Source organism: Babylonia areolata, chromosome 1, assembly GCF_041734735.1.
Source record: "Babylonia areolata isolate BAREFJ2019XMU chromosome 1, ASM4173473v1, whole genome shotgun sequence".
Classification (NCBI taxonomy): domain Eukaryota; kingdom Metazoa; phylum Mollusca; class Gastropoda; order Neogastropoda; family Buccinidae; genus Babylonia; species Babylonia areolata.
Window position 1 is genome coordinate 94,493,168 of NC_134876.1, and position 69,418 is coordinate 94,562,585.

At 43.0% G+C, this 69,418-nt stretch overlaps 1 protein-coding gene across 1 annotated transcript; it reads left to right on the forward strand.

Annotated features, from left to right (window-relative positions):
• The first annotated feature begins 10,500 nt into the window (after positions 1-10,500).
• LOC143291896 (phenolphthiocerol/phthiocerol polyketide synthase subunit C-like) lies at positions 10,501-60,692 on the forward strand. The gene is made up of 36 exons (XM_076602069.1): positions 10,501-10,715; positions 12,058-12,218; positions 13,262-13,465; positions 18,818-18,999; positions 26,590-26,764; positions 28,379-28,548; positions 28,841-29,070; positions 30,067-30,276; positions 31,869-32,001; positions 32,825-32,935; positions 33,481-33,684; positions 34,516-34,617; positions 35,713-35,911; positions 36,798-36,952; positions 37,786-37,931; positions 38,686-38,867; positions 40,310-40,415; positions 41,959-42,079; positions 43,181-43,450; positions 43,967-44,279; positions 45,349-45,528; positions 46,670-46,794; positions 48,687-48,947; positions 50,313-50,530; positions 51,154-51,410; positions 52,205-52,305; positions 52,666-52,896; positions 53,397-53,510; positions 54,196-54,474; positions 54,963-55,142; positions 55,545-55,815; positions 56,419-56,588; positions 57,003-57,296; positions 58,108-58,349; positions 59,041-59,167; positions 59,941-60,692. Exons 1-36 carry the CDS (start codon positions 10,501-10,503, stop codon positions 60,604-60,606), a joined length of 7,305 nt encoding a protein of 2,434 aa, XP_076458184.1. The 3' UTR covers positions 60,607-60,692.
• Positions 60,693-69,418: the final 8,726 nt, after the last annotated feature.

The window sequence follows — 69,418 nt, forward strand, 5'->3', positions numbered from 1 at the left end:
CAGTGATGTAACTATTCCAATGGCAGTGGGGTAGCAGTTCAGTGGTTTTCTACTCTATTTTGAAAGTTATTTCACTCTTGGGTTCGAAAGAAGAACCCTGAGGTAAACCAATTTAGATACAATTGATACTTTGAGTACAACCCTTTCTACAGGGGCAATTATTCTTTTCAACCACATCTTGAATAGTTATTTATTTTCGAGGAACCTTATCTTTTGAACTTATTTCTATAACATATGAAAGATCGTTAGTAAACCAGAGTCCAAGTATCTTAAATTTTGATGTGCTCCATTCCGTGTTTATGTGAGCTGAAAATTTATCTATGGAATTCTTTTTGCTACCTAACCACATATTTAATGTCTTTTCTTAATTCCGCAGTTTAATTTCAATCCTGAGATAATTATCTTCAAATTCATGAAGGATTTCAAAACGTTTTTCATGTGATTTTCTACTTCCTTCTAAAATAAATGCCGTGACATCAGTGAACTGATTTATCTTAAATTCTGTGCCTGCTGTTTTCACACCCGTTATATCTGTTTCTTCTCTTAACCTACTTGCTAAAATTTCAGCACATAACAGAAATAAGTATGGAGATACTGGGTCTTTCTGTTCCAAAGTGTGTTGATACTTTCCCGTTTATAATAACATGTGCTTTTATATCTTTATAAAATGTAGAAATCCATCTACAAATACCTTCTTCAAAGCCAAATACTTTGGACTCTTTCACGATGATGGATGATGTTGGACTGTTTTACAGTGAAGGATGAGGAACCACGGAATAATACATACATAATCACGTCAGTACGGTGAAAAATAAAACTGTACGAGAGAGAGAGAGAGAGAGAGGGAGAGAGAGGAGATTCCTGATCCCCCCACCTGCGAGTATTATATCAGCCGACACGTGAGATCAGAAGACGAGTGATGTGAACAACACCATTCTGGCACAGCAAGTAACGGTATGCAACAGCCGACTGCATTGTAAGGCAGTCGCGTACTCGCAGCAAGGCGCTAATATATCTAGGGCAGCGCTTGTTTTAGCCCAGGCTGACGAGGCAGGTTTGCAGACGACATATCTCCGTGTCGCACGCTGCACACTGAAACTAAAAAGTCAAGTAAGTGCTGCGGTTTCGTTTGTTTGTTTGTTTGTGCTGAGAGAATGTCTATGTCCGGGAGATAAGCATAGGTGTTTGGTGTCGTTACCACACACACACACACACACACACACACACACACAACCCCTTGCCTAAACGTTTCCTGAAAACTGAATTAAAGTAGCGTTTAACAAATGCTTTACAGAGATGTGGAGTGGATAATGTTTGTTCAAATATATATCGCAGTGGTTGTTACCCGCACTTGTTTTCTCAACTAGCCGTCATGTTATAATCTTATAACCTCCCCTCCTCCTTCTCCCAGGCCCCCAGTTTTTTTGTTTTTCTTACACGTCAACAGCTTTATTGCTCCACATTGTACAAGTTCATTTCTTTAGGCTGGTCAGATGCTCCAATGTCTTGATTTTTGGCAAACGTGTATTAACAAAGTGGATCTAGAGTTATAACTCTGATACGCTTGTCCATGTGAATGTGTGTGTGTGTGTGTGTGTGTGTGTGTGTGTGTGTGTGTGTGTGTGTGTGCATTTTCTCTGGACATATCTGTCAACACCGGATTTGGATTAAACAGAAGAAGAAAAAATCAACACATACCAATTATACTGTGAAGTTATTCTTGAGTAAATGGTATTCAGTGATCATGAACTGTGTATTCCGTTCAGCTTCCAGATTCGCTAGATTTTGTTGGCCTATTCCTGGTTCGTTGCCGGACTAGCTTTTCGTTAAGTTGCGATTTAAGACAGCATGACATACTGTTTTAAAATAAATTTCAATTTTTACATTATTAAACACACACAAACATACACTAGTGACTACAAAATCCACAAACTGTGATAGAAAGAATAAGATTAGGACAAACCACACACACACACACACACACACACACACACACACACACACACACACACACACACACACACACACACACACACACACACACACACACGCAGAGGTAATAATAATAATAATAACAACAACACAATCACAAGAACATGCTGGCAAAGATCGATGAATCAAGATCAAATATAATGTCGCCGGGTGCGGTTTAAGGAATCCGATAAATTGTAGGTTGTCATCCTCAATATTTAACACACATATTGCCATACTTTAAATTGTAAAGTAAGATACAGAATATAGTAATATCAATATCAAAATTGTATAGACATAATATGTATTCCTTATTTTAATTTGTATTCAAAAACAAGGAGTTGTATGGAGACCATTTGCTGATAAAGTAATTACAAAGAAAGTTTTTCCTAGCAATATACTCTTCATCTGTATATCCATATTCCTTTTTTTTTTTTTTTTTTTTTTTTGAAACCATACAGAACAGGTACAGTGCTGTTGATCTTGCGTTGGTACAAGTATTGTTTAGCCAGCAACAAAATGAAATAAAAGGTGGGATCAGTGACTATATTTTCGTCATGTCCATGTATGGCTGATGATTCAGTTAATTGCATATTTTGAGCATTTGGGCGTCTTTCGTTAATTAAATCCATTAATCTTTGCCAAAAACGTTGGATGGTTGTACTCTGCCAAAACATGTGTCTAATACTATCTTTCATTATGTTGCAAAAACTGCATAGATCAATGTTAAGTACACCCATTTCTTTAAGCAGGACATTTGTCCCAAGGCATCTGTGCACAATTCTTATCTGAAACCATTTCAGTTTAACATCCGGAATCTTATTGATGTACAAAAGCATTTTCTCCAGTCATGAACAATGTTGAGTTTTTGATCCCATTTTGAACAACACTGTGGATGGACACCATTGTCTATAAGTATGTCATTTTACAGCTTTGAACCTTAACATATGGACATCAATTTCTTAAAAAATATAGACATATTCAAGCATTGCATTGATAATTATCTATGGCTATGTTCATTTTTTAATGTACTCTTTTATTACTGATATGTAACCGGAAAAAGTAAGAAAATTGATGTTATAATTTGTTTGAATTCTCCGTAAGAAATAAAATGTCAATTTTCAAGCAAATAATGTGCAGTACAGTGCATACCTTTATCTATCCATGCTTTTCCCCGAATAAATGTTTTGCCCTATTTGTATGCTTCGATTATAAAATACTGGTTCTGCTAGAAGCTCAACAGACTTATTACAATCTATTTTATAGAAAAAAATCCTTGTATGCATTAAATACGTCTGTCCAAAAAGTATTTGTTTGAGAGAAAGACAATGTTATTTCTGGCCCGTATTTATGGATATAATTCAGCACATGAAAGTTATCCATTACAATGTTTTTCCATTTATGAAACGTTTTACCCACTTTCCGTATCCAAGTCAATTTTAGAGAGGATGCATTGGTTTTTAATTCCGGTAATCCCAGACCACCATTTCTGATACTTTTATGCGCAGTGTTTCTATTAATCCTATCATTCTTTTTGTTCCATACAAAACTATAACAGTGATTTTGTGAAATGCGAAAAACAATTGTCAGGTGGGTTAGGCAGTAAAATCCACAAATGAGTCAATTTAGACAAAATGAATTATTTTAGAACAGCTGTTCGTCCAAGGGGTGTTATTTGCCTTCTTATCCATACTCTAAATAATTGTATAACATCTGCTAATTTTTTCAGAGTAATTCATATTTGCACAGTTTTGTAAATCATTTGTGAACCAGATTATTAGAATTCTAAATTTTGGTGGATTCAATTCTATCTCTAGATGCTCCATATACCGAATATTAGAATTTTTACTACTTCACAGCCACACTGCACTTATTTTTCAAGAATTCATATGTAGGCCCGACTTACTCCCAAACGTGTCCACTATATGCATACATGTCTCAAATGATTTTTTGTCACCTGCTAAAAGAAATTCAGTATCATCTGCGTATTGAGAAAGTTTGTGTTCCATATTGTTTATCGTCGTTTATCTTCGTTTTCTCGTGTCATTATTGCTAATATTTCAACATACAAAACAAAAAGGTATGGTGATAGTGGGTCTCCCTGTCTACATCCCCTTTCTACACTTAACCAGCTAGAGACCTGCCCATTTACAAGAACACAGGATCTGATATTATTTTTAAATGATTATATCCATTTACATATCTCATTTTGGAAACCAAATGCTTTTAATACTTTAAACATAAAATTGCAGCTAACTGAATCGAAAGTCTTCTTAAAATCGATATTTGTAATTGTATTTGTTTTTTTTCTTTATCACAACAGATTTCTCTGTCTGAAATTCGGGCTGCTCTCCCCAGGGAGAGTGCGTCGCTACACTACAGCACCACCCATTAAAAAAAAAAAATTCCTGCGTGCAGTTTTATTTGTTTTTCCTATCCTATTTAACAAAAGCCCAGGTAGATTGTGTTCTTCTAAGTAAGCTATTTTGTCATAAATCAACCTTATATTGTCACCTATATATCTATTCCTCATAAAGTCAGTTTGGTCTTCTGCAATAAGTTTGTTTATACGGTTGGGTATGCATGATGATCCGATTTTATATACGATATTTAGCAGTGATATTGGCCTCCAGTTCTTGATGAAGTTTCTAGGTTTGTCTTCTTTTGGGATACATATAATTATTCCTTGTTTTTGAACGCAAGAAAGTTGTCCTTTTCTAAATCTAGTGTTTAATGACCTTACGACAAAATCACCTGTTCTGCTCCAAAAACACTTAAAACATTCTGCTGTGAAACCATCTGTACCAGGACTCACAGTTGTTTTTCAAATGTTTCAGTACTAGACTAGCCTTTTCTAATGTAATATCACCCAACTAAATCATGCGCTTCATCAGCATCTAAACATGGAATATCTTTTATAAGTTCGTTTATTTTGTAATCTTCAACGTTAGAAATTTTATACAGATTTTCATAGAAACCTTGGACCTCTTTTAGAATTTCTTTTGGGTTATTTAGAAGATTGCCATGTGTATCATTTAATCTAGCCATATTCTTACTAATACAATGACGTTTTTCTAAATTACAGAAATATTTAGTTACTTTTCTCCATCTGCTATCCATCTTGCCCGTGATCTAAAAAGTACCCCCTCTATTTTTTTTCTCCCAAATAACTCTCAATCGTTCCTTCTTAGCTTCTATATTCATAACGTCTTCCTTACTTTTCACTTCTTGTTTTTCTAGTTGCTGAATGTCTTGTTGTAAAGCATTCTCCCCTTCGTTTGTTTTCCCTTTCTTCATTGTAGCATAAGAAATAGTCCTTGATGTAATCTTCATTAATAGAAAGTCTAGGAATAGATCATCAGGTGCTGACAACTGTAAGTCTTGTACTGGAATAGTATCCACTGCCTCTCTTAAATATGGACTAACTGCATATTCTTCTGTACCCCCCCCCCCCCCTTTTTTTATATATTTTTTTTTAAATCTCTTCATTAATTTCGTCTAAATAATCCTTATATGTTAATAATGAGGAGTTGAATTTCCGAAACGTGTTCCGTTTACATTTGTTATCAAATTTTAGCCTTGACAAAATCATTGAATGGTCAGTTCTACGTCCGCCACCTTGCCTGAAAAAGCTGTCACTGTGGGATATTTTCAGCAAGCAATAGCTACATTACTTATGAAATATATCGAGTGGTAACATGGAAAAGGTGGCCATAAGTTAAAAGTTCGACAGATACGAATGAATAACTAAACAGTCTGTCGGGTGGCATATGGTAGCCGTAACCCCGGCAGGGGTGGGGTGGGGGTGGGGTTCATAGGGATTTTCTTGTGTGTTTTTATGTCAGAAATAATGATTTACCTGTCTGCCAAGTTTGCATTACGGTATAAAATCAGTGGTGAGAGGGTGGAGGGGTGAGGGGGTGGGGGTGGGGGTAAATATAGACCATTTTTCCTTCTTTGGGTCCTATGGATAACTTTTTGGGGTATATGTGCTTGAAACGGCACTATATCCACATATTTCATCACACAGTTAATTTCTTTATGTCTATGGAAATAAATTAGAATGAAATTAAAATTGGATTAGTGCCGCAATAGCTTGTCATGTGATCAAATACGTCCGGTGTACTGAATATGTTCAAACGTCTGCAGCCTGATTACTGGATGAAGGATTTCTTTATCAGCGTGAGGTACCTGCTGGCATAATAAGCCACTATATTATTATAATAGATTCATGTTATAGTATGTAGTAATGCATTTAATCAGTCTAATTTACATGGTTATGTCCCAGCCGACCGCAAGGACCACAATGTAAATGAAGCAGCGTGTTTTTTCTGTTCTTTTCCCAATGCATTTTCATGAAAGAAATCACACTGTATCAATCTTACATGGGTTTATTTATGGTTTGAATGCAGGGAGTATATATATATATATATATATATATATATATATATATATATATATATATATATATATATATATATACATCACTGTTCCTTCTTGAAACTATATAGATGAAGTTTGAAAGTCTGGGACATACCTGGTTGCAACGCCACAGTACCTGAATAATGAACACATTTCATTTTTTTTGTGTTTAACATAAAATTTAGAAGCGTGGACACACAAATTCTGTATCATTCACGACAAAAACAACTTTGAGACAGACATGAAATTTGTGACCGAACAAAGCAAGGTCCAGACTGAGAATATGAAATTTGACGTGTTCACAAAACCCGTACAAAATCTGTCGGAAGGTTACACAATGTTTACAAAAAGACCGGATGATGCGTTATATGTATTTCACTTTTAAAATGCCAGACATGTTCTTGAATGCAAACAGTGAAACACAGACATAATGACAGAAAGCTCGAGAGAAGGATACCGTAGCCGGACCATCAACTCCCAGGAAAAAAGAAAACTTGCGCTGAGAGCTTTTTTCCCCCAAGAGATTGCTGTATCATGTGTGACAAAACGAGGAAATGGAACCCAGTTTCTATAGACCAGAGCTTTCAAATGTGGAAAAGTGTGACAAAATTGCTGAAGACTCAATCAGAGAAGCAACTCCTCTAACCGAGGGAATTATGATCATCTAAATACATGACAGATCTTGTGGCACAGGAAGTACACAACCACAAAATCTTTCGGAAGGGACTTCATTTTGAGGCATGTGGATAGACAATGGAAAAGAAACAAATTATTTACAAAAGGAAGCCCACTGGGATGTATGCGAGTACATGGAAAACAGCATCATTGACGAAGACGATCTAGAGCGTGCATCAGTGCTGAGAGACGTATCATGCATGCAAGAGAAATACCCACTGTTTCATAATCCAAACCACAGAACTTAACATTCTTAGTGCAAAAAAGGTTTTGCAGCTCCAAAATCACCGGAGTGAGTTAATGTACTCATCAGACACATACATACCGAACAATTACAAGTGCCTTTGTTGCTTCTGCATCAGCGGATACTAGGTTAGAAGAGGCAGCCCTCACTCTCCGCAGTCTCATTCAGAGTTACAGAGAAGCTCAAGTGAGTCATTACCCGCCAGCAAAAGAATGAATAGCAAAAGGCTCCTGTTTCTGCAAAGGACTTTATGGAATGTGTTATAACTGGAAAGAAAAATGTCCCTGAAAAGAAATGCAAAATCATTGCCTGTTTCGCAAGACACGTGTTAAGCTTTCACATGTGGCAAGTGGAAATGCCAAAGCACATCGTTCCGAGCACTGCAGTCCGCCATCTGAAGTGCAAAACTTGTCAGCATACTTTTTTGAATCACTATAGCCACTGCATGTCTCACAGTTGTGTCCTTAAACTTGAAACTGCAGTCTGCTGCAACGGACTTTAAAGTAACAGCTTGCTGCCTGAAACCATCTTTCCCGATAGCGGAACTCCTCACTCCTGCTGAGACAATAGTGATTTACAAGAGTCAGGATGAGAATCTGTTTCACAAAGGATACAGTAAAGCCCATACTCAAAATAACACTCATGTCCCAATTCAACTCACCACAGTTGGCGCAACTATGTTCAGATTCATGCAGATTCTGACCAGATACACGTCTTCTGTGAGCACCCCATTACAGATTGCCAGGTTGGGTGTCACTCACTGGCATGAATCTGGCCAAGGTGCAGGAGCAGTCATCAGATGACTGTGTGCAACCTGCTCTTCATCCTGTCACCGACAGTATAACAGTGCAACACGTTCTGCAGATGTCACTGAACGCAGCAAGACAACCGGGCCAGGAGTATGCCTTCGTCATGTTTGACTTTGCAGATGTAAAGAAAACACTGATGGCCATATGGCAAAATGAACAGTCTCAGAAAAATGCAGTAAGTCTTGGTGCGTTCACTTCACTTGTTCTCTTGGTACTCTGGGAAAACTCAAGAGAGGAACAGGCTTTAGAGACATTATCGTTCAGTTGGGCATCTGCACCAAGGACTCCACTGAAGCCTTTGTGACCGGGAAACACAACGACCATGCCATCAGAGCCCACCTCTGTTGGAAGCTCTGGGGATACTTCATCTGTGACGGTTTCTCAAAGACTCGCCAAGTGCAAAGGAACTCTCCTAGGACGCAGATGAGCATATCTAAGTCACCCAAAATGGATTTTTAAAAAGGAACAAAACAACAACAACAAAACTACAAAGCATACTACGAATATATGCGAAGTACAACTAAGTTATTGTGGCAAGACGGCACAGTTTGGTAGTGTACATGAGCAGCTCAGTAATCTGTTCTGTAATTCGAAAGGAATGGTTACAGTAAGTTTTGCATTGAAATGTAAACTGTCTGCTATTTGTGTTGGCCATTCCTTTCGCAACTGCCAAAGAAGGCCAGAGCTGATGGGGTTCTTTCTTTTCTTATGTTTAACATTGTCTGCATGTTATGCGACAAAATTATCATGAACAGGTAATTGAGGCTAGAAAAAAAAGTCCAAACTATAAAGAAGATATTGTGAAATAACCCCTGCTGATATAAGTGCGGTGTAAGGACGCAAAAACCATTAATGATGATGTTTTGTTTACCAAAGAAAACGTTGTAAATTGCGGCGATGCGATACTTAAAATTGTGGAGTTTGGGTCAGTAATAGAACGCCTGTAACGCTCGGGTACATTTTAACAGGTCATTCTTGATAGTAGAAGGCTGAGTTTCTTATTTGAAGCTCTACAAACCTAATCTTAGACAGGACACTTCACTAATAACAACATACCATTTTTGTTGATCACACACTTTCGCGACAATACAAAAACAGTACCTTTTTTTAACCATACCCTGGTATATTCATACCGTAATTCATTTTTGGCAGACAGGTATATCTGGATGGCAAACTGATCAAACTTTCGAGAAATCATAATGAAAAATCCCCCCCCCCCCCACCTCCCAACTCCCCCGCGCCGGGGTAAGGGTGATGGGGTTGGGGATGGGGTTATGGTCACATGAAGATCTAAAAACCAAAAGTTTTAGTTTTAGTTTCAAGGATGTAATAACTAGCTTACGCTACACGTATAACCCAGTTTTCAAGGACACGTTCACCTTGCTTTATTATTGTACATCGTGTGTTTTTACACTTCAAACATAATCTTGATGGTTGTGTTTTCGTAATTATGCACCCACTGAGATGTTGGCCTTTTCAAAAAAATATGAAAAGTGCATGAAGAAGTAAATTATAAAGCACGGCCAACGAGTCCTTGTCATTCATATTACAAGTGTTCTGGCATGTCTGTTGTCAACCCCCTTGCCTAAACGTGTCCTGAAAACTGAATTACAACAGCGTTTAACAAAATGTTTTACAGAGTGGAAAACGTTTGTTTAAGCCAGTCGTGACCACATCAGTCCTCAGGCAGTGATTTAGAGACGGTGAGAATGAAGAAGAGAGAGAGACAGAGAAGTGTGGCAAGCATACTTAAAGCGAGAGAGAGACAGAGAGACAGAAAGAAGAAAAAGATTCTTTCTTGACTCTTCTGTTTATTAACATTTCCGTGTCATAAATACACCACCTGACACAATCATAGGAAGTTTTCCAACGCGTGCCATCTCCGTGACTCAAATGCAGATTAAGATCTCTTCCCAACTCCTATGCTACGCCTGCAGATTTGTGTAACCACAGACAAAACTGTGGCAGTATGTGTGTGCATGCGTGCATTTTGGGAGCGCGTGCGCGTGTGTATGTGTTTGTGCGTGCGTGTGTGTGGGTAGGTGTGTTGGTGGGTGGAATTCAGTGTGGGAGGATGCATGTGTGTGTGAGTGTGTTGTGTATGTGTGTTTTGATTGTGGGAGCTATGTGCGAGTGTAGCTGCACAAATGCATACATGTGCCATGTGAGTGAGTGAGTGCGAGTGTGTGTGTGTGTGTGGGAGGGGGGGGGGGGGCGGGGGGGGGGGGGGGGGGGGGGGAGCGTGCGTGCGTGTGTGTGTTTGCACACATTACAGTCAGTGATTTGTGAGATGTAGGATGATCAAATCTAACGAAACCTTTTCTATAACTTCACAGCAGCCCCGGCGTGATGGTGGTTGTGTGTTCACCAGATCCAAGCATGGCGGAACAGACGGAAGACGCCATCGCCATTGTGGGCATTGGCTGCAAGGTGCCGGGAGCGGACAACATCCGGGATTTCTGGCGTGTGCTGCTGCACGGAGAGAATCATGTGACCGAAATCCCACCGTCTCGTTGGAACGCTGACGCCTTCTATGACCCTGAGCCCATGGCCGCGGGCAAAGGTTATGTGAAGCGTGCGGGACTCGTCAATGAGTGAGTATCTGTCTGTCAACTAGCTCTCATTAAATGATGACGATGCTATTGATGGTGAATATGTTGACGAAGAAACTGATGATTATGATGATAACAGTCATACTGATTATGAAAATAACCATGACCGTGATACAGATGATACTAATGATGGTGAAAGTAAAATGCTTAATGAGTTGTCCGTATTTGTTCAGAAAAAAACTAACAAAGCTGTCACCTCGTTACAAAAAACAACAACAAAAACAAAAAGAAACAAAACAAACAAACAAACAAACAAAAACCATTAAAAACAAAACAAATAACAACAAAAAAGAAGAAGAAGAAGAAAACAAACAAACAAACAAACAAAAACACACAAAAATCACAACAAGACCGTTCCGGGGAAAAAAAAATCGTTGAGTCATACAGACGAACGCAAAGACAGTTTGTCCAGAAATGGAATTTTCATTTGAGCGCATGACTGAAATAACGCTAGCTAGAAGTGGACTTATCGCATTAAGGCATGACTGAAGTGAATCTGCCAAGAAGTTACTTTATCATCGCCGAGAACGATTGGTACGCATGTGTGGGAAGTGTAATTTTAGCATAAAAGTATGACGAATTCTGTTTTTCAATAAATGATTTCGTCCACATGTAGGGTTTTTTTTGTGTGTGTTTTTTGCCCTCCAAAACCATGACTTATGTGAATTGTGTAAAATGGGATTTCAATATAAAATTACTTTATCCATGAATTTGTCCAGAACTGGTAATTCCATCTGAAAACATGATTATCATGTGCATGTGTGGAAATGCTTGACTGGTCTGGAAGCGGGATTTTCACCTAAGGGTACAAATCAGATGTGTTTGTTTTAAAGCGGAGTTAATGTTATAAAGCGGAGTTTAAGCTGAATGTGTGATTTTTGTCCGTTCGTAAGCGGGACCTCAAATGGGAATCAAAATAACGGAACCATTCTTTCCGTATTCATCATGAACAAGAATACTTTGTTGCAGAAAATCCACAAACAAACAAACATTCGCATGCATACACCCACACATGCACACCCCCCCCCCCCTACACACACACACACACACACACACACACACACACACACACGTCAGGGACAGTTTTTGTATTGCCGTGAGGTCTTTTAAGTGTGCACATCAAGGCCTGATGAACGGATTGGTTTTATTCGAAAGTTGATCCACTACACACTACTTCATGTACCAATGATCATAAACTTGGGGGAAAAACACCACACAAACCCAGGTCAATACATACCTTCGGCAGAAATGTACACGACACACAACTGTTTATAATGAATTTAAAAAATCTATATGTCTTAACATACTCTCTGCTTTGATGCAGGCCGGAGGAGTTTGACAACAGGGTTTACGGGATCAACGACTTTGAGGCAGCGCAGATGGACCCTCAGCAGCGCTTCATTTTGGACTGCACACTGATGGCATTGGAAGACGCCGGACTGACACGGGCCCAGATTGCTGGCTCCAATATGGGTGTCTTTATCGGTCAGTATACCAATACTGGTTTTAGATGTGCTTATTCCAGTTCGTTTTCTTCACTCGTACTTGGTTTTAGGTTGTGCTCGCTCTGGTTTTGTGCCAGTACTGGGTCTTAAGTGTGCTCATATTGGTTTGTGATTTGCACGTATTGAATACTGAAGGTATTTTGATTTGGAACTGTCTTTGTACAGGAATTAATTAAAAAAAATCGATGTGGCTCCAAAGATTACAGGGTGTGGAATGGAGTGTCTCATTTTTGTAGATACTGCTTGAAAAGATTCCTTTCAGGTTTGTTTTAAATGATGTGAACGACAGACTGAGACGGACTGAAAAGGGTTAGGGAATTGCTTCAACTGCACAAATGAAAGCTCTCATCGTGTTTCTCTCTGTTTAAATTTGTGAACGCAGAAGGGTACGTTATCAGCAGAAGACCGGACAGACCTTGACGGGACTTATTTGCTTAAAAGATCAGAAATATACTGAGGTTCATTTTACGAAATTGAAAGACAGCAGAAAACGCTAGGTTTTGTACTTTATCATCTGTCCAAGCGTAAGTCAGTGCGACTCTCTGAAAAGAGGTTACAAATTAGTAGTAATCATGACAATGATTCTTCGTCACTTGTGTTCTTGGGCAACACACCACACGTTTACTCGCATACGTATACAAATTAGCTTATACGTGCATGACTGTTTTAACCCATCCATGTAGGCATCCGTACTCCCGTTTTTGGGAGTGGGCATGCTGGGCATGTTCTTGTTTTTACCACCCACCGAACGCTGATATGTGGGTTACGGGATCTTTAACATACGCATTTTATCTTCTACATTCGTATTCACACTAAAGGGGTTCAGGCACTGACAGATCTGCATATTTGTCGACCTGGGAGATCGAAAACATCTCCACCCTTTACGCACCAGGCGTCCTGACCAAGATTCGAACCCAGGACTCTCAGATTGAAAGTCCAACGCTTTAACCTCTCGGCTGTTGAGCCTGTGATACTGATAATGATAATAACACAAGCAGCAATGGTAACACCTGCCTCTCCCAGGTGTGTCCAACTCGGACTACCGGGTACTGTTCCGGGCCAGCTCTAGCAGTGTCGGCAGCTACACGGTGACGGGCATCAGCAACTCCATCATCGCTGCGCGTGTCTCCTACGTCTTTGACCTGCGGGGTCCTTCTCTGGTGCTGGACACCGCCTGTTCCTCTTCCCTCATCGGCATGCACCTGGCCTGTCAGGCCATCCGGGCAGGTTGGTATTTCTACGTCCTCTGCTGGACCTGGTGGAGTGGTGGTCTAGTGAGGAAGAGTCCGCCCAGGAATCGAGAGAATGTGAGGGCACGGGAATTTTGTTTAATGTCCTGTCACACATATCGGTGATTGAAGACATTTTGTCAAAGTATTAACGTATACACACGGCATCAAATCCCACACTCGACGGTATTTTCTCCCCTCTACACTGGACCATGAGTGCTGGTCTGAATGCTAGTCGTTCGTATGAGACAGTAAACCGAGGCAGCGTGTGTAGCATGCACTAAGCGCACGTAGCTTAGACTAGAGAAAAGGGTTGTCCCTGGCAAAATTATTTAGAAAAATCCACATTAATAGGATAATAGAATCAATGCTCTTGCACGCAGAAAAAAAATATTGCTGTGAGCGGTAGCTACACTGTCTTTCTGGGGAAACAGCCCAAATTTAACATAGAGAAATCTGTTGTGACAATCCAACCCAATACAATACAATACAATACGATACAATACGATACAATACAATACAATGCCTCCTCCCTTTCTACCTCTCAACACTGCCAGACTGATTTATGATATATGGTATGAGTGTGTGTGGAATATGTACCGTTTTTCGTCCCACGAATAGCACACAAGATTAACAAATGAAATATAGCCGGTGATGGGAAGAATTACTGAATAATATCTGATGTGAGTGTGTGTAAAATATATGTTATTTTTTGTCCCATGACTAGAACATACATTTTGAATCAACACTGATCAACACATGATTTATAGTAATGGGTTGACAGGCTGAATGATGTTTGATGTGGGTGCGGATAATGGGTGTCTTGTATTTTGTCAGTCTGTGTTGCTTAAAACAGTGGCGTCTATTTTGTCAAAACATTATATCATTGCACAGTCATTATGTGCATTTTTTCCTCCTCAACTGACATTACTATTTTCTTTCCTCGTGTTTATTTTTCCTGTTTATGTATTTTTTCGTCCGTTTCCGCCAGACCTATTGGCCCATCTGGACAGCTGAAGAATCACAAGGTCGGTCTTCTTCCTCCATTCCATTTCTCTGGACATATATCTTCTATTCTTTGATTTATGCTCACGTTGTTCACTTCCAAGATTTTTGACGACATGAATGTGTGTCACAGTGACGAATCACTGCCCACTCACGTCAACAGGGGGTGTGGACGCTCTACTTCCTTCTCGTTTATCATTCTTCTCTGTCGCTGTGTGTGAGAGGTTGGGGGGGGGGGGGGGGGGGGGGGGGGGGGGGGGGGGGGGGTCGTTCATCTTCTTATTTGTCACACTGGTAGAAGAGCTGGATAAAATTACCATATTTCAGAAACCTCACAAAAACAACGCTGAATAGCATGGCAGAAGCTACACACACACACACACACACACACACACACACACACACACATAATACACACACACACACACACACATTTTGTCTTATATATACATACATATATATATATATATATATATTATGTGTGTGTGTGTGTGTGTGTGTGTGTGTGTGTGCGCGCGCGCGTGCTTGTCACCTTTTTGTTAACACATGCATTCTGACACATTTTGAACACACTAAATCTAATTTCACTGAGTTAGCACAACGCGAAAAATGCATTTCTAGCACGGTATAATACATTGGCATGCTACTCACTAACCCGTGTTGACCATTGGAAAGTCTGGGAGAAACTGTAGCGTGTCAAAGGATTCAACTATTTAACAGTGTAGCTTTTGCAAGTACTCACACACACTGATTCAGTCAATCACACACATGGAAGCGAATAACAGTCACGATACATATCTGGATGGCAGCTTTAATATTTTGAAGAAAAAAAAATCAGTATTTGCTGACTGGTGTGTGAATAAATTTAAAACTATGAAAGTGGTGGTCATCACCATTCAGTCATTGGCAGTAATCACTAAACTGATTGTTCTGTCAGAAGAAAGGACTGACACATTATCAAAAAGTCCTAATCAATTGTCCACTTCATAAATTCCCTAACAGTTAACGTAGTCAAGTGTGGAGCTGCAAGCAGGTTACTTCTTTTCACTCTTCAGTCACCCCCAGCAAACTGGATGGGCTAACTTGTCCTGACGGAGAGAAAGTCAGAAACAAAGTGAGATGAAGATAAGAAAATAGAGAGGGGGGAGGGATGGTGACGGAGAATGTGAGTGAGATAGAGAGATGAGGATAAGAGAATAGAAAGAGAGGTAGGAGGAGGGGGGGGGGGGGCGGAGAGAGAGTGAGTGAGTGAGACAAAGAGAGATAAGAGAATACAAAGGGGGGGGGCAGAGAGAGAGTGAATGAGGCAAAGAGAGATGAGGATAAGAGAATAGAAAGAGAGAGAGAGGGGGGTGGGGGTGGAGAGAGAGTGAATGAGGCAAAGACAGATTAGGATTAGAGAATAGAAAGAGAGAGGGGATGGAGAGAGTAAATGAGGCAAAGAGAGATGAGGATAAGAGGATAGAAAGAGGAGGGGGGGGGGGGGGGGGGGGGGGGGGCAGGGAGAGTGAGTGAGACACATTGAGAAGGTGGGGTAGAGAAAGAGAGCCTAGATGTGGATAAGAGAATAGAGACAAGGTAAAGAGAGAAGGGTGACTAGAGGGAGAGCGAGAACGATAAGAGGAGGCAAAGAGAGAAATTAGAGAAAAGGTGGTGAGAGTAGAGTCACACACAAACACACACACAGAGAAAATGACTTCTTCAATTCGGACAAAGAGAGAGAGAAAGAGAGTGAAATGAATAAATGCAAGACGAGAGACGCGGTGCGAAGAATGAGTGATGAGAGAGAGAGAGAGAGAGAGAGAGAGAGAGAGAGAGAGAGAGAGAGAGAGAGCAGGATATAAGTGGACAGCATGTGTTGAAAGAAACAGAAAGAAGAATGAAAGAAATAAGAAAGGCAAGCAGAAAGGATGACAGATTCTGGTCCTCTGGTGAGAGAGAGACAGAGAATGAATGAATGAATACTGAATGAAAAGGTACAAAAAACAACTAAAAGAGAAAAAAAAAAAGATATAAGAGAGAGGGTGCTGAACTAAGAAAATCAAAGAGTAAGCAAGAGAAAGAGAGGGAAGAAAACAGAACGAAATATGGAAGGAAAGAAAGAAAATGAGAGAGAAGAGGAGGTGAAGGAAACCCTACTCACGAATTTCTGCTGTGAAAAATACACCACTGCCAGTCACAGTTGCCTGCAAACAGTTCTCACAAATAAATGCTGCGATATTAAAAGATTGGTTCCAATGGAGAAAGGTACTACCACCACCAGAAAGAGAAATGTCTGAACTATCCGACAGTACAAACTTTAATGCCACAGAATCTCACGTAGGAAATGGCCGCGTTTCAAAGTAAAACAAAGAAGGGTCAGAGGAGGGTTAGGCGGGCACAGCGGCCGACTGAATTTACGGGTCTGGCACTATCAGCGCTGTCGGCTAAGTGTGCGGTTCTGTTTAGAACTTGGACAGCTGTGAGGTACGCATACACAATTTATGTGTAGCCAAGTGCTCAGCTGGCTATGAACCGTAGATCAACTCATAGCACATGTTGTAATGCAGACAACAGTTTCACTGCAGTGACGGTGTCCAACCATTGACATGAGGAAGTAACTCCTGTGGCGTAAGGCTATTCAATTCAATTTGAAACGTAAGCTGTTAAGCGTCTGCAGGTCACTTTTCAAGGTACTGCTCTCAAGCACACATCAAGTGTGTCACACACACAGTCAGCTGCATAATATTCTACTGTAAGTACTTTGTTTTAGATGTGCTGATCATTTGTAAATTGTAGTTTCAACACGTCGTTGTGTTCATATTATAAGCATGTTGATAGTATAGTAGGTCAGTAAACTTTGTCAGAAGAATTGCATTGTTGTTCAGTCACAGGCCATATTTACTGTGTTTATTGTTTGACGTAAATTATGATCCTGTGGCTATGATGTGCTCTTAGACAAATTATTTGGTGATTTGAACGTCACAAGTTATTGACGTAGATTCTTGATGCAGAAATATTTCATTCTCCTCACACTGATGTAGGTTAGGCTTTATGTAACCCACATTGAGCAGAGGAAATTAAAATGTAGAGCATAGGCCTTCAGCTGAATCCACTTAATGGTTAAGCAATGATAGTTCTTCCAATCATTGTACTGAGCACTCACTATCTGGTCTCTCAGTTTGCCAGTATTTAATATTACAACAACTTATTTAGTCATCTTGTTTATTATTCATGTATTATTTCACATGCTGGTATCAGTTGTACTGCTACAGTGTGTTACACTGTTTCTCAGCACTACCAATCACACAGTTACATTATGCTTAGACCTATGTGTGTGTAATATTCTGTGGTAATGATAAGATAGTGTTGGATTGATATCAGTTATTGGTTAAAACCATCTGATACGTATAACAGTCTGTTAATTTTAATATAGCTATCATGTTCTCTCCTATACCGCTTACTCCAGTATAGTGCTACATGATAACTGATTCATTTGGATCACTGACACAGTGTAAGCTTTACATAATCTATACTGACAGTGTACTTTCACTAAATCAGCTCAGTATCAATGTATTAGAAATGTCATTTGATGTCAGTGTTTGGTCTTCATACACATGCATTATTTATGTTATGTTGTTGCCTACTCCAAACCAAGTGGTAGTCTTTCCATTGTAATATATGATGTGCTTACTATCCACTTGCATTCCTGACATGTTGTACTTATGATATTTATTTGTGTCTTAATCAGGCATTGTCTTCTCTTCTCCTCCTCTTCTTATCTTCTCAAAATATTGTAATAAAATAGAACCTTTTCGTGACAGGCCTCTACATGTTTCTGGCCTGTGTGCGGATCTTTTCTATCCTTCCATCTTCATACTCTTTAATTGAGTAATAATCTAAATTCTTTTGTACCGTCCCCTTTAATATGCACCACTCTGTTCAAAACACGGTTAGACAAAAATGGCGTCGTGGACAGGATAGTGATCCCAATATTCACCCTAGACTATTCCTTTTATCAACAACATAGATCCAAATTATTCCTTTTAATATTTCAAATTCTTTATTCCTTTATTCAAAATTCAAGTATTAAATAACCCCTTACCACACGCTTGTTTACATATGAGACCTCAAGGTGGTCTGTCATTGATAGTTCCATGTGGGCTGCTCGCCTTGACACTGACGGAACGACCCCCAATGCAGATGTCGATGTGAGAGATTGGGCCAAGCAACAACAGAGAAAGAGGCAAAAGAACGCAGAAAACAAACAAGCAAAATCAAACACCCCGTCTGCCAAAGCAAAATACACTTCGTTTTTACTTTTCAGTGATCTGATTCTGTGACTTGCCATTATCTGCATTTGCAGGGGACTGTAACATGGCCATTGCTGGAGGCACCAACTTCCTGACTTTACCTGACGTGTTCGTTCACCTGTGTAAGGCTGGTATGATGTCCCGCGCCGGTCAGTGTCACGCTTTTGGCAGCAAGGCGGATGGCTACATCAGAGGGGAGGGGTGCGGTGTGGTCATTTTGAAGCCCCTCAAAGATGTACGTGACTCTCTGTCTGTCTGTCTGTCTGTCTGTCTCTCTCTCTCTCTCTCTCTCTCTCTCTCTCTCTCTCTCTCTCTGTGTTCTTGAGTTTTTGAACAGAAACACCTGAATTGTCATAACACCTGTTGTCAGTCGCATTCGACTTAGAAGATGCCGTCTTGTGCCATTGATCACAGGGTGAGAACTGGTATTTTTACATGGACCTTGATCTGGCTGTTGTACAAAAAAGCAGCAAGCTTCACCAGACGTTTTAAGTATCGAGGCTGGTGTGTTTGTAGGCGAACCCTGACCTTTTCCCTTGCGTCTTTGGTACTGATATTGTTACTACTATGTGGTGACGTGGAGTCAAACCCGGGTCCAGTAGACTCCAATTTCCCTTCCTATCCTGGGCAGCAGATGATGGAGCGTTGTTTTCCACAGCAACCTATGTCACGCGATGAGAAGCTAGACAGAATTCTGTTTATGAACATGAACTTTGAGCACCGCTTCCAGACTCTAGAGCAAAACCTGGCAACGAACTGCCAGCAGATCTTCCAGCAGTTACAGGCCATGGAGGGCTCCATCAGACGTAACGCAGACCAGCTGAACAACATGAAGATGAAGCAAGATGACCTGCAGACCAGAATGAAGATGCTGGAGGATACAGTCGAGCGACGTGAGCAGTTGGACAGGCGTTCAAATCTTCTGTTTCATGGACTGAAAGAAGTCGACGAAGCTAGTACTTTGCATGACGTTGTTGTGCAGCTGCTCAACCATCACTTTCCACAGAAGAAGTGGTGTGGCAGAGACATTGAAAGTGTTCATCGGCTTGGGAAGCAAACTGTTTCATCGAACTATCGTCCAGTGTTTGTCAAGTTCGTTAGGCAGTCTGACGTTATGGTGGTCCTACGAGATAAGGATGGCAGAGAGTTGATGCGGAATAGCGAAGGTGTGCGTGTCGCCGCTGACCTGACGAAGCACCAAAGGGACACCATTGCAAATCACAGACGTGAAGGAAGACGTGCTTTCTACTTCAGTGGGAGGCTAGTTGTGCAGGACTCCCACACTGAAGCCCACCGTCTTCATTCATCCCGCGATCAACACAGAGGTCAGCACTACATCACTGGTGACAACAGTGATAGCGACAGGAGACCTCAGCGTGAAGCCCTGCGTTATGTGGATGGTGAGCAGCAGCAAGAACAGCACACTGCTCTTCACACACGTGGTGCCAGTGACCTGACCCAGTCAGTCCGCAGTGGGAGGCAGGTTGAAGCACAGAGGACGGGCGAAACAGCAACAGCAACTCCCGCAGTGCCAGTGTCAACTGAAGTGACTGAAGTAGCTGAAGCTATCAGTGACGGCAACCCGGAGAATATCCCCGATTCCCAGTCAGTCGCTGAATCTGATGACGTTGCAGCTGAAGGTGGGCCAAGCACTGACCGTGCCAGTGAGAGACACGATGATCCTCTGTGTCAAACGGACTGCTGGAAAAAGGGGAGTGACTCAGAGACGGGTGGCAGGCAGGATCCAGGCAACACTTTGAGGGCTCAGAGGCCGGCCGGGTTTGGACGAGGCTCACCACCCGCGACACCGACCCAGGATGTACCTAGCCCGGGTTCCAGCATGGGTAACCGTGGTCACGGAAGAGGACGTGGTCGCCGAAGTCCCAGTGACCTTGAGGCATCGCGAGTGGGGCAGGACTCGCCACGGATGACCCGGTCACAGTTCTTTGCCAAGCAGAGCAAAATAACGAACAAGTGGACCAGATCAAGCACTGCTGTCAGTGACAGTGTATGTGAGCCCACAGTGAACAGTACAATCAGTAATGTAGTTAGCTGAGAGTCAGGCCAAAGCCCCGAAACAGATAATTTTTGTGATGATGATTTGGGGGTGAGTAATATTAACGTAAGTGATTGTTCCCTAAAGTCTATTTCTTTATTATCCTTTTGTACCCTTAATGTAGAAGGTTTGTGGTCAATGTTAAATGAAATAGACATTGCATCTTGGATAGGCAAATATCATTTTGCTTTACTGGTTGAAACATTTACTGATTCAGTCCCCAAAACTCTATTCCCCACCCATGATATTTTTGTTTGCCCCGGCGTGAAAGTCTCAGACAGTATGCATGGTCGTCTGTGTGGTGGCATAGTAGTTCTGGTCAGAAAAGATTTGAGTAAATACGTTGAGCAAGTGCCTTTAGAGTTAGACAACATTATTGCCCTAAAAATTTCAAGCACATTGTTTTGTCTGGACAAGGACTGTGTATTTATTGGTGCGTACTTGCCACCTGAGAAGTCAAAATATTACGAAGATACTGATATCTATAATGGTGTAACGATGCTTGAAGACTGCATGCTGGATATTAATAGTCGTTATGGTGAGGTACCCATTATTGTGTGTGGCGACCTTAATTCAAGAACCGCTTCCAGGAATCCATGTATATCCAGTGATCCCATTGATGGCATATATGACATGGACAATACAAATGAATGTGTTGATGACGACGCTGGTTACAATGCGAGATCATCAAAGGATGACGTAATTAATCCATTTGGAAGATACCTGCTGAATGTATGTGATGAATTCCGCTTATCCATTGTCAATGGCCTTAAACAATTCAATTTTTCGAGTGATTTTACATATGTGTCCCCGAATGGTTGTAGTGTGATCGATGTTTTCGTCATTTCTCATTGTTTGCTGAGTAAGTGTAGGCAGTTCAAGATTTTACCTATGGTTGAATCCAAGCACGCAGCTGTCGAGTTGTCACTTTCATGTGCTCAGTTTCAGACTGATGCTGCTTCTGACAATCAGTCATCTTTTTCGTTTACCAAATATAAATGGGACCCTGAGAAAAGTGATTCATATTGTGATGTCATGTGTTCAGACCATATCGCTACTCTTATTGATGAAGCTTCACACTTGATTGAATGTGATATTGATCTTGCTCTTGAAAAATTTAATGAATGTTTTGAAGTTGCGGGCGAATGTATGTTGAAAACTGTTTCTGTCGGCGCTGAGAAGAGACGAGTTTGGTTTGACTTGGAATGCAGGCAAAGTAGAACGGTATTAAGACAACATTTGAGAAAGGTTAACAGATCAAACAGAGAAGAAGTCAGACTGAATTACATACAAAAAAGACGTGAATATAAGGAGTTACTAAGACGAAAGAAACGGAATTATAAAGTCAATTTTATTCATGATTTACAAAATAATTTAAATGACTCAAAGAAATTTTGGAACACCATTCGTTCAGTCAGACCGCGCTCGTCTTGCCAGACCAGTATTTCAAAAGAGCAGTGGTTTAACCATTTTAAAGCTGTGTTTAGTTCTGACTCCACTGATGTGAATGAATCCATTGCTGAACCCGCTGTGATGTATGTTAGCGCACCATCTGATTTACTGAACTGTAGTATCTCCGAGTCTGAAATACGGATTGCGATCAGAGCTCTGAAAAGCAATAAAGCGGCAGGTCCTGATGGCATCATAGGCGAATTTTACAAAAACAGTGTGGACTGCATTATGCCTTTTCTGGTTAAATTCTTCAACCACATATTTGACAATGGTTTGTTTCCTCAAGAATGGTCTCTTGCAGTCATGCAGCCCCTACACAAAAAGGGCGACGCAAATAATCCAGATAATTTTCGAGGCATTTCACTTTTGAATATATGTAGCAAGATATACAGTTTTGTTCTGAACAAACGTATCAGTAATTGGATTGATGTGCATGGTCTGACTGGGGAAGAGCAGGCGGGTTTTAGAGCAGAACACAGTACAACTGACCACGTGTTCACATTGTATGCCATGGTACAAAAGCAGTTGCTTAGACACAGAAAATTATATGTCGCGTTTATTGATTTTAAAAAAGCTTTTGATAGTGTTTCCAGGAATAAATTATGGGTAATTTTAAAAAAGAATGGTTTAAATGGTAAAATACTGCAGGCTCTGAAAAGTATGTATGAAATAGTTAAAGCAAAAGTACGAGTTGGTGGTGATTTCACAGACAGTTTTATGTGCCCTCGTGGCCTCAAACAAGGTGAAGTATGTTCTCCATTACTTTTTTCTTTATTTATTAACGAATTGACCTCAGATGTGCTTGCGGGTGGCATGCATGGCATCCAGCTTTCTCCTGATTTTGTCCAGCTCTTGATCTTACTTTTTGCTGATGATGTAGCTCTGCTATCCGATACCCCAATAGGTCTTCAAACTCAGCTGAATATATTGTATGACACAGCAAAGCGACTTGATTTAATTGTCAATTTAGAAAAATCTAATGTGGTGGTGTTTAGAAATGGTGGCTACCTTGGTGCGAACGAGAGATGGTTCTATGGAAATGAACTTTTGAAAATTGTAAATGTATATAAGTACTTAGGTATCTTTTTGTCAACCCGCCTTAGTTTTACAGCAACATTAGAAGATCTTGCAAGTCGTGCCAGAAAAGGAGTCGTTGCTATCATTAGAACACTTTGGGCGATTGGAGAACATTCCCCTGGTATCTTTTTTAAAATGTTTGACTGTCAGATACAACCTGTGTTGACATATGGAGCTGAAATATGGGGAGTTACAAAAAATCTTGAATTAATCGAAGGTGTACATCTTTTCGCTTTAAAAAAGTTTTTAGGCGTACATTCAAAAGCTCCTAGACATTTGGTTTATGGTGAAACTGGTAGATTTCCACTCTATGTGATGACTTATGTTAAATGTATTAAGTTTTGGTTACGTCTACTAAAATTAAGCAATGATCGATTCCCCAAGAAAGCATACAATATGTTACTACATCTGCAAACACAAAATTATATCACATGGGCTTGTAGTATTAGAAATGTTTTGTACATGTACGGCTTTGGTTATGTGTGGGAGGCACAAGGTGTTGGTAATGAATGTGTGTTTATTCGTTGTTTTAAGCAACGGTTAATTGATTGTGCAAAGCAAAGCTGGCATTCCTCACTGCTGTCACATGAATTCTATCGAGTGTATTCTGTTTACAACCAATCACTTACAACACCTCCGTACTTACTGGTCGTGAAAAACTTTTTTGTACGCCGTCTACTTTCACGATTTCGAATGGGTATGTCAGATTTGAATTGTCGCTTTTTACAGTATAATCCTGTTCCTGGTGATAAGAGAATGTGTAGTTTTTGTCACACAGCCCTTGAAACAGAATATCACTTTCTTTTGGTTTGTCCAGTTTATCAGACTCTAAGAGAAGAATATTTACCTGCCAAATATCACAGAAATCCAACCTTGTTCAAATTTGCCGCTTTGATGTCCTGTGTGTCGGAATCTTTAGTTGCGAAGTTATCGTTTTTTGTATGCAAGGCTTTTGGCGTGAGAGCGGAGCTTTTGTACTTGGACAAGAGTGGATGAATATAGGTATGCATTTTGTTACCCTGTGGCGTATACGTCAACCCCCCATTCCCCTTTTTTTCCGATTCTTGCGATTTGTAATTAATTTTTTGTAAGTTTTGTTAGCTTGTCAGCATTTCACTTAACCCAGATCGCTGGATCTGTGTGTTTAGCGCGCGAGCGTGCATGTGGGTGTGTATATACGTGCGTGCATGTGTTTGAGGGAAGGGAGAGGAGAGGGAGAGAGATAATGAGAGAGAGAGAGAGAGAGAGAGAGAGAGAGAGAGAGAGAGAGAGAGCTTGCAAGTCACATGCGCATTGATATATTATTCACACTATTTGATTCATTATGTAATATTTTTGTTAGTGGCCCACTCCTTTGTTATGGGCCGGAGGCCTAACAAATAAACCCTTGTCTTGTCTTGTCTTGTCTCTCTGTGTTCTTCTTAATCATCTTTCGGCAGCTGTTGCGGTGACCACAACTCCTATTTGCTGTTGCGTCCACTACGAATGCTACCGCCACAACTATTACTTTTGTATCTGATGCTGCAACCCGTGGCTATTGTTTCTATGTCTTTATCTACGGTCATTAATGTTGCTGATGCCACCACTACCATTACTATTGTCGCCACTTCTGCTACTGCCATTATTGCCACTGCTGCTGGCGGTTTGAACTTGTTGTTACTGGTTCTACTATTGCAAATGGCATGTCTACTTCTTTCGCTACAGCTGCTGCTCCTCCTTTTATTAACACTAACACTGTTACTACCATCGCTTTTTGTGTTGCTACTGCTTTCACTGCTGCTACTACTACGATGACGATTGTAACAATTATTTTTGTTGGTAAAGCTTGCTACTTGTGCCCACCTCCACCAATCATTTTGATTGAGGTTCGGGTTATATATTTTTTCCTTCCTTTATGCGGTTAGTCATAAACAAATGAGTGAATGAGGGCGACTGTATGCACCGCCTTTGTGGGTTTTCAGGGTAGGGGGGTTTGATCGGACGATGAATTGGAAGAGACTGGATAAATGTGAAATGAGAGAGTGAAGTAAAGTACTTTACTTTGTTGTTGTTGCAAGGCAAACATCAGACCGAAAATACGTCGTGCATTCTTTGAAATGTCTCTCTCACTTCCGTACGATGGACACAGTCCTCGGAAAACGTGTTTATATGTATGTACATTCTTTGAATTGTCTCACTTCTTTGGCTGGACAGTGTCTTCAGAAAATGGTCATGTGTGTGTGCATTCTTTGATCAATCCCGACTGTGCTGTGGACGTTGTCTTCAGCGTTAGAAACATCATCAACTTATTATTATTATTTTTTATTATTATTTTTTTTGCTGTCCCATAATCTGCACCGTTTAATTGGCATTACTCCCACGCCGCTCATTTAGATTCCCCCATACACGGCCACACCCGGGTTCGTCCGTCACAGTTCCAACGTCGGCAGTCCACAGGGAACTATCGATATTAGGTCGCCAGGAGGCCACACACCAGAGGAGACCCTGCACTGCTGCTGAGTCACTTCGGTGATGTTCAGTGGTGCCTGTTCTGATTTAACGTACTTAGGACACCACCTACTAAGCCCCCTACTAACGACAATAATGGCTTAGTCGCGGAGCCAGACTGAGTGAGCGTCCCTCCCAGAGTGGAGACCGCCCTCCCAGAGTGGAGACCGCCACCACGTCCCTCAAACAACAGATCCCCACGAATCTGCCAACACTGAAGAAAGTGGCAGGACTGACCCCAAAGCACAGAAGTGGAGGGGTATCGAAACTGAGGTCACCATGAGAGCAGTGCATGAAAGGCCACAGAGTTTGAAATTGTTTTGTTTATATTGATGATGATGAAGGAGGATGACGATGACGATGTTGCTATGGAGGTTCATTTTGGTTTGGGACTGCGTGACAAGGCTGTACTCTACGCTTCCTGTCATAATGATATCCCGGCGTTAACCAGGCCTGAGAGATATAGACACCTGCAGTGTCGGTCAGGTACTTAGAGCAACACACCCAAAGACGCATCCGTGAAGTGGATGACACTCGACTGTGTGGTCACAATCTCCCCATTTAAGCCCACAGGACACTCAATTCTGGGTAGGAGCCGGCCACGGGCCGAAAAACCCACCTTCGCTGGGATTCGAACCCGCGTTCTCCCAGCCGTCAGTCCGCGACGCTAACCACTTCGCCACGGTGGCTGGTGAAACATCCATCAACTTGTCCGGCAAAACATCAAGCGCACCCACCCCTCTTCTCGCACAGGCGGAGCGGGATGGGGACAATATCTGGGCCACACTCTACACGGGAACCAATCAGGACGGACACACAGTCTCCCCTCTCACCGCGCCATCGGGGATCCAGCAGCAGTCCCTTCTGCACAGCGTGTCGTCACAGATCGGCCTTGACCTTGAACGGGTCGACTACATTGAGGCTCATGGTGAGTAGAGAAGAACACTTACTTTGTTGTTGGTGTCGTTGTTTCTGTTTTTCGGGGTAAAAAAACAACAACAACAAACAAAATAAAACAACAAAAAACAAACATTTTTTTAATGAGCATACATACTCAAAGGATAGTCAAAGCTGTTATCACGCTATGATAGAAAATATAATTAAAAGTTAACAAATAAGACGAAGAAAAATGACTATGTAAACTCAGTGTTAACACAGTACACCACACCACACCACACCACAGTACAACACAACATTGCCTTTGTCGTGTCCCAGGGTAGGGGTCAGCATAGTACAGCACAGCACAGCACAGCACCACAGCATAGCACAACACACCACACCACAACACAACACAACACAACACCTCACCACAAGACAGACAGCACAGCACAGCAACACGACACAACACAACACAACACAACACAACATGAGCACAGCACAACACGACACAACACACCACAGCACAACACCCCCTTTACCTGTGATGTCTCAGGGATAGGCACAACACAATACAGCCCATCACATCCCATCCCATCCCAGCACAGCCCAATACAACACAACACAGCACAGCACACACAGCACCCCCTTTACCTGTCGTGTCTCAGGGACAGGCACAACACAACACAGTACAGCACAGCACAACACAACACAACACAACACAACACAGCACAGCACAACACAGCACAGCACACACAACACCCCCTTTACCTGTGGTGTCTCAGGGACAGGCACAACACAACACAACACAGCACAGCACAACACCCCCTTTACCTGTGGTGTCTCAGGGACAGGCACAACACAACACAGCACAGCACAGCACAACACCCCCCCTCCCCCTTTACCTGTGTTGTCTCAGGGACAGGCACAACACAACACAACACAAAAAAACCCCTTACATGTGGTGTCTCAGGGACAGGCACAACACAACACAACACAACACAACACAACACAACACAACACCCCCCTTTACCTGTGGTGTCTCAGGGACAGGCACAACACAACACAACACAACACAACACAACACAACACCCCCTTTACCTGTGGTGTGTCTGGGACGGGCACAACACAGCACAGCACAGCACAACACAACACAACACAGCACAGCACAGCACAGCACAGCACAACACAACACAACACAACACAACACAACACAACACAACACAACACAACACAACACAACACAACACAACACAACACCCCCTTTACCTGTGGTGTCTCAGGGACAGGCACAACACAACACAACACAACACAACACCCCCTTTACATGTGGTGTCTCAGGGACAGGCACAACACAACACAGCACAACACCCCCTTTACCTGTGCTGTCTCAGGGACAGGCACAACACAACACAGCACAACACAACACAGCACAACACAACACCCCCTTTACCTGTGTTGTCTCAGGGACAGGCACAACACAACACAACACAACACAACACAGCACAACACCCCCCCCCCTTTACCTGTGGTGTCTCAGGGACAGGCACAACACAACACAACACAGCACAGCACAACACCCCCTTTACCTGTGTTGTCTCAGGGACAGGCACAACACAACACAACACAGCACAGCACAACACCCCCTTTACCTGTGTTGTCTCAGGGACGGGCACGCGCGCTGGGGACCCAGTGGAGGCCAGCTCTCTGGGTCAGTTCTTCCAGAGCCAGGCCTCCAGCAAACAGCGCTACCTGGGCTCCGTGAAGACCAACATCGGCCACCTGGAGTCCGCCGCCGGAGTCGTGGGCGTCATCAAGGTGTTGCTGATGATGAAGGTGAGCACAGGTGGGGGTGGGGGTCAGGGGGAAAGGATGGGGATGGTGGGGCAATGATGAGTGGGCGGCCTACTATACACCACCTGGTTGAGCGTGGCGCGCGTGTGGGATTGAGGATATTTAGTGTGTGTGTGTGTGTGTGTGTGTGTGTGTGTTTCTCTTACGTTTGAGTACTTTTTGAACAGCAAATCATATCTATTCATCATTGTGTATACATACTGTACATCAAAGAGAAAAAAAAATCAATTTGCACATTTTCAATATACCACAATTACCATTGGTGTGTTAACAGCACAACGTTATCGTTCCATCCTTGCATTGCGAAGAACCGAACCCGCTAATCGACTTCAAGGAGCTGAAACTGGTGGTTCCGGGAGAACCAGTTGATTGGGAAAACCCGGACAAAGTGGCCTGCTGCAACTCCTTTGGGTTTGGAGGCAGCAACTCCCATGCGGTACTGTGTCAGTATAAGAAAAAAGAACAGGAAAACTCCGCTTCAGCTCTGAGCCTCACAACTCAAAGGTATTCTTTCTTTGTCAGTGCTCTTTTTGTCGTTAATTGCTGTAAAAAAAATTTAAGTCTTCAAAAGCCGATCAAAACGCTGCACAACACACATCCACAAGAAGTGTTTAAAACTACTTTGTCATTGCAAGTCTCTTTGTGACATGATTTAGCTAATGCTACAGCAGCCAATATTAACGAATTATTTTCTATGGTTAATGAAATCCCGTTTTGTGCAGAACGTACTCAGCATTTCCCTATGCAAGAAGCATCACTGACAGAGAGAGAGAAGGGGGGGGGGGGGGGGGGGGGGGAGACCCAAACAACTTCAGATTTGGGCGAAAATGCATCATGCAACAGACCTCTTTTCATTCACGGCATTCAGTTTAAAAGATTGGTTCTGAACGTGTTATTTTTGGTTAGATAGTAAACCACAGAGACAGAACTCTGTTATAGCATGGTGTAGCAGGATTTTCTTCCTCTCAGAACATAGGAGACTGTTTTTGGAACGTGAAACCAGCTTGATGCATATACGTGCATGCATTTTATTCTTGCTCCAATGGTTTGAGATTGTTTTTTTTAAAGCAACACCATCATTTCTAAATTTTATTCCCAACTTCAAGGGGGTAGATTTTGAAAAGGCTTTTACACAGGCTTACAACCAGGCTTCCTTGTAAGGTTTATGAGTTATTTCATGGTTCATGGTGTGGATGTAGTAACAATCAGATGGATTTTAACAAAGTCCACATCTGAAGCTTATAAACGATTCCTTGGGGAAGATTTGAAAATAACTAGGTTTCCTTGTGAAGTTGATAAATGATTTCCTGGGAATAAATGGGTAAAATCATCCATATGCTTGTAACAAACGTCTAATCCGGTTCATAGGTTTATCATTAATTTGACGTGAGGAGTAGTCTTTTAAAAAAAACACACCCAAACATCTATTGGCCTATACCTGCTATTGTTTCGGTAACCTGAAGCTTATCCCTGGCCCTGTCTGTCCCCTGTGGCCCCCAGGCCATGTATCGTCGCACTGTCCGCCTGTACGGAGAAATCCCTGCGTGGGGTGGTGGTGGAGGTGCTCGGTGACCCCGAGCTTCACGCGCTGAACGTGCACGACCTGTCCTTGACCTCCACGGCACGCCGAGACCACTACCCTGTGCGCCTGGCCCACGTGGTGGAGGACTTGTCCGAGCTGACAGCTGCCCTGGAAGAGGATTTGGCCAGGTAGGGGAAGACAAGGGGAAAGGAGAAGGGGAAGGAAGGGAAGAAGGGAGGCACGAATTCACCGCTTGCATTGCAGGAGGACCGGGTGCAGTGAGTGTACAGAGAGAAATAGAGAGATGGGTGTGGGGGGGTAAACATGCTTATTTCAGAAAATCTCCAGGGGTTATGGAAAAAGAGAGAAAGGGAATGGAAGGAAAGAGAGAAGAGAGAGAGAGAGAGAGAGAGAGAGAGAGAGAGAGAGAGAGAGAGAAGACATGTTTATTTCAGGAAATCGGCAGGGGTGGTGGAAAAAGAGCGAAAGGGAATGGACGAGGAGAGAGAGTGAGATTCAAAAAAAAAATATTACTCAAGGATAAATATTTTAGGCATTGCCTTTTCCTCCAATCTGTCCTTGTGACAACACTAACAACAATAATGATAACGACACAACAGTAATAAATTTTATAAATACTACTACTTCTACTACTACTACTACGAATAATAATCATGATCATCATCATTAACATCGTAAAAAGTAATAACACGAACACATTCTCACCAACCCACCCTTGCCCCCACGTGACATGTACACACTCACCCCGACCCAACACACACACACACACACACACACACACACATGACTAAAGTGAGAAACAGATAGTTGACATAAAGAGAACAGAGAAACACAACAATATCATCATACATAAACAGTAGCGATTAATATGCTGATGCAGATGTTAGAGGTAGTAAAATCCGATCAACTGGCGAACGAGAAAAACATAAAAGCACAAAAGGTAAAACATAAAATAAAACACCTCCGTGTATGTACCGGTATAGATACAAATTTAACAAAAAAGGGCATGATGTTGTTGTTTTTTGTGTTTTTTTCCTGTTTTTTATTTTATTTGGGAGCCTATTGTTTGTGGAGCAGAAGTTTTCGTATGCTTGATTTGAAGAAACATAATGAATTACACGTCTTGATAAACGAAGGAAGCGAGTTCCAAACAAATCGTCCAAAAAATGCAAAGCTAGACCCAAGAATGCGATGCTTACTAACTTGTTCTATTGGATTCTTGTTTATCTGGAGCTTTAAAGTGAGAGGCTTACGTTGGTGTTTTTGTCTGGATGTCAGTGCCATACTTTTTGTCTTGTGTTGGTTAAGTTCCGTGTGATTTTGATAACACCAGTCTGAAATGTCATTCATTCGCTGTTGTAGAGAGGATTCTACAAGGTCAATGTTGTTGTCGCTACAATGAAGGGAACTGTCATCAGCGAACAGATTGCAGATGACATTGCTGGGTGATAATATGTGCATCGGCAAGTCGTTTATATAGATGCAAAAGAGTAGGGGTCCAAGAACAGAGCCTTGCGGAACACCACGAACTACATGACCTTCAGAAAAATACGTGCCTATTAATTTAAGTAAACAGGCTGCGTCCTGTTTTGCAGGCAAGACCGGAGAGAGAGAGAGAGAGAGAGAGATCACTTTTTCACTTTGAGTACCTTTGGACAGATTACCATGTCATGAAAGAAAATAGCATTGAATGCAAGAGAGAAAAAGAGGGGGAAAGCAACGGTAGTATAATATAATATGCGGATTTCTGTTTTCGCAGACCCGTGCTTGGGTCGGCAGTATACAGGCAGCCCACGGTGACGTTCGTGTTCGGGGGCATGGGCACATGCTGGCCAGGTATGTGTACACAGCTGATGGAGCACCTGCCGGTCTTCCGTGATACTGTCATGCAGGTGAGTCTGCCTTCAGACAAAGCTGTGTGTGTGTGTGTGTGTGTGTGTGTGTGTGTGTGTGTGTGTGTGTGTGTGTGTGTGTGCGTGCGTGCGTTCATGCGTGTGTGTGTGTGCGTGTGTGTGTGTGCGCGCGCGCGTGTGTGTGTGTGTGTGTGAGTGTGTGCGTGCGTGTCTGTGCGTGTGTGTGTGCGTGTGTGTGTGTGTGTGTGTGTGTGTTCTGTCTGGAACCCACCTCCACCCACACCGCTTCAAACATGGGCCTCATTTGTGAAGCAACATGCTGCTGACTACACCAGCGTATCAATGGGTCACTGAGAAAGTAGAAGAAGGATGTGGTCTGACCAAACTGCTTCTGCTCTTTGAACTGCACAGAAGGGCAACAACTACATTTTCTTTTCTTTACCGTGTGTGTGTGTGTGTGTGTGTGTGTGTGTGTGTGTGTGTGTGTGTGTGTGTGTGTGTGTATGCATATTTGTGTTAGTAAACATCAAGTCTTTGCAAGATAACCAGTTAAACGGATGACATTTGTTAGTTTGTTTGAAATCAATATATTTTTTTAACCACGAATGTATCAGTCGGTGAAGCAATCCACGAACGAACGAACGAATGCACTAGCAAGGGAATGAATATACAAATGAATAAATGAATGAACAATCATGTCATCCTTACTCCATACCTTTATTTATTCGTTATCTTTCTTAAAAAAAAAACACACAAAAAAACAACAACCAAAAAACAAAAAACAAACAAAAAAAAACCCCAACAAATTACAGCCAGTCTTGTGTCCACATGAATAGATAGGACTCACATGTATGTGTGACAGATAGAGGAGGAACTGAAGAAGTACGTGGACTGGTCACTCTCTGAACGTCTGCATGAAGACTTCGACCCTCAGGATCCCCTCTTCTCTCCCATCGCCATCTTCGCTTGCCAGGTGTGTTTGTATTGTGCTGTGCTGTATTTGACTGTTTTCAGTTATGTTCCATGCTGACAGCAGCATGATCCTGTGTTCATTATTGAGAAGGCAAAAATTAATCGTAACGACTGTCAACTCACTCAGGGATAATACGATGTTTGTTTTGTGGCCTATTAACCTCTTGTTGTCGTGATGCCGTGTTGTTCCCTGACTTCAAAAAGGACAGTCACAAAGATAGTTCTCTCTGGCAGCCAACCCCAGTCACATATTTCTGAACAAAAACAGCCATGCATCCTGTAAGTGCTGAAGGCAAAAAGGAAGGTGTTCGTTTGCTGCTTACCATTAATTGGCTCACATGGGGGCATCATCCAGGTTTTCCTCCAAAGTGTGTCAGTGACTCTAGAGAAGGCACCTTGATCCACTGACCTGTACATATCATACAGCACTACCGAGAAACAGATCACTCATGCTCTGGTAACTCTGTGTAACTCTTGGTGACTATCTTGGTATGCATGTTTACAAAGCGGTCAACAACTTTCAACATGTTCACTGTACTTTGCAAGGTGGCGTTGGCGGCAGTTTGGCGTGACCTTGGCCTTGAGCCGCAGAGCATTGTGGGACAGAGCGTGGGGGAGGTGGGGGCGGCGCACGTGGCGGGGTGCATCAGCCAGGCTGAGGCAGTGAAGATTGTTTATCACCGCAGTCGTCTGCTGGCCACCGTCACCGGGGGCAAGATGATCATTGTTCGGCACGTGCCTGTGGCGGAGGTGAGTGATAACGAGGATGACGTTTATGGTGATGTTCGTGTTCACGAGATGAAGAAGAAATCGCCAGACCTTGAAAGCACACGACACCACACCACTCGAAGCCTTCCGAGTCGCTGCTGATTGCCAGTTCTATCTCCCCCTGACGTCCTAAACGTAACAAGCGGATGGATGAAATAATGAGAATCATGATGATGATAGCAGTGATGATGGTGATGATGATGACGATGATATTGTATAATCATTTATGCAGTGATGATGATGATTATTATTATATTGTATAATCATTCTGTTGATGATGGTGATTTTGATGGTTATGAAGATGATGATGACGATAGTGATAATTGTGAAGAGGATGACGGTATTGTTTTGTTTATGTTGACGGCAGTGTTGTAGCTGTTGCGACTGCTCATACAGCTGCTGCTGCTGCTGTTTTTGTGTTTTCAGTGCTATTGTTCCTTGTTGGGCTACTGTTGCTCCTAGTGTTGCTGTTCCTGTTGTTGCTGTATGCTGCTGATGTTGCCGCTGTTGCCGTTTTGTCCAGTTTCATCATCATCGTTATCATCGTTGTCATCATGTTCTCCCTTTCTCCCCCCCCCCACCCCTTCATTTCTCCTTCCCTCCCTCCTTTTTTCTTTATCATTCATTGTTGACCTGTTGACCTGTATATATATAATTTCATATCTATCTCTCTCTCTGTGTGTGTGTGTGTGTGTGTGTGTGTGTGTTCTACGTTTTGTAATTACAGACTTACAACACATTACGATTACCTTATACGTGCACAGGAATTGTAAAGAAATGCAATTTGTCTGTTTTCCTTGTGGCTGTGTATAGACGAAAAAGGTGGTGAGCAGATACGGCGACAAGGCGTGCATCTCTCTGTTCTACAGTCCCACATCCTGCTGCATCAGCGTCAACCACGACACCGCGGAAGAGGTACACCTACACTTGTGAGGATTAGGTTCAAAAGGCGTGCATTGCAATCGTGATAATGAAAAGCGTAGATATTGATCAGAGTCTTGATTCACTGTAGAGTGCACTGCATGTAGATGCAGGGTGGGTATTTTTCCGATCTCCCAAGTCAACAAATGTGCAGACCTGCTAGTGCCTGAACACCCATCGTGTGTATAGAAGATCAAACACACACATTAAGGAGCCTGTAATCTATGTCAGAGTTCGGTGGGTTATGAAACGAAGAAAAATTATCCAGCATGCATATCCCCGAAAACGGAGTATAGCAGCCTAAATGGCGGGGTTAAAAAAAAGGTAAAACACATAAAAGCCATTCATACATAGCTGCAGACCACAGAAAAAATCGTGTTCTGAAATGAGTAAATGTTTCACATTATGTGTGAGCTGATATCACCCAGATTTTGGCATTCATAGTCAGCAGGCCTTAAAGCACTAAAGGTGTAGTTTGGTCAAGCAATTCACCCACCCACACCCTCTCCCTTAAAGCACTAAAGGTGTAGTTTGGTCAAGCAATTCACCCACCCACACCCTCTCCCTTAAAGCACTAAAGGTGTAGTTTGGTCACAGCAATTCACCCACCCACACCCTCTCCCTTAAAGCACTAAAGGTGTAGTTTGGTCAAGTAATTCACCCACCCACACCCTCTCCCTTAAAGCACTAAAGGTGTAGTTTGGTCACAGCAATTCACCCACCCACACCCTCTCCCTTAAAGCACGAAAGGTGTAGTTTGGTCACAGCAATTCACCCATCCACACCCTCTCCCTTAAAGCACTAAAGGTGTAGTTTGGTCACAGCAATTCACCCACCCACACCCTCTCCCTTAAAGCACTAAAGGTGTAGTTTGGTCACAGCAATTCACCCATCCACACCCTCTCCCTTAAAGCACGAAAGGTGTAGTTTGGTCAAGCAATTCACCCACCCACACCCTCTCCCTTAAAGCACTAAAGGTGTAGTTTGGTCAAGCAATTCACCCACCCACACCCTCTCCCTTAAAGCACTAAAGGTGTAGTTTGGTCAAGCAATTCACCCACCCACACCTTTCCTCCTCTCCCAACACAGCTGAGAGTGGACCTGACCTCCAGCCTGCATGCGGACCACAAGGGCATGCTGGTGAGCCAGCTGCACGTGCCCGTGGCCTACCACAGTGCTCATGTGGACAGTTGCAAGGCCCCGCTAGCGGCGGCACTGAATGACCTGCGTCCTCAGCCCCCTGCTGTCCCCCTTCTCTCCAGCGTCACGGGACTCAGGTTGAATGCAGGTGAAGGGTCTTCTTCGGTCAGCTGATAGGCGTGTCAAAAGCGTACCGTTCAAATCGTCCTTGATACAAAGGTATATACAAAGAGAAGAAACACAAAAAGGCATGGCATGGCAGTCATCCCATTTGAAGGAAGCCTACACCAGAATGAAGACTGAAACATCCAAACAACTCTTCGGTAATGCAAAGACACTTTACAACGATAGTTCATATTTTCGAAAATGGACTGGGGAATGGTTGGATGGAAATCATATATATATATATATATGTGTGTGTGTGTGTGTGTGTGTGTGTGTGTATAGAGAGATATATTCAATAAAAAAATAACCACAAGATTTAAAACTGAAGGTGGCATCACACGTAAAAATGACTTCTGGATGATAGAGGATACCCTCCCTACCTCACCCCACACTCACCCAGAAAAGAAAAGAAGAAAAGGAATTGAAATACATTCAGACCCTGCTGTTGCGGTTTTCAAAAAAAAAGGGATGGGACCGGGAAAGTACTCGCAGCTTAACAAATCTGTCATCGTTTAACTTAGACTTAAAATAATAAAGATACTCAATGAAAATTCGAAGATGCATATACATTTAATATAGATACAAACACAAGTTTTTTCTTCATTATTTTTGGCCACCTGGCCTTTAATGTTTCGCTTAAGTATTAGTTCTTTGAATTATGAATACAATTTTCATGACGCGTGTTTTGAATGTGTGTTCGAATTGAAGCATGTGTGTGTGTTTATGAGTGTGAGTGTGTGTATTTGTACGTGAGTATATATGTGTATATATGTGTGTATGTATGTATGTATATATATACATATATGTGTGTGTGTGTGTGTGTGTGTGTGTGTGTGTGTGTGTGTGTGTACATCTGCTTGTGCATGCAGCTCCAGATGTGGACTACTGGGTGGACAACCTCCGCCAGCCTGTCCTCTTTGACCAAGCTGTGCGACAGTCACGTGAAGCCCCGTCCAGACAACTCTTTGTGGAGATCGGTCCCAAGCCTGTGCTACGCGCGCATCTGTCAGACATATTTCCCAAGGTCTGCATCTTCTGCTTCCTTCTGTGAATGTCAACGTTAGAGCCTGATAAGGATTATGGTGTGTGTGTGTGTGTGTGTGTGTGTGTGTGTGTGTGTTGGGGGGGGTGTGGGGGTGGGGGGGGGGGGGGGGGGGTAGGGGGTCGTGGATTCTGAGAAGAATGTGGTTTGAGTTTAAACAGTATTTTTGTTTGAAAATGTCACAACACAAATACAACGAATTCAACAGGACAACAATTTGATTTAGTTTGAAATCCCTTCAGTCAATAAGCATGAGTAGTAATTGCGCGTCAATACGTATGTTAAGTAATTGCATAGTACATGATTATATTAACAGAATGTAGAACATTTTTACTTGAATTATGGCTAGTATCCACCAGCTTCAGAAAAAAAAATCTGCATTGGTTATTTTCTCTTTTCTTCATCATTTAGATATATATATCTGTCTTCTTTCTGTTGTTTTTTGTGGGTTTTTTTGTTGTTGTTATCTTTTCTTGATCTGCAAACTCGCCTGTACATTTGTTAAAAAAAAAATCCCAGCGTTTTCTTTTTCCTTGATTTTGATGTGTCTTTTTTCTCTGTTCGTTTTTTTTGTTTTTGTTTTTTTAAATTCGGATGTGTGTGTGTGTGTGTGTGTGTGTGTGTGTGTGTGTGTGTGTGTGTGTGTGTGTGGCTATTGATATTGCTGCTCACCTTTAGACTGTTTCTCTGTTGTCATGCATGGCTTTTGGATGAAACAGTATAGTACGTATTATAATTTGTTATTTATTGTATGAAATAAGTACAGTATGCCCAAGGAAGACTTCAGTCTGATACGATGTGTTCCCACGTTACAGGCCGATGTGACCTGTGTGGCCTCCATGTCACGACCTCCAGAGTTCAAGGTCTTCCTGCAGGCAGTAACTGCCATGTATGAGTTTGGGTCAGACCTCACCTGGAACAGGCTGCCTACCTGGGGGACCCAGCTCACCGACCTGCCCAGGTGAGCTCATGTGCTGCTGTGGGCGTTGCCGCTCGCGTGACTATTGCTGGCGTGGTGTTGCTTCTGCTCCTGCTTGGGTTGCAGCCGTAACTTGCACTTTATTATTGATACTTATATAGCACTTGTCCAGTCAAAGACAAATCTCCAGTCCAAGCGATGTACAATCACCTAATAGGTTGCACAACAGGCTGCCTACCAGGTAAAGCAACTGAGAGCTGCCTTTAAGCGTTCATCGTTCGTTTCCTGCGTAATTCAGTCAGACACCGGTCACGCACATGCACACACAGAGATGTGTATTTGACATGCTTCGGGTTATACATGATAATACACGATATCCTTTGTTTTTCAAACGCCTAGTTCTCAGATTAATTTCTGGGGATCCATGCTTGCATATTAGCAGTTATTGCAAATTACTGTTTGGATAACTGCACACACATTACGTAGCATATACATATATTTCAATACACAAGTTGCCCAGATGTTCCTGATGACATACATTTATTGTCGAAGTTGCCAGTCACAAACTTTGTGTACTTTGTGTTCAGGCTGTCTATTCCTCGCTTCAGCACAGTGCACAGCAAACAGGGCAAGTTTGTTTGCCCGTTCCCATGCTATCTAATGACTGCATGATACATTAATAAACACAAACGCCCTCTCCCCCCTTCCCCCTACCCACTAACACAATCACACAGCAAGAAACAAGCTGTCAGTAATTCCACACCAGTGTTGACACCGGTGACACGTTTTCGTTTAGGTACGTGTTCGACAAAAAGAAGAACCTGGAGAAATCAGAGACAGCGGCGATTTGGCTGAGCGGGGTTGATGAAAGCCAGTTGACCCACCCGTTTGTCTTCCCGCTGAGCAACACCACTGCTGGCTTCAAGCTGGTTGTCAGTTGTCAGGTTCTCAAGTCAGTCAGCGATCATGTTGTAAAGGGTGAGTAGTTCCTTTTCTTGTCTCCCACATTGCTCATATCATATTCACTAACACATTCATGCTCTCTGTCTCTTTCTGTCTCTTTCTCCTTCTTCCCCCCTCTCTCTCTCAGTCACACATAACCCTCCCCAACACACACATGCGCACACATACATACCCCCACCACACAAGTAAGCAAGCAAGCAAGCGCATACACACACACACACACAAACACACACACACACACTCACTCACTCACTCACTCACTCACTCACTCACTCACACACACACACACACACACACACACACACACACACACACACACACACACACACATACACACACACACACAGAGGTGATAAAAGGATGTTGCCAATTGTCATTTCAGAAGCTGTAGGTACAATGTCGGAGGTTATCTATATTTTCCATGCAAATCACTGGAGAAATATGTTGGAAAACCTGCATAATCTTTACACAGAATGTAAACTGAATTGTGATCTCAGATTATATGTATTTAAAAAAAAAAAAAAAACGTCTATGAAAACCGCATATTCGCTTAGAAAAATAGATTGGCATATATATTCCACCACCCTTTCCCTCCCCCCCAAAATGTTTTGCTTTTGTTTTAAAACATATTTTGGGGCCTATTCCTGCGTAGGGTGTGTCAGGGTAAACGTCGGAGTGAAAAGCAGAAACCAGCAACCTGCTTGCTAAAACCTACATACAGTGGCAATATCCTATCGTATGTCGTCCTTTTTTACCCAGCCCAATGAAATGGCACGGGAATCACCCAGCTGATTGTGTCCGTGAAATGGATGAAGACGAATGAAGGCGAGATTTCCTTAACAGGACGCACCCATGATCTGAGAGGGTCTTCGTCTGCATTCCCATAGTACAGGTTAGACTATGACATGAAAGGTCCTGTGCTCCAATAATATACGTTATACGTAAGACCTGAGAGGGTATGTACTCCCCGAGTACAGGTTATAGGTAGGATCTTGAGAGGTTGTGTACTCCCATAATACAAGTTGTACGTAAGACCTGAGACAGTGCTGTGCTCCCACAGTACAATTTATACGTAGGACCAGAGAGGGTCTGTACTGACTCTCATAGTACAGGTTATATGAAGGATCTGAAAGGGCAGAATCTGTACTGCTACAGTGCAGGTTATACATAGGATTTGATAGGGTATTTAGTCTTAGGGTACATGTTATATATAGAACTTGAGAGGGTTTGTACTGCTATAGAACATGTTATACGTAGGACTTGAGAGAGTATTTACTCCCATGGTACATGTTATACATATGATCTAAGAGGTTCTGTATTGCTATAGTACAGGCTATATATAGGACTTGTGAAGGTTTGTACTCCCATAGTACATGTTATACATAGGTCTTGAGACGGTATTTACTCCCATGGTACATGTTATACATATGATCTGAGAGGGTCTGGACCTGTTGCAGGAAGGATCTTGGTGCCAGGAGCGGTGTTCGCCGAAACAGGTTTCGCCGTGGCCAAGTTTCTGAACAGCTGCGGGGACCGGCGGTGGTCGGTGTCGGTGGACCTGGAGCAGGCCATGGTCGTGCCCAAAGACGGCTTCCTGGACCTGGACGTTGTGCTGGGGGACCGCCACGTCCTGTCTCCTGGCAACACTCTGCCTATCACCGTCCTGAAAGACAACAAGTCAGTTTGTCTGAGTTTCTGGAGAGGGGATGGGGGGGGGGGGGTGGATGGGGGAGAGAGGGGTGTGGGGGGGGGGGGGGGGGGGGGGGGGGGGGGGGGAGGGCGTTTCAACCGCGTGTCATCTTTTTTGGATAACTGGATATCGCAGATTGGTGGTCATTGTGGATGTTCATGAGGTTGAAAAAGCTCTGGATGAAGATGAAAATTAGTTGCAGGTTTTCGTTCGGCTGTTTTGTCGTTCTTGTTGCTACTAATGGGCTTGGGTTTGATCTGTTGCAGTCTTACCATCAGCAGTCAATAGAGAACTACCTGCGTTAGGTCATCAGGAGGCAAACTATCAAAGCAGACTCAGCTTTCGTCTGTCTCCCTTCCTTCCTCATTTTCTCTCGGTTTCTGTGTCTGCCTCTTCCTCTCTGTATGTTTAGGTCATGCTCTGTCTCTCTTCACCATTCTCACTCTTCCACGCGGACATGCGTGAGCTCACCTGCACACACACACACACACACACACACACACACACACACACACTCACACAAACCACCTTTCACTACCACCCCACACAACCATCCACGCACGGAGCGCGAAATTTCATTTGCAGTGGTTACCACCCCCACCCCCATGCTCTGTTTCCCAGAACCCTGGCTTACATCCGAATCAGCGAGCTGGTGAGCGACCAGCCCCCAGCAGAGCTGGTCAACCTGGAGCATGTGCGTGCCAGGTGTCAGGAAAAGGTCAGCATGTGCTTCAGTCAACTCTCTCGTTTTTCTTATTGGCTGACGAATGCGTCACGTCACTGGCGCCCATGAATGGGTTGATTTTCACACACACACTCTCTCTCTCTTTCTCATAATATTATCGTTTTATTAGCGATTTATTTTTTTATATCATCTGATTGGCTATACACAGTATACGATTTTTCTGTTTTTGCTCAAAGCAAGCAAGCAAGCACATGCATGCACGCGCGCGCGCGCGCGTGTGTGTGTATGTGTGTGTGGTGTCATATGTGCGTGTATTTGTGTGTGTGTGTGTGTGCGTGTGCGTGTGTGTGTGTGGTGTCATATGTACGTGTATTTGTGTGTGTGTGCGTTTCGTTTCTAATTTGAATAAGAATTTGAATAAGAAAAGTATATCCGTCAGATGCGACTTTACCCTTCTCCGAATTATCTGATACTTTGGTTGCATGTTGATATTTGCCAATGGGTACTCCCATTACTATGTTTACGATTGCCTGATGTGCATTCATACATACACCCCCCCATACCCCCCCCCCCCCACCCCCCCACCCCCTCTACACACATGTCCAAACACAGGCTACATACATATCCGCACCGGCAACTTAAACTACTCCCACTCCCTCTACACACATAGACACACACACTTCATCGCGCAAAAACAACCAAACATCAATGGCATTTGTGACGCAGGTGAGCAAAGACGTCATCTACAACGCTTTACGTCACGCCGGGTTCATGTACGGCGAGACATTTACCCAACTGGATGACGCTACTGTCAACGACAAGGAGTGCCTCTGTACCCTAAGGGTGCATCCGGTGAGTTTGGTGACAAAAGTGAAACTCTACATATGCCGGTGTGCGTGCCTATATTTCTCTGACTCGCCACCATTTTTTCTCAATCTTCTGTCAGTTTGTCCTCTTCTAGAGTTCCAGATCTGACAGCATGTAGCCACATGTACGGGAAATTGTAGATAATGTGACGTGACGTCATGCGTTGACGTCGCCGAAAACGATCCAGATTGGCTGCTGCAACACACAGCTGCAACTGGAAGACATGGGAAGTGACTGGTGTTTAATTTTTGCCACTGTTGTGGAGTTACCTCCCCCCCCCTCTCTCATTCATACACACACAATATTTACCATTTTAAAATTTCGAAATATTGCATAACGTTCTTAAAGGAAGCACTGGTGAACTGCTCATTTTACCTTTTCTGGGCACATCTGCATCCAGACTCAAATGCAAGAAAACGAGCAAGAATGCGCACCGTTTCAGTTTTATTGAATCCGTTTGCAGTCTCTCTTGGCCTTAAGCTTGGTATGACAAGACTTTTCCAGATGTACAATCGGACCAACTATGTACAATAAACATGGACTTTCGATTTTTCAATAATCGTTTCAGCAAAACAAATTTAATGTGATAATCGTAGTTTTGTCACTGCACATAAACGCTTGAAACGTGGTGCATTATACACTTATAAAAAATATGACATAAAAATATTAGTGAAACATTTGAGATCGAAATACAAATCGTACAGCTCTCCAACAAGAGCCTGTCAAAAAAAAAAAAAGCAAGTAAATATTCTGAATTGTTTCCAATGGAAACTGTTTTCAGAAGTCACCAAACAGTTGCCACAATCTTCTTAACATTCGGCTTTCACGTTCGAGATTAATCCCGGCGCCGTTGTTCACTTCCGTTTGGAAATCGACAGCGGCACCATTGCTTCGAAATTTCCTGTGGATCCTGAATTAAGGAACAGAACCAGTCATATCTCCAACACATCTGAGACGTTGCAATTTTGCCACATTTGAACGCGAGTGTTTAAAACTGGGGTTTGAATCATAGACAGACAGGCAGGCACATCGCGTCCTACATACTAGCCAGCTTTATAAAGAACGCATGTCAATATGTACTGACAGACGGTGCTGAGCGAGATTCCGGGTACAACCATCCACCCGGCAGTGCTAGATGGCATGCTGCAGTCTTCTCTCCTCATCACTGGTAAAGCAGGATCCAAAGTGGGCGGTGAACTACTGCCCAAAGCTCTGGGTCGTCTGCTGGTTCACCGACCCTTGGACACCATCATGGTGGTCTACACCAAACTGAAGGCCAAGGGCGTCAAGCAGATGTTCTACGACCTCAAGCTGCTCACGTGTTCTGGAGCCGTCATTGCTGAACTGGATGGGTTGGTGAGTTGAGCGTGTTGTTGTTGTTGTTGATATTATCGATAATTAGTACGGCTGGTGTTTTCGCCATTACAAAGAAATGTACAGTATTTCTGTGACCTGGAGCTGTTGACGTCTTCTTTAAGCGCGACAGACTAACTTAACTGGATGATGAGTGGGTCATTTTTGTTATTCTGTCGTGATAGTACCAGTAGATCATTGTATCAATAGGTAAATGTATTTTTGGGTTGGTGAAGCTGGCTGGTTGGTTTTGTGATGACTCAAGCATCTGGCGTTACGTTCATTTTCATTAAAGTATTAAACTGAATTCTCATCATTGAAGTCAGACCATGTTTACAGCCAAGACACAAAAGCTTTGTGATGAAACACAAAGCTTCACACCGGAGTGGAGACACAAAATGTATTTTTTATACAAGTCAAGTAAATCTGAGTTTACAACGCATCGGAAGTTGTATAGTCAGTAGTTGTCGCTGACTTATGTCAGAAGACGCACAACAAATATTTATTTGCGAACTGCAGGTGATCAACATGATCACGGAAGAAAACGAACACTCCCTGGAACACATGTACATCACCCGCTGGAGTCACGTGACGCCACTCCCGACCCCTGGCGGTCTGGAGGACGAGGAGAAGGGGGAGGGAAAGGGGATGGTGTTCCTGACGGACTACGTGATAGAGGATGGGGAGGATGTCGGAGTGGGGGGCAAGGTGGAGGTGATGGACGTGGAGGGCATGGACTTCACCCACGGGCTGCCTTCCAGCGTGCAGCAGCTGCTGACGTCACACAAGACAGCCGCCGCTCTGGTGCTGCTCTGTCTGACCCGTCTGCATGGTGAGGGGAGTAGTGATGCTGCTACTGTTGGTGCCGCTGTCACTACTACTACTACTACTACGACAACGACTATGACCTCGAAATAAGTATGATAATAGTTCCAGTTGGTGCTATTGCTGCTGCTGCTGCTGCTACCACTACTACTTCTGCTACTAAATAGCAGTAACGATAATAGTTCAAGTTGGTGCTACTGTTGCTGCTGTTGCTACTGCTACTGCTGCTACTACTACTGCTACTGCTGCTCCTCCTCCTCGTCCTCCTCCTACTGCTACCACTACTCATTAAAAATAATGATAGCAGTTCCGGTTTGTAAAGTTGCACATTGTGTTTGAGTATGGTGAAAGGGATTTTATCTCGTTCTAGGTTGATTGTGTTGTTTTATCAAATTTATTTCATTAATTTTTTGGTAGGTTTTTTTTTTTATATTTTGCGTCTTTTTATGTTTGTTTCATTTGATATTGTTGGACTGGAGTTGCGATTCAGTCTGTATTTGTTAGCTTACGATCCACACCGTCAGAGGAAGCAAAAATGTTACAATTCTTTGAATGCTTTGAATTGACAAACTGTTGTAATTACTTTGATATTCATAAGGATAGATGGAATCGGGGGAAAAGGAGAGAAAGAGAAATAGGTCGGGTTCCTACTCTCCCTGCCGCAGTATATCCCCCCATTAGGCCTGGAGAATTCATTTTAATCAAATAATAATATGTTGTGACTCAATGTTAGTGTAGGATCTCTTTGAATACGTTGTACGATGCTGATTTTAAAATATCACTTCACCGATGAATATACAGTGGCTTGAGCCCAGTTCTAATTATTTTGAATTTCCAAACATAGCTGCCTGTGTGGCAGGGGTAAAAACAGTCATACATGTAATTACCCACCCGTGTACATAAGAGTGAACGTGGGAGTTGCAGCCCACGAACGAAGAAGAATTTCCAAATATTAGATTCCTTGCCGAACAGAAACTTTAATCAACTTTCTTCCACGTGCATTGTCTTTCTGAGGGCTCAGGTCTTACCGATATCTACCACCATGCATGCCCGGTTTGGTTGTGTGTACTGTGCAGACAGTGCCGACGCTGACGCCGTGGACTCCCACATTGTGAACCTGAGCTTCCTGTACAAAGAAGTGCTGAGTCTGGCCAACCGACTTTCTCTGTCTCTGCCCATCTACCTCTGCACGTGCAGCGCCTGGCCTTCACCTTCCCCAGGTCACCACGACGCCCCTGTCAACCCCACTGCCACAGGTAGGTTTGATCTGATTTGATACGGATATTTATACAGTGCCTATCGTCGGTCGGAGACCAAGCTCTAAGCGCTTCACAAACTCGGGGTCATTTGCACAAAAGGCTGCCTACCTGAGAAGAGCCGACTGACGGCTGCCATTGGGTGCTGATCATTCGTTTCCTGTGTCATTCAATCAGATTTCAGGCAAGCACATAGACACACTGAGACAGACATGTAACATTTTACGTGTATGACCGTTTTGTATATTTACCCCGCCATGAAGGCAGCGGCATACTCCGTTTTCAGGGGTGTGCATGGTAGGTATGTTCTTGTTTCCATAACCCATCGAACCCTGACAGGGATCCCAGGATTTGATCTTCTGCGTGCGTATACACACAAAAGGGGTTCAGGATCTAGCAGGTCTGCACATATGCTGACCTGGTTGATCGGAAAAATCTCCACCACCAGGCGCTATTTCCGAGATTCGAACCTGGGACCCTCAGATTGAAAGTCCAACGCTTTAACCACTCGGCTATTGCGCCCGTCGTTTTAGGGCGGGAAGGTATAAATGGCTAGTTCATTTCAGCACTGAAACGGTGTACTGAAGGAATTACAAGTTATCTTTTCGGGATTGTAAGCACCGGTGTTTTCATCACTTGAGGGGTTTGGGAGAAGACACATTTGTGACCACGGTCTTGTCAAACCCAACGACCACCTCTTCTTCACTTCTTCATATATTGTAAATCCCTCATGCACAAACAAGGTCTCGCTTTGTTCTTTAAAAGAGCCAACATCTGAACTGTTGTGTCATTTGCGAAACCATTGAAGTTGACCATCATAAAAATATTGTTTGTCATTGTTGATAACAATACGCCGCGGTTGAGTGTGTGTGTGTGTGTGTGTGTGTGTGTGTGTGTGTGTGTGTGTACTTTATATGATATGCGAGTTGGTGCTTGCCTGCGGGGACTATGTCGCATGTGCTGTCAAAAGAATATATATATATATATATATATATATGTGTGTGTGTGTGTGTGTGTGTGTGTGTGTGTCCAGAACTACAGAGTGCTGTGGATATAATACCCTATAAACATGTGTGTGTGTGTGTGTGTGTGTGTTGGGGGGCTGCAGGCCTGTGGGGTCTGTGTCGCACGGTGCTGTCAGAGAGGATCTACCCGGACACGCTGTGTGTGGATCTGCAGCTACCCACTGACACCCTGACCCTGTCGTCCCTGGCAACGGTGTTCTCCTGCCTGCTGACACACCCCGACCTTCAGAGTCATGCAGAGGTCTGACTGTCTGTCTGTCTGTCTATCCGTCCTTCCGTCCGTCCGTCCGCCCGTCTGTATGTCGGTGTCTGTCTTCGAATATGTTTTTTTTTCATTCTCTGTATTTGTGTATACCTCCGCACACGCCCGCGGTAAAAAAAGAAAAAAGAAAAAAAAAGGTTAAGTAAGAGAGAGGGGAGATAAAGTTCAGCTTCTGTTTTGCGCTATATTTCATCACCATTAATATAATCTTCACCACCGGCGTTCATTATTGATTGGTTTGTTCAAAGGGGTTGTTGTTGTTGTTGTTGTTGTTGTCGACGATGGTGTTTTAGCTGTTGTTGGCATTACTACTGTGGTTGATTTTTTTTCTTTGTGTTTTTCTGCTTCCTCTTCCTCTTTGTCTTAATTATTCTTCTCTGTTTACTTCCCTTCCTGTTCATGCTGCACCTACAGTACAATAACATCATGCTGATCGCTCCTGCTTCTCATCCTTTCACTTCTCTTACAACAACAACAACAAGCACTACTACTACTACTACTATTATATGCATGTATATGAATGTGTATTGTGTGTGCGTGTGTTTATGTAAGTTTGTGCCTGCCTATGTGTGCGTATGTGTTAGGGTAGCTGTTACTTACACATGTATGTTAAAATGTATGTATGCAGTGTGTGTGTGTGTGTGTGTGTGTATGTGTGTGTGTGTGTGTGTTGTGTGTGTGTGTGTGTGTGTGTGTGTGTGTGTGTGTGTAGTCACATTTTGGTGTGTGTATGTAACATAGATATAATGTTTTATGTTAACAAAAGCGTTTTTGTAAAGCACCTAGAGCAGATTTCTGGATAGTGTGCTATATAAGTATCCATTATTATTATTATTATTGTTACTATTACTGCTACTACTATTAGAAAACAAATTATAGCTGTTACTGTTTTCCGACAGCCCTACTACTGCTGCTTCAGCTATTACGACTACTGCTGCAAGTGACGTTCGTGGCGATTCTTTACTTAATTTACCTAAAACGAGGCAACGGATGCCAACCTAAAACGAGGCAACGGATGCCAAACTAAAACACGGCAACGGATAACAAACTAAAACATGGCAACGGATGACAAACTAAAACATGGCAACGGATGACAAACTAAAGCACGGCAATGGATGACAAACTAAAACATGGCAACGGATGACAAACTAAAGCACGGCAATGGATGACAAACTAAAGCACGAGAACGGATGACAAACTAAAACACGACAACGGATGACAAACTGAAACATGGCAACGGATGACAAACTAAAACACGTCAACGGATAGCAAACCAAAGCACGGCAACGGATGACAAACTAAAGCACGAGAACGGATGACAAACTAAAACACGACAACGGACGACAAACTAAAACATGGCAACGGATGACAAACTAAAACACGTCAACGGATAGCAAACCAAAGCACGGCAACGGATGACAAACTAAAACACGACAACGGATGACAAACTAAAACACGGCAATGGATGACAAACTAAAACACGTCAACGGATAGCAAACCAAAGCACGGCAACGGATAACAAACTAAAGCACGGCAACGGATAGCAAACTAAAGCACGGCAACGGATGACAAACTAAAACACGTCAACGGATGACAAACCAAAGCACGAGAACGGATGAACCAAAGCACGAGAACGGATGACAAACTAAAACACGTCAACGGATGACAAACTAAAGCACGACAACGGATGACAAACTAAAACACGGCAATGGATGACAAACTAAAACATGGCAACGGATGACAAACTAAAACACGGCAACGGATGACAAACTAAAACACGTCAACGGATGACAAACTAAAACACGACAACCGATGACTAACTGAAGCACGGAAACTGATGACTAGTAATAGAAACACTCACCTTGTTCCAGTTGTTGGTGAACCCGGACGGCGTCTACGTCAACCAGATATGTCATGTGGACTCCTCAACCTCCCTTCCCATGTTTCGTGCCAACAGCCTCAGTCCGAAGGAACCAGCCATCCTGATTTCCAAAGAGGCCTCCGCTGTCGTTACGCCGAACGCCGTCCTGCGTGACGTCACTTCTAGTTCCGGCCGAAGAGAAGCTCAGGAAGTGACGCACCTTCAAGCACAGGCGTTCGCTCTTCAAAGTCCTTCGTTGCTGAACTTGAAGGTAAAGTGGGCATGAGTCAGGGGACGCCCTGTCTTTGCTGAAAATTTCACGTCTTTTTTGCATCAGGTTGTGGAGGGATATCTATATATATCTATATCTATATATATATGTATATATATATACATAATTTATGTGTGTGTATGTATGTATATGTATATATATATATATATATATATATATATATATATATGTGTGTGTGTGTGTGTGTGTGTGTGTGTGTGTGTGTGTGTGTAAGAGAGAGAGGGAGAGAGAGAGAGAGAGAGAGAGAGAGGTGATCTGCTTGTACAATTTTACAGATTGAAATTATCTGAACTGCCGATTACAACTGTTGAAGTATTGTAATTGCTGTGGGGCTTGGGGTAGTTCTCGCAAAGGCTATTCACAACACCACAGACTGATCGAATTAACCATGCATACCATGCATTTCAGCTGCCGTATGAATGCCTGGACCAGCACAATGCCAGCAAAACGAGTGGCTTTCCGGTGTTTGCAGTGGAGGTTCTCGGCAGCATTCAGAAGATGACAAACCAAAGAGATAAGACCCAGGATTCTGTTTCTCAGGCTGGCAAAATTAGGAAATCGTCGGCACAGAAAGGAAAATTTCAAAAGATGGAAACACAAAACGGGAAAACCCAAACGCCGTCGCTTCAAAACGAGAATTCCACTAGATCAAACGGGAAAAAGTCAGCAGCCGAATCGCGAAGCCCAGTACCGAACTGGGAAGGATGTGGGTGCTGAAGTGGTGGCCTGTTATCCCATTGCTTTGGGAACGCAGGTGTCTGTGCCATCGTCCGTCACCTTACCCACGTCTCTCCTTCCTGGGTACCAACCGGGGGATCTGACCAAACTGCTTCTGCTCTTTGAACTGCACAGAAAGGTGAAAACTTCGTCTTCTTGTCGTTTACGTGTGTGTGTGTGTGTGTGTGTGTGTGTGTGTGTGTGTGTCTGTGTGTGTGTGTGTCTGTGTGTGTGTGTGTGTGTGTGTGTGCGCGCGCGTTCTTTATTTTAACATCTTTTCAAGTGATATCAGACGAGGGTAGCGAAAAAAATCGAGGGAGGGGAAAGAAATTACTGTGTACGCATGCGAGTATGTGAAAGTGTGTGTGCGTGCGTGTGTGTGCGTGCGCGTGTGTATGTATGTGCGTGCGTGTGTTGTGGATGTGCTTGTGTATATTGTTGACAAATATTTTCATTGCAATGCATGATGTGTGCTTGCGCGATCATACGTGTTTGCTCCGGTCAAATACAAAATACAGAAGATCATGAAATCATTCGTCAATCAGATATTGTCGTGTATTGAAAGCAGTCACAGTTACAGATTAAAGCATTATGGAAGTCGGTGCCAGTTCTGACCTCACACTGCAGGTAGACACACCAGCAGTGACCATTCTGGCCTCCAGCTCAACCCAGCACTATGCAGACGCTCTGCAGGAGTTCTTCAGGGGCCGACGCAATGGCAAAGTGCCTTACGTCATCACCGTTGTCATGGTAGACCAGCTGCACGTGCTGAGGACTTCTCTGGATGAAACAGTAATTTCCCTTGTCCTTCTGGATGGCAATCTCGTGTCTTCCCTCATTGCCTGGTGGGAATTTTCTCTTTTCTTTTCATGTTTTTTTTTTCTTCTTTAAAAAAAAAAAGTTTGTGCGGGGCAGTTTTGAAACCTGATTTGCTTGGGAGGTTATTGAAGAACTCATAAGTCATGAGACGTAACCAGGAGAGAAAAAACAACAACAACATCGCAATAATATGGCGTATTAAAAGAGACGTATCTCTCCGATCTAAACCATTAAAAAATTTTCTTAATATTTTCATGTGTGCTTTTCCTAATTTCTATGTTTATGTTTTTATCTGCTTGCATTTTTTTGATGAACGTTTAGGACAGCGAGAGAGAAAGAGACACAAAGAGAGAAACTGAGAGAGAGAGAGAGAGAGAAAGAAAGAGATGGAAAGAGAGAGTGTGTGTGTGAGAGAGAGAGAGAGAGAGCGTACTGATTAAGACCAGACATAGTCAGTGTTATAAGAACACTTAAAGGTTAATATCATGAAAACATATTGGCATGTACAATTGCAATTCCTCTGTTTACGGCGTAATGATTTTGTTAAGATAGGTTTGCATAACACTATACACAATGCAGAACATGTAATTGAACTTGACAACACAAGTAAACAGACCTTTGCTTCATGTATATTTCCTCGTGTTGGCAGCTGGAACAAGGCCAAGACATTGATCACGTGCTCCAGTCTCCTCCAGTCAGACGCTTTAACATGCGCCTGCTACTTTGCGGAGGACGTTGACCTGGTAGTGGTGGATACCCAGCTTCTCTTCCACCCGAGCGCATTGAAGAGGCAGGTACCCCGGGTGGGTGAGTGGCTGAGGGAGAGGAGCAGGGCCATGTCCAGCATCATGACATATCTGCACCATGATGTCTCATCTGCATCACCTGCACAGGTAGAACACAAAGGTAAGGTGGTAGTAATCGTGGTTGTGGTGGTGGTGGAGGTAGTATAAGTGGTAGAAGTACCAGCAAGTGTGATAGTAGTGATATTGGTGGTGGTGGTAGTTCTCATGATAATACAGGCAACAGAAACGTAATAATGTAAACCATTGATAAGTAGTAGCATTGATAGTGATGATGAGTAGTGGTGGTGGTGGCAGTGGTTATAGTAGTTGCTGAGATGTTGGTGCTGGTGACGGTTGTGGTTGTAGTAGCAGTAGTACTAGTGGTAGTACTTACTACAGTAAGTCAGTTGCAATAGCGGCATGAATGCTTTTGCTAGATATCCGCTCAGACTGCATGCTACCTGACATAACTGTACCCGACAAATTCTGTGATGGTGAGTCCAGGCCCGAGAGTTACAGACACCTGCAGTGTTGATCAGAACAAATAAAGCAGTAGAAGACACTCAACTGCACGGTTCCAGTCTACTTCAGTTGGGCCCATAGCACACTGTGAAATGTGCCCAAGAGCTTGACAGGAGCAAAGAATCCCACAATGGTATCCAGGCCAGCGACAAGGGTTCAAACCCACAATGTCCCAGTGATCACATTCTCAAGTTAATCACTATGCTTGGTGGCTGGTCACAAAATTCAGTCTCAGTAGATAGGCACATAACTGTCTGCCGTAAAATAAAAAAATAAAAAAATAAAAAGATGAAATGAAAAATAAGCCAGTGGAGAGTGAGACATGAACAAGACTCCATACCACCCTCCTTCCCTTAGTCCACGCTCACCCTCATCCCTCTTGACGTGTCACAGAGTCTGGGGCAGTGTTGGACATGGCAGACCTGCTTCGGTTCCAGACGTCACAGATGACCAGTCTGCAGGTGCAAGTCAGCAAGGACCAGCTGTTCCGTAAGGTCAGTCTGGTGACTTGACTGTTGAAGAGACATTGATTGTTTGGTGTGGTGACCGACTAGTGTGTCTGTTGATGGAGCATGCATTTTGTCTGGGGAGTCACTGTATTGTCTGTTTTTACCAGTCAGTTGTTGCTTTCCATAGTGACCGATTGTTATGTCTGTTAATGAGTTATGGATCGCTGCGTCTGGTGACCGACTATTTTGTCTGTTAACAAATTCTGTGTGTGTGTGTGTGTGTGTGTCGGTGCCGGTGTGTGTGTGTGTGTGTGTGTGTGTGTGTGTGTGTGTGTGTGTGTGTGTGTGTGAGTGTATGTGAGTGTATGTTTGTGTGTGTGTCCACTCGATGTCCCATGTCCACAGGACGGTGTGTACCTGGTGGTGGGGGGACTGAGCGGTCTGGGCTGGATCTGCGTGGAGTACCTGGCCGAGAAGCACGCCGGTCACATCGCCATCCTCAACCGCCGCTCCCCCTCTCAGCAACAGCTCAACAACATGGCGGCTCTATCCGCCCGCCATCAGTGTCACGTGACTGCCTTCCAAGGGGACGTCACTTCCCTTCACTCCTTGACTGCCGTCTTTAAGCAGATGGAGGTGTGTTGCGGTGAATCGCTCGTTTATTTACATGGAGTAAGGAAGAACTGAACTTGCACAAGCACAGTGTTGCTTAAGATATGGGGTGTATCATTGGATCTACACCTGGGATTGTGTACTCACGAAACCGCAACTTGGGATGAGTTAGAGAGAGTGTGGAAAGACAAGAAGAGAGGATGAAATAAAGTAGAGGTAGAAAGAGAAAAGGAGCTGGTTGTAAAGAAAATAAAACATGAAACAAATTACTGATTTTGTTAGTTGGTATGCACTTACGCGTCCAAAGTCGTGACGATATGCTTGTGCAGAAACATTCACGTAAAAATTTAATACTTTTGACATTTTATAAGCATATTTGAAACTGAAACTGGAGCAGCGTTGACGTCGACTTTATCTAATCCCCAACCCTTGAACATGGTAAATAATTATTTTTAGGAAAGTCTGTACAGTTACACGTCCTTTAGGGTGGATGTTACGGGTGGATACTTTTCTCTCTCACTCAGGAGGCTTTCCCAGGAGTGGCATTGAAGGGGATTTTCTTTGGGGCAGCGGTGACGGCGGACAGGTCTTTCCTGTCCATGGATGTGCCGGGGTTCGATTCTGCTCTCTCTCCAAAGGTTAGTGTCTTTGTGTTTGCAAAATACATTAGAGGTGGAAGAAAACAGCAGATCCTTCAGACTGATAAAGAGAGAGACAACGAATAAAGAAACAGAAACATGGAAGAGTAAACAACAAAAAGGGAGGATGAAAGAAAAGAAAACAATAAACAAAAGAAAAGATAGAGCGAATGAAAGAGAGAAATAGAAAAGATTGAAAGAAAGTATGCAACTGATCGCAAGAAATGCGTAAAAAAACCCACCTCTTGTGAATAGATCAGAGAAGGAAAAATGGTTGAACAAAGGAAGAAACTAGTTGGAATGGAGAAAAGAAAAGGGTGCTGAAAATTAAGAAATAAAGAACTGAACGAAGAAAGCAAGTAAGGAAGGAAGAGAGGAAAAAAGAAAGAAAGAAGTGTAAATAAAACAACAAACAAACCAGTTAACCATATAGCCCAATAATCTGATACAATAGAAAAACAAATAAATAGATAAATAAGAAAATTTTAAAAAAATCAATGAATAATGTGCTTTATGCACATCTATACACCCTGTCAACCAACCACTACCAGGCAGACAAAAAATGATTCGATAGATACATAAAAATACAGAAACAGATGCATCAGAAACAGGTGCAGTTACAGATATATCAGTTACGCTGTTGTTGTGAACAGCACACTTCGTAAGCATACGAATCTCTGTCCAGGTTCGCGGCACCTGGAACCTGCACACCCTCACCCAAAACCTCAACCTGGATTATTTTGTCATGCACTCCTCCATCGCCTCAGTCGTGGGCAACGCAGGCCAAGCCAATTACGCTGCAGGCAACGCCTTTATGGACGGACTCGCTCACTACCGTCGGCAGCTGGGACTGGCGGCTCAGAGCATCAACTGGGGCGTCCTTGACATTGGCATCCTCAGCGGTAACGATACGGCCAGGGAGATGTTGGAATCTCGGGGATTTCTGTTGATGTCTGTGGAAGAGGTGGGTATATTATCTACCGTGCAGATGCGCGTGCCAGCGTATGGGAACAATAATTCCTGCGTGCGATTTCACTTAGAGACATTCAGTATGCGCTCGTATGTGTGTGTGTATACACATACCACAACACAACACAACACAACACAACACAACACAGCGCAACAGTACAAAGCAGTACAATAACAATATGACACAACACAAAAAAATACAACACAAATCGCATTGACGTTTCCATAAGAACGTATCATTTTACATCAAGGCATGGCAAGAACTTTAATTCATGTGACCCCTCGTTACGGTTTGCGCATTTGTCAGAGCAGACAGTTTTGGTGTGAACGTGATGAATTGTCCACGAGGAAACATTGCTTTGTAGTTTTAGCTGTGAGTTTCTATCAAAAGAAGATTTTGTCGTTGCTGTTGATTATATTCACTCGTCTGTTCAGCACTGTCCACAGTGTGGTGCCAGTTCTGTATCGTCTGTCTTTCCTCAGATCCAGAACGTGCTGACGCCGATATTGATGCTGAACTGGGCGCAGTGCGTGCCGGTGAAGCTGGACAAGCAACGACTGTCCCAGAGGATGCACAGGGAGGGCAGCGCGCGCATCATCTCCCGTATGAAGCCCATCCTGACATACACAGCGCAGCAGGCAGAGGATGACCTTCTGCAGGTGGTGAGCGGCTGGGCAAATATCCGTCAACAAGAGAAGACAGAAAAAGAAGTAGAAGAAGAAGAAGAAGAAAAAGAAGTGGAAAAGGGAAAGAGACAGAAGGGGAGAACGAGAGAGAATAAATAATTGAATGAATGAATGGACTTATTTATTGAGCGGAAAAAAGTGCATTAGGTTTGTTTTCATCCTACCAATATATATATATATATATATATATATATGTGTGTGTGTGTGTGTGTGTGTGTGTGTGTGTGTGTGTGTGTGTATTGCATACACCACGCAATACGAAAGGCAGTTCATCACAAAGGGAAAGAGAGAGAAAAAGAGCAACACAGAGAGGGGGAGAGAGAGAGAAATGCAGACACAAGAACACGCACCCACACACTTCGTCCTCTCCCCGTACAGGTACAAACGGCCAAGAACTGCGGTCCAGAGGAACGTATGGCCATCTACGAGCGGTACGTGCAGATCCTGGTGTCCCAAGTGCTGGGCGTGGAGCTGAGCAGCGTGACCCAGGAGATCAGCCTGCTGGAACTGGGCATAGACTCTGTGGGCGCCATGACCATTATCACCCACATCCACAGGGACACCTCCAAACGTCTGTCGGCCGTGGAGCTCCTGACCGGACACCCCACCGTGCTGTCTGTGGCTGAGGCCATCAATGACGCTCCTGAAGGTGAGAGAGAGATGGTTCTTATCACGTTCCTCCTCAGTTTCAGTTTCAGGACAGACTGATCCATATACATTGCACCACCACATTTGCTGGGGAAAGAAAGGGAGCATATGTATGTCTTCGCATAAAACCGACGTTCTGATTAGGCCTTGATAGCCAACCTTTGGTTTGTGTGAAACGTCAAAATGGAATGAATGATACTTCTAAAAGTGAAAGCTGCCGTGGACTCACAGATTAATGTTACATAATACCTACATCCACATGGCTAGTGATCCTCTCACTCTCTTTCTTTCTGTCTTTCTCTGTCTCTTTCTTTGTTTTTCCACATTTCCCTGTTTATTTTGCTGCCTCTTTCTGTCACTGTCTCCTTCTCTGTATCTGTTTCTCTCTCCGTCTCTGTTTGTCTGTGTCTGTTTGTCTCTCATTCTCTGTCTCTCTCTTATTGACTGCTTCATTACCTGTAAACCTATGTATCTTGTTGATTTATTTCTTACTTCGTTGTCATTGATAAATAGGGCCTTTTAAGAAATATTCTTTTCTGTCTTAGCAACAACACTAAAATTACATGCAGCTCAAAACTTCACAATTTTTTAAACGCCGAAACAGAAGATACAGCGGAAACAGAGGAAGAAGGAAGCACACCCAAGATTCAGGAAATCACCGAAGAAGACGACTCTTCCTCTGAAGTGTCTGCCTTTGAAAGCCAGCTGTTGAAGCTGTACAGCACCCACCCACAGCCAGAAAGGCTTCACATTGTCGTGGACACTACACTGCAGGTGAATGCTGAACTCACATGTCTTGTTTTTGTTTCGTTTGGAGATGTTTACTGATTCCATTTTATGATTTATTATCATAATTTGCATCTTTATGTTGGAATGCCTATGGATCATTGGTTTTCGTTATCTCCCTTTTTTCTTTTTTTTCTTCTTTTTTTTTTGCTGCAGCTTCTCTTTCTTCCATCCGCAACTTTTTTCTTTTGATAACGACATTCATTTGGGCATCCATCTATATCGATGGATAGATGGAGAGATGGATAGATAGATCGTAGACAGATTCATACATACATACACACATATATACCTGCAATGGTGACCTGCATGCATCTGTAAAGTCGATAAAGGTTATGTGGTCTCATTGACCCCTTAAAGCTCATGGCATGCTGATGTCAGCCTCACTGTCTGACACAACAGAAACACCAAGCTGATTGGAGCGACTTGCAGACAGCCATGAACACCGTCATGGCCCTGTATCCTTCCGCACGCATGACCTTCACTGAGGTCAAGGGGTCCTCCGGTGTCACCTTTCGCCGCTCTCTTCTGCCGCCATACCATGGTGGAGACCTGCGAGTCATCAAGGGTGACCTCCCTTCCGGAGAGAGTGTGGACGCTCAGAGTTGTGAGAAGCTGGACCTTCAGCAGCTTGGCCCTGTGAGGTTTATTCTGACGGAGTATCCTCGGCCAGCTCTGAGACTGGTTCTTCATAAGGTGAGTTCTTCCCGAACATTTGTATGTATAACTGGATTGTTGTTTAATTTGACTGCTTCAGTGATGTGAAAGTTTGTTGTTGTGTTTATCTACCCCGACATCTGCACCGTTTCAATGGCATCACTCCCTCGCCGCTCACTCCGAGTTCCCAGTAAACAGCCACATCCGTTTTCGTCTGTCGCAGTCCCAACGTCACATGGAACCATCGATGTTAGGTCGACAGGAGGCCACACACCAGAGGAAACCCTGCTCTGCAGCCCAGTCACTTTGGTGGTGTTCACCAGTGTCTACTCTGATTTAACGTACTTAACACCACCTACTAAGTCCCTTACTGATAATAATAGCTCAGACTGAGTGAGCGTCTCACCCAGAGTGAAGACCGCCACCACGTCCCTCCAGCGAAAGTCCCCCATGAATCAGCTAATACATGGAACTGGAGAGGATCGAAACATGAGTTCACCATGAGAGCAGGGCATGAACTACCACAGAACGTGTGACATTTTTTTTTCATATACAATTATCGTATTGTTGATGAACGTGGATGGTGCTGATGCTGATGCTGCTATGGAGGTCCATTTTAGGTTTGAGGCTACGTACTTCATTAGCAACACAGTGTTGACTTCATAACCTTCATAACTTAATCTGTTTGGTCAATGATATGAAAGCTGCCAACTAATCAGGGAATCAGTCATTCAGTTTTATCAGCCAACTAAACAACCTGTCAATCACTCAGCCAACCAATCAACTAACGATCTAACCAACCAGCCAACCAACCAGCTAATCAATAGTTCCCCAACTCTCCCCAATCCAGATTGTCTTCAATCGTCTGAACGCCACGCAGTTCGCGGAGGACGTGAGGCGGTGTCTGGAATCCCCAGGTTCCATGACAATTGCCAGAGTGCCTCAGGCTCCAGAGCCGGTGTCTCCGCAGCTGGAATGGACAAGGAAACTGGAGAAGATGAGTGGACAGGTCGGCACTGACGTCTTGAACTACTGGGCTACCAAACTGTCGGCGGTCAACGTGGGTTCCACTTCTTTGACTTCAGGCAAAAGGTAGGAAAGAAAAACAGGTAGGAAACAAGGGGTGTGGAGGGGAGACAAAAAATAGGCAGTGCTGCACCGTGGTGGTAATTTTCTGTTATGGAAAGATCAGCCCGATTTCCACAGTGGGGGATCTCGTTACAAGAACTTTTTAACACAATAACGCAAATTAGTCAATAAGCGAGGAAAGCTTTGCTTAGAAATGTGGCTGTAAAGATGAATGAATGAAAATTCAGATGTGGTCATTTCTGACATTGTTTGAATATTATTTTGAGTGATTTTCTCATTACCATGATTTTGTTTTTCCTTGTGAAAATCGAGGCTGTCCTTTCTAGGTTTTTGTCAGCCCCACGAATTTGTAATATGGCGTAACGCCTTTGGAAGTGACGAAGCTTAGTCCTTTGTCTGCCTCCTCACACCCTCTACACTACCCTTGTATCCCCCCTCCATTGAAATATTCCTGTGTTGTGTGTGCTTGTGGGTTGGTGTTTGCTGTGTGTGTGTGTGCAGGGTGTATTTGTACCTTTTTCCAGTTGTATGTGGTCTTGTACGGTATAATGCACTATTGTATTGTCTCTTGTGAGGCGCCTAGAGCCCATTATAAGGGGAGTTTGCGCCAACAATATGTTATTATTATTATTATCATTATGATCATTGTTATGCGGAGAGTGTGTGTGTGTGTGATTTATCTCTTTTCCTCCAGCCACCACGGAGTGAGCGAGACGGACAGTGTGAAGGTGACGGTGTCCCCAAACGTGGTGCGCCGAGTGAAGACTTTCATGATGGTTCACGACATCACCCTGTTTGGGGTCGTCACTTCCTGCTATCAGGTGGGGCATCTGGGCTGGCTGGCCAGGTGGGGGGTTTACCCTTCCCGTTGATGGTGCAGTCCTTCCACAGGGCTGAATATATCACGAGCGCAATGTACTTGAAAACGAAAGGGAAAAAAACGATAAAAAAGAGAAGAAAATTTGACATACACATAGTTTCACGCATCCGAATGAAGAAAATTTCCTTAAAAAAGAAAAAGAAAAAAGAAGAAGAATTATTCACAATTCAAACATCTAAACCTTGAATATGCCATGGTTGTTACTACACAAAAAAAATTAGTCATATTGCTATCAAAATAATTTATTTTATTTATTTATTTATTTATTTATTTTTTACAGAAAATGGCAAAAGCATCCAAAAACAGTCAACAAGCAAAACTCATTTCTAGGGTGTTTAAAAAGAAAAGAAAACAAACTACGGGAAATTCAGTCATTACCTAATCAATTTTTGGATTTTTTGGTGGGGATTACGTCTCATGCGAAGACACTGTCTGGAGTCACTGCATCACGATGTATACTAGATGATATCCCACTTGTCTGTTTCAAGAATGCCATTGATTTCTATATCAGTGGATGCTGCACACATTATTTCAATTGTGTATGATGGCGATGTATCAGGTACCGATGCACACATTCTGTTGACGATGATGTGTACAGATGATGCTCTACGCATTCTATTTCACGTGTGTTTGATGACGATACTGATGTGCTCAGATGATGCTCTATGCATTCTATTTCAGGTATATGTATGATGACGACACTGTTGTACACAGATGCTGCTACACACACTGACTGGACAGAGAACCATCCCCGTCCTCTTCCCTCTGGACCTGCGCAGACTGCATGATGACGTCAGCAAGGACACTGCCAACTATTGCAGCGAGCTGCCCCTGCTGGCAGACTTGGGGACGGACGGGACGGGGAGGACCCTGCAGAGCTTTGTGCTGGCCAACAACCACAGCATCCTGACGGACATCCAGCACGGTGAGGTCCCCTTGTCCCTGATGGACCCCCTCTCAGACACCCTCAGCTCCGTCCTCGCCTCCACCGTTCACGGCACCACCATCGATCAGATCAGCGGACCAGAGACCACCACCACCGATAACGGACTACACTCTGCGGAGGCTGTGTCTGCCAAGAAGTTCAAGTCGAAACAAGCGCTGAGTTTCACGGCGGCGGACGAAGCGGTTGTTCTGCCCCTGGATCTGGAGACCAACCTGACCGTCCGACACCTGCTCTGTCACAACACGCTGACCTTCACCCTGACCTTCAAGAAGTCAGCGCTAGACCAATGGAAAGCACACGTGCTTCTCAGTGAGCTGGTCTACACCATTCAGCGCCTGCTCTCCAAGTCCCACACCAGCCTGGGCAAGATGGCGCGCAGAGGATCCATAATCAAACGGCGTCTAAGAAAACAGATGAAGATTGCGGAATGTTGAAACAGTTTGAGGAAAACCGAAAACAAATCTAGCGAAACTTCCCCTCATGTGTGGACTAATCGGTTTCTGTTTTCGCTTTGTTTAGCCAATGACTTATTAACTGGTGTTGATGGGAATAATCAGGAACTATTTAAAATGTATACATAATGGTCAACGTTTACACAAGAATGATTTAGAATTAGGGTTTGGTTGTTGTGGTTCTATACAAAACAAATTAGGAATTGGTATTTGATGACGATGGATATAAGTGACGCAGCACGCGAAAACTCGGCTAAAGTCGCAATTTATCATTTTTTACTTTTGTATACCTTCTAAAAGTTTAAAAATCAAAGATTAAGATAGAAGAAACAGAACGGATCTATCTCTCATATTTCTTTTTCTATGATTTTTTTTCTAAGTTCGTGTGCCTGAGGAGTAGAAATGGAGAAATCGGCTCTTGCAAAAAAACAACAACACATATTTGTGTGCCTGTGACTTAAAAAACAAGAATTATCCTGAATATGTTCTTGGTGTAAAAAGATTCAAAACCGAATAAACTTTTAATTTCCATATGAAAAAGGCACAGGAAAATTCGTATTGTCTCTCTGTGCTAATCAAACGAAGACAAGTATTGCAAGTGGAGGAGTGACGTCATACAGCCACAAGAGAGCCGACGGCGACAGTGAATGTTCAAATATTTCACGCCCATAATCTGATGCATGAATCTTTGGAACTTCGGTGTAGATCCAGATCAAACTAACGTTTATTAACTGCAGTCATAAGGTGTATTGCCACATAATCAGCTGACGTGAAGTCAGCCTGGAACATAGACTCAATGATTAGTCTCTATGGCCTGAAGCGCAAATCTACTGAATGTTACAACTGAAGTGACGATCATGTCGTTTGCATGCAGCATTACCAACAGCTCCATCCTCTTTACAAGGAAAGAGATCCTGTGTGAAAGTGGTTGAGGGAGTAAGAGTGCGTGCGTGCGTGTGTGTGTGCACGCAAGTACATATGTGTGCGCGTTGGTGTGTTTTGTGCATGCTGGCATGTGTACGTGTGCGTATGTGCGCGTGTGTGCCCGTGTGTATGTGTGTGTCCACGTGTACGTGTGCAGTTTATGAACGTTTGTGTGTATATGTTTGTGTGAGTGATGGTCAAGTGTGTGTTTGTTCTGGCGCGCACGTGTTTTCATAGTAAAGTGTAAAACAAACAAACAACAAGGCTTCGAAAAACACTAGTATCAGATGCTGATAGAAAATATAACTTGTATCAGATTCATATCAGTACTGTTAACTAGCCCCCTCATTTCCCTTTGTCACTTTTAATTTTGTTGTTGTTCAGCAGGAATCGCGAATAAATCATGGCATTGCATGTTGGCAGAAGCGAAAGAAAAGCATGGAACACGAAAACTGTGTGAGCAAACTACTAATGCTTTCCTGATGGTAGTGGATAACCAGTCTAAGTCCCTGAGTACATCGTTGAGCAGTTTGTTGCCTTGTTGTTTGATTGTCTGAGCAATCTGCGTGTCGTCAGCATGGTCAGACAGCCTCTCCTTGCTAAAGAAAAGAAAACTTGAGGAAAATACTCCACCCACGTCAGCAGCTCTTGAACGGTACACACAGAGAGCAGTTTATCCGAGAGAGTGCTTACATCTGGAGGTAGAACGGTGGGGATTGCCTAAAAGACAGGAAAAGACCTTTGTGGACCATTCTGCAAAAGCTCAAGAAACTTGATGGGAACTGATTCACTGCTCCTGCACAGTTGTGTCCACAGAAAGGTGCAAATGCTGCTAGACCAACTTAAAGTGCACGTCACTGTGTACATATGGCAGGGATTATCACAAAGACTAAACATTGCCAAGTTGGAAAGAGGCAACCCAACCAGTCGAGAAGGGTTTTCCAGTAACTTTGTGATACCAGCTTGATGTTTGATTTTTACAGTCATGCTGAAACTATCAAAATTGTTTATTTGGCTTTATAGAGTGCACATTATGTACTTTGTAACTCTTGTAACCACACATCCGATGACATGCATGTGGGGTTTTCATCTCAAGAAACCGTACCCCACCCTTAACCCCAAACTCTCATCATCCGTCCTCTTCCATTGCCATTTTATGTCTCGTGAGAGACATCAGGGATGATGACTGAATCAACGCCCAACAACCCCACCATAAATCAGACAGATCTCCTTTACAATTTCTGTGATATGGCCTGGTGTCCTAATGGTAGATGCAAGCATGCAGCAACCGGTCTGGTGCTGTGATGGGAATGGACTGGTAACTTTTGTAACTTTTGTCATGAGATTGTGCCAGCCAGCCATATAGCTGATCATGTAAGTGTGTTAAGTGTGTTATTGGATCAGTCGTTTACAGTCAAAATCAGTTACTGGAGCACAATTTGGAAGAACAGGACCTTGGCTGATGGGTAAAAGCAGATTTACAATTTTTTAAACTTCTGAGGACTGTGTTAAACATTCATTTTTTTGGTGCTTTTTAGTACCATAGCAAATATAATTTGAAACGAGAACGGTCTTGCTGTATTTCCCACATTATAAAATATTGCTTTCGGTGGTTACAGTAACATGATTATACGCAGTTACCATAACCAAATAAAAGATATGTTGTTGTTAAGGCATTAGTGATATCTTCCAGGCCTAATTATGGATTTGCTGATGGTCAAGGCCATCACATCTTGCTGTGGCCTTATTACAGATTCAGTTAATCTCCTGACGTGAGGCAGACTGACTTTAAACAACACAAATTCAGTTAGATTCCAGGTAATCAGAGTGTTTATGAATATAGCTAATGCAGATCTAGTGCAGCAAAGTACTTGTGTGAATGGTCACAGGTAGTGCGATAAACGAGTAGTCACCGTTATGTAGTCAGTGCGTGTAGTGACCTAATTTCAAGACTACATTTAGCCAGTTGAAGAAAGTGCTGGTAGATCTATGTGCCTTAAAATGTTCAGATAGAATCACAGTACATGCGTGCAACACATATTTCCATTCAGTTGTCTTTGGCTACAACTTTTATATTTGTCTTCAAAACATTTTAAGTTAAAGGGTTTGCCGGTTAAGGTCATCTGTTTTACTGTGACAAATTGCATGTTCAGTGCTAAATCTATAAACAACACACTGATTGTTTGAAAATCAAGTGATGCTCAAAGGAAAGACAACATTTAGATCTGCAGTTACAGTGATGCCGCCAGTGCGTGAAGGGTAACCTACTTTCGTAGCTATTTGTAGCCAAACGAGGAAAGTGTCAAGATGCCTATTCCCAGACAGAGTCACAGTTCATGTGTGGTACAGGTCATGCTTTCACTTCACAAGCTAACTGTTGGGATTCGTTGAGAACTGCTGCGAGCCGCTTAGCCGATGATATTTTCGAAGACTCCATATTTGTTCACTTCATATTGCATGGATTTTATGAACACATAGGTCCTTCGATTAATTTTTGTGAGTCACACACACCACAGAATGAAACAACATCAATTAAAACATACCACAGGAAGCCTGAACTTTCAATAATAATAATAATAAATTCGAATTTGAGTCGGAAACCTGGCTAAATTCGAAGAATCGATGTAAGTAGCAACTTACAGAGGGTAGCCAGTAAAACCGTTGAAGACTGACTTCATTCATACGCTATCTTGATTCAGAAGGTCTAGGGTTTCAGTTTCAGTTTTCAGTAGCTCAAGGAGGCGTCACTGCGTTCGGACAAATCCATATACGCTACACCACATCTGCCAAGCAGATGCCTGACCAGCAGCGTAACCCAACGCGCTGTCAGGCCTTGAGAGAGAAAAAAAGAAAAAAGAAAAAAAAGGTGAATAAATAGTAGATAAAAAAACAACAACAACAAAAAAACTACTACTACCACTACTAATAATATGTATAAGGCGCAAAAACTTGATGAAGTCAACTATAAGCGTACATAAATAAGTAAATAAATAAATAAATACATAAATAAATAATAATTATAATATATAAAGGTAGTAGTAATAATAATAATAATAAATAAATAAATAAGACAACAATGATGATAAATAAACAAATAAATGTAAAACATGAAGACAAACATTCACACATACACCCACACATGCACAACAGATATGCACCAAACATGCAGTTTCACAGATATGAAAGCACAGTCAAATACACATAAACGTACATGAGCCCCAACACACACACACACACACACACACATTACCCTGCACCTCCTCTACCCCCTCCTCTACACACTCATTTCTAGCTTCCACGGCACACACACACACACACACACACACACACACACAGATGAACACTTACTTGTACAAGCACACACACATACGCCCATATCCCCCCACCCCCACCCCAACCCCCCACACATATATACAAAGATATATATATACACGCCCGCACGTTCCAATATCCCGTTGCTCCCACAGTGTAGGCATGCATACACACACATACCTCATCCTCTACCCCTCTTCCCCCCTCCCCCCCTCACACAGACACACACACATACGCACGTGCACAGAACTCTCCTGACACTTGTGTACACTTACACCCTCGCGCAAGCACAAACGCACTCAAACACACAGACCCACACATACACACAAACACACACATACACACACGCACAGAGGCTGCCACTGATTGGCCGCAAGAGGGATGGGAAAAGATCTCTGATGCCAAGAACGTGGCGTCTAGTGTGTTGCTCAGTCTGTTGTATTTGGAAAAGCCCACAGAGACTCTGTTCCGTTTTGAAGAAATTTGCGCAATGTTGGTTTGAAAATGATGCCGATATTTGTTTGATTTGCAAACCATTGTGCTCTACCTTTCATGTTAGACTTACGGCCGCTCCCTCTCTCTGCTTTTATTTCTTTGAGGCGATCAATGGTGTGGTGGCCTTGTACCTGTTCTTTTTTTATATTCTTTGACTTTTCTGAGGATTTCCGATTTTCCTAGATGTAGGCTGCTCGTTGGTGTTGCGTTACCAGCAAGTCTGTCAGCTCGCTCATTTCCCTTAACACCTGCATGTCCCGGACAGTATGACCATGTGAGTTTTTTTAATCTGAAAGTTGCGCATTGCCTTATGCCACTCTGGGCTTCCCATTCCGTTTTCAATTTTCTGTATGAGGTTCATTGAGTCGGTTAGAATCATGGCATGTTGGTTTCCGGGCGTATGGATGGACGATAGCCACTGGAGGGCATGTGTCACAGCTTCAACTTCCATCGTTAGGCTGGAGGTTGTGACTTTGTAAGCAGCATTCTCTTCCCTAATTGTTTTTCCATTTTGTTTCGCAGTGAATCCCCAACCGGATTGGTCTTTGGTGACTGAGCCATCTGTGTATATGATGATGTCCTCTTCTTTACTGTTTTCTTCTATGAGTAGCTTCACTTCCGCATCAGTTTTGCCCTCTGGCCATTCCCGACAATGTCTTCCTAGAGGGGGTGAAATGACTGTTGAATAGATGGTTGAGGTTTTCGGGGTTTTTCTCCCATTCTTTTGTTTCTTTCAGGTCTTGTAGTCGGCATACTAGCTGAATTGTGTCTTCTGCTTGCCCCATCCATGATCTTCCTCGTCCTATACGGCTGCCTTTTGGTTCTTTGACTGCGTCATGCAGTGGGTTTTGAGGGTTTTCTAATGCTTTGAAGTAGGTCGTAACCTAACTTGTTTCTGGCCTGCACTGAAGGAAAGTCAAGCAGGCATCGCATGGTTTCTGTGGGCGTGTCTTTTGTTGTTCCAAGGATCAGCCTCATAGCTTCATTTTGAACTCTTTCTAATCTTAGGAGGTTGCTTTGAGATGGTGTTGTTAGCCCAAGTCCGTAGTCGATCACACTGAGGACGAGTGATTGGTATAGCAGGAAGAGGTGGCGTTGTTCAATACCTTTGGTTGCCATTGCTTTTAAGACTGAAAGGCCCTTTTTGCATTTGAGAACGGTGTTTTCCGTATGTTTTCTGAAGGTCAACATCCTGTCGAAGTGTATTCCTAGGTAGCGTTGGCATTCAGTTTTCTCGATCTGAATCCCGTCGAACGACACAGGTGGTGGTGATTTGCTCGCGGTTCTGTTGTTGAGGGTCTTGTTCCAAGGCGAGTTGGGGATGTGGTTGTTAATGGGCTAAGAAGAATTTCCCCTATCATTCCTTCAAGTGCGAGTCCTTGTGGGTTGGTGTACCGCTGGTCCCATAACTTCGATCTTGCATTAAGGTCTCCACAGATAATGACTGAGTCTCCAAATTCGTTCTCTATTTCCTCTAAAAAGGCACCAATCCTCTTTTGTTGTGCAGGTTCCTGGGTGAACATAGGCATTGATGAGCACGATGCTTTTGTGAATTCCGTCAGGTTTTTCAAGACGCACCCCCACTAGTTCACATGAGTTGCTACATCATTTGATTTATGGTGGAAGCTTTGTTTTTTTAGGTTTTTGTTCAGTATGATTGCTACTCCTCTTCCTTCATTCCTTTGAAAGACTGTGAAATTCTCAAACTGTATTGGTCTGTCTGCACTTGTCCTGGTCTCTTGGAGACATAAAATGTCAAAATCATATGCCAATTTCTCAATTGTTGAGATTCTCATTCTCGCGCTGGAACAATTCCAACTGCCGATTCTAAAGAATTTCTTTGACAGCTGCTCTGCTTTTGTCATTCTGCTACCTAAGCACAATCTTTTCCCACCTCTTTTGCCACGCCTGTTTTGGGGTTTGGGGGATCTGAATTTATGTCTCGTGCTATGCAGCTGATCCCCGAGGTGCACGCGAGACAGGGTTTTGTTAGTATCTATAGAAGGGTGTTCTATGTGGTGAGGGAAAATATTCGGTCGCCCTGACAGAGCCTCTTATCAGGGAAGGGTAATGGATGTCCATCTGTGTGGAGTCCGTCAGCCTGGTGTCGCCCTAAGGCCAGACTGCATACAGTTAGTGACTGTTTAACCCAACAGCCATTCATCCCATTGGTACTGTATGAAAGCCGTGGGATTGGGGATTTTGGTCAGGTTGTCTCCTCTTAGCCGGTGGAAGGGTGCATCTGGGTATTGTTGCGTAGCAGATTGTATTTTGCGGAAAACTACAGGTCCTTCTGTAATATTGTAGCTTGTAGACTGTTACAATGACCAGTGTGATTTTAACACCTGGTAGACTTTTACACTGACTCACTGGGTGGATTTAACATCCAGTTTCAAATACACAGTTTCAGCTACACAATTTCAAATCCTGCCCACACAGCCCTCACTTGTGATGTGTCTGCTAAACATTACATAAGCACAACGGTCGTTTTCGCGTGGTTTCGCCCGGTGCTATACCAATTTTGGGCCCTCTCTGTAATTCACTAATAATTCAATAATTAAACAATAACGCGATGACAAATTATCAGTCAATTACACAGAAAAATCACTTCGTCCGCAACAAAGGTAGTGATTTTTCCGTGCATTTGACGGACAATTTATCATTGAGCCCTCTCAATAATTTATTAATAATTCAAAAATTAAACAATAACGCGATGCCAAATTATTAATCAAATTCAAGGGGAGAAGATTAATGCCTGTTCACAACTTATGTCCATTTATTACTTCGTGTACCGGAGTTTCCCCGTCTTCGTTGCTTTCAGCATGCAGCTGGAACTGGGCAAAAGAGTGCAGTATTTTTCTACAGGGTTTTGACATTCATGCACCTGAAAACACTGAAAATACTACAGTTCCAGGTTGTTTTGTGCAAAGATACTTACCGACAGCAAAGATAAGACTTGGAAGATGCGATATCTATAAAAATCCCGATCTTCATTGTTTTGACCCTAACCACTTGTTTTTGTGTACAGCATAGAATCGCTGGATGCGACTTTAGCCGGGTTTTCGCGTGCTGCGTCAATTATAAATGAATATATAGATTATATATACACCAATATGTTTTTTGTAGTGTTTTTTTAATTTTAATTTTAATTTTATTTTATTTTTTTAATAACAAATCAAAATAAAGATTTGGATGTTGGAAAAACATTGTTTTTGTTGTTTCTCGAATGCTGTGAAAATAGAACGGTATGACTGTCTAAATAGTAATGCATTAAAACCCCACTTGTATGGCTTTGCACCATGATTGTTTAATTATTTTATGTACTGTTGCGTATATTGATCGGTCGGCACACTGAAACCTGAAGCATCAATGTTAAAAAACAGAGGAAGTTGTTGTTGTGCTTATGTTCATTTACTCATCCTTGAACACCGCTCACATTACCCATGACTGAAACAAATTCAATGAAATCACCGCGCTCGCAAAATCATGAATAAACAGAAATGAAGTATGGTGGGGATGGAGGAAGGAGGGACTTCAGAAGAGATGGGTCACAAATAAGACGATATCTGTATAACTTGAATTGCTTGATGTACGTGTGTGTGTGTGTGTGTGTGTGTGTGTGTGTGTGTGTGTGTGTGTGTGTGTGTGCTCAACTTATATCACAGATTGACATAAGCTTACAGTTGGGCCAATAGCAAAGTGAGAGCTGTATGATCAATGGTTTCTACATTTCAATAGAAAGTCAAGTCATTTACAGCTTTTGTGAAGGACTATGACTCTCAAAGTAGGAGGTAAGATTGCACCAGCTTTTGGTGCTGCAGCCTTGGGGAGTAGTCGGCCTTTGGGAACCATCCCAACGCCGACTATCCTAAAACCCTCTTGGCCGAGAGAGTGGGGTGTAGCTTGGGCAAGACACTCTCCACCATAATCAAATTCTAGCCCAGACAGTCAGGGCAGCAGTTGCTTCCTTTGCTGTTCTGACGGTCGTAGTCGGATACAAGTGACTATCATACATAGGATGCGTGACATATGGTCAGAGGTATCAAGTAAAGTGACTATATTA

Bases quoted from the DNA above. Each gene is read 5' to 3' on its own strand.
- LOC143291896 (XM_076602069.1), top strand. From the start codon at position 10,501: ATGGCGGAACAGACGGAAGACGCCATCGCCATTGTGGGCATTGGCTGC. The intron at 51,411-52,204 runs GTAAGGTGGTAG...GACGTGTCACAG, and splicing joins TGCACAGGTAGAACACAAAG to AGTCTGGGGCAGTGTTGGAC. The intron at 53,511-54,195 runs GTTAGTGTCTTT...ATCTCTGTCCAG, and splicing joins ATTCTGCTCTCTCTCCAAAG to GTTCGCGGCACCTGGAACCT.